Source organism: Neolamprologus brichardi, chromosome 7 (genome assembly GCF_056152115.1).
Source record: "Neolamprologus brichardi isolate AB-2024 chromosome 7, ASM5615211v1, whole genome shotgun sequence".
NCBI classification, from domain to species: domain Eukaryota; kingdom Metazoa; phylum Chordata; class Actinopteri; order Cichliformes; family Cichlidae; genus Neolamprologus; species Neolamprologus brichardi.
Genome location: NC_142110.1, coordinates 68,902,801 through 68,963,748, shown reverse-complemented (window position 1 = coordinate 68,963,748; position 60,948 = coordinate 68,902,801). Strand labels below are relative to the sequence as shown.

Below are 60,948 nucleotides of genomic sequence, written 5' to 3'. Positions count from 1 at the left end.
ACCTGTTCTCTCTCACACCTGTCCTCTCACACCTGTCCCCCCTCACACATGTCCCCTCTCACACCTCTCCCCTCACACCTGTTCTCTCTCACACCTGACCCCTCACACCTGTCCTCCCTCACACCTGTCCTCCCTCACACCTGTCCTCTCACACCTGTCCCCTCACACCTGTCCTCTCTCACACCTGCCCCCCCACACCTGTCCTCCCTCACACCTGTCCTCTCTCACACCTGTTCTCTTTCACACCTGTCTCCCCTCACACCTGTCCCCTCACACCTGTTCTCTTTCACACCTGTCCTCTCTCACACCTGTCCTCTCACACCCCCCTCACACCTGTCCCCTCACACCTGTCCTTTATCATACCTGTCCCCTCTCACACCCGTCCCCCCTCACACCTGTTCTCTCTCACACCTGCCTCCCCTCACACCTGTCCTCTCACACCTCTCCCCTCACACCTGTTCTCTTTCACACCTGTCTCCCCTCACACCTGTCCTCTCACACCTGTCCCCCCCCAGACCTTTCCTCTCTCACACCTGTCCCCTCACACCTGTTCTCTTTCACACCTGTCCTCTCTCACACCTGTCCTCTCACACCTGTACCCTCTCACACCTGTCCGCTCTCAGACCTGTCCCCCTCACACCTGTTCTTTTTCACACCTGTCCTCTCACACCTGTCCCCTCTCACACTTTCCCCCCTCACACCTGTCCCCTCTCACACCTGTCCCCCCTCCACATCTGTCCCCTCTCAACTGTTCTCTCTCACACCTGTCCCCCCTCACACCTGTCCTCTCACACCTGTCCCCTCTCACACTTTCCCCCCTCACACCTGTCCCCTCACACCTGTCCCCTCACACCTGTCCTTTTTTTATACCTGTCCCCTCTCACACCTGTCCCCCCTCACACCTGTTCTCTCTCTCACCTGCCCCCCCTCACACCTGTCCTCTCACACCTCTCCCCTCACACCTGTTCTCTCTCACACCTGTCCCCCCTCACACCTGTTCTCTCTCACACCTGCCCCCCCTCACACCTGTCCTCTCACACCTCTCCCCTCACACCTGTTCTTTTTCACACCTGTCCTCTCTCACACCTGTCCTCTCACACCCCCCTCACACCTGTCCCCTCACACCTGTCCTTTATCATACCTGTCCCCTCTCACACCCGTCCCCCCTCACACCTGTTCTCTCTCACACCTGCCTCCCCTCACACCTGTCCTCTCACACCTCTCCCCTCACACCTGTTCTCTTTCACACCTGTCTCCCCTCACACCTGTCCTCTCACACCTGTCCCCCCCCAGACCTTTCCTCTCTCACACCTGTCCCCTCACACCTGTTCTCTTTCACACCTGTCCTCTCTCACACCTGTCCTCTCACACCTGTACCCTCTCACACCTGTCCGCTCTCAGACCTGTCCCCCTCACACCTGTTCTTTTTCACACCTGTCCTCTCACACCTGTCCCCTCTCACACTTTCCCCCCTCACACCTGTCCCCTGTCACACCTGTCCCCCCTCCACATCTGTCCCCTCTCAACTGTTCTCTCTCACACCTGTCCCCCCTCACACCTGTCCTCTCACACCTGTCCCCTCTCACACTTTCCCCCCTCACACCTGTCCCCTCACACCTGTCCCCTCACACCTGTCCTTTTTTTATACCTGTCCCCTCTCACACCTGTCCCCCCTCACACCTGTTCTCTCTCTCACCTGCCCCCCCTCACACCTGTCCTCTCACACCTCTCCCCTCACACCTGTTCTCTCTCACACCTGTCCCCCCTCACACCTGTTCTCTCTCACACCTGCCCCCCCTCACACCTGTCCTCTCACACCTCTCCCCTCACACCTGTTCTTTTTCACACCTGTCCTCTCTCACACCTGTTCTCTCTCACACCTGTTCTCTCTCACACTTGTCCTCTCACACCTGTCCCCTCTCACACCTGTTCTCTCTCACACTTGTCCCCTCTCACACCTGTCCTCTCACACGTGTTCTTTTTCACACCTGTTCTCTCTCACACCTGTCCTCTCTCACACCTGTTCTCTCTCACACTTGTCCTCTCACACCTGTCCCCTCTCACACCTGTTCTCTCTCACACTTGTCCCCCTCACACCTGTCCTCTCTCACACCTGTCCTCTCACACCTGTCCCCCCTCACACCAGTCCTCTCACACATGTCCCCCCTCACACCTGTCCCCCCTCACACCTGTCCCCTCTCACACCTGTCCTCTCACACCTGTTCTTTTTCACACCTGTCCTCTCTCACACCTGTCCCCCCTCACACCAGTCCTCTCACGCATGTCCCCTCTCACACCTGTCCCCCCTCACACCTGTCCTCTCTCACACCTGTCCCCTCTCACACCTGTTCTCTTTCACACCTGTCTCCCCTCACACCTGTCCTCTCACACCTGTCCCCTCACACCTGTCTTCTCTCACACCTGTCCTCCCTCACACCTCTCCTTCCTCACACCTGTCCTCTCACACCTGTCCCCTCACACCTGTCCTCTCTCACACCTGTCCCCCCTCACACCTGTCCTCCCTCACACCTGTCCTCTCTCACACCTGTTCTCTTTCACACCTGTCTCCCCTCACACCTGTCCTCTCACACCTGTCCCCCCCATACCTTTCCTCTCTCACACCTGTTCCCTCTCACACCTGTCCCCTCACACCTGTTCTCTTTCACACCTGTCCTCTCACACCTGTCCCCCCTCACACCTGTCCCCTCACACCTGTCCCCTCACACCTGGTCTCTTTCACACCTGTCCCCTCTGACACCTGTCCCCTCACACCTGTTCTCTTTCACACCTGTCCTCTCTCACACCTGTTCTCTTTCACACCTGTCCCCTCACACCTGTTCTCTTTCACACCTGTCCTCTCTCACACCTGTCCTCTCACACCTGTCCCCCCTCACACCTGTCCTCTCTCACACCTGGTCTCTTTCACACCTGTCCCCTCACACCTGTTCTCTTTCACACCTGTCCTCTCACACCTGTCCCCCCTCACACCTGTCCCCTCACACCTGGTCTCTTTCACACCTGTCCCCTCTGACACCTGTCCCCTCACACCTGTTCTCTTTCACACCTGTCCTCTCTTACACCTGTCCTCTCACACCTGTCCCCTCACACCTGGTTTGGGTTTTCTGTAATGCAAACAGCTTCGGTCTGATCCAGCACTTCATCAGACAGCCGTGAGAGGATCAGACCTGAGTGCAGACTGATTTCCTGCCGATGGACTCGCCGCACTCTTAAATTCTGCCTCTCATTTGATTACAGTGCTCATTGATCAGCGTGTAAACAACCATTGAATGAGGATGTGCGCCGGTTTGATGTAACCGTCTCCTCTCTGAAGCACTGCATGCTGAAATCTCATGGGTGCTAATTATGTGTGCACACAGATTACAAGGATTGCATTTCATACTTGAATAATAACTATTAAAAACGAGTGTTTTCCAATTAATTAAACACACAGTCGTTAAGTAACCTCTGGACATCTGCCCTGCGGGCTGAGCTCATTCGGGAGCTGCTGGAGGAAACAAACGAGCGCTCCTTTCATGTGGAAATCTTCACAAAAGAGTCGTGCCACTGAGAATACGGAGGAAACGCCGCCGCCACACTTCCCTCAGTGTTCGACTTTGTTCGTGCAAATTGTGAACATAACTTTTTGATATGATAAAACAGCAGAACAGTGTCATTCCAGGGGCGGGCCTGCTGGGGGGCTCGCCGTGGAGATGATGAAAGAGCTTTTCCGAGTCATTACTCCATCCAGCAGGAAGCCCTCGGTGGGCTCGCCCTCCTGAGCATCATCAGCACCCGAGGAGGAGGCGGAGGAGGAGAGGCGCGCACCTCGGCCGGTGCAGAGGGCTTTAATGAAAGATGCTTTAAAAAGCATGAAAACGTCTCTGTTAAACTGCTCAGCCTCTGCAGAGGATCAGCCGACTCGCGTTGTTTCCCCCTCAGTGCAGCCGGAGAGAGGCTGCTCACTTTACCAGGATTCACTGCAGCAAATCAATATTCGTTTAGCATCGCATCATCGCAGACTCAAATCGAGCCGTCTCACTCAGACCGTCACCTAAAGCAGGAGGAGGGATTAAAAACATCTCAGACTAAAGCCAGGCCCAGACTTAATAAAATGAAAATGGAGTCTAGACTAAACTTAATTCGGGAAACAAAGGCCGAGGTGACTCTGCCTAACATTTCAGATCCTGCACTACGCTGACATCCATCAGTCACATGATCAAAAACACGGGAATATCGATGACCTAGAGGTAGAAGAACGTGCAGCATGAGGATCTGAGCTGAATCAGACTGTATACCAAAGATGGAAGGAGCCCCCATGACATCATTTCGAAGTCGATTTTGAAACCTTAACATTTGTGTTTCGTAACCTCCATCTTTGTTCACTTTACCAAAGTTCAAACTAAATAAAGCTGCAGTTCCTGTGATGTCCAGCAGAGGCAACAGTAAGTCCGTCCCCATAGACTCCACGTTAAATAAACATGTTTACATCCTGATACACAAACTGTTTGGTCTCTTTAGCTGATTTAGAGTCTTTGTTTTTACCTGTCCTGTTCCTCTTTGGGTCACAGCTGTCCATCTTTTAAATAAAGTTTATGCAAACTTACAGTAAAATGTCATTGAAAAGTCCCATGATGCTTTGTAATCTTCATTTATTTACTATAACAAAAGGCTTACAGGGAATTAAAATGAAATATTTGTAGCATTTACAGGAATGTCTAACTAGTAGTAGTAACTATTGTTTACATCCCAAAGTATGATGGTAAACGTATTTCCAAACAGGATGACGTTTGTGAGAGAGAACCTGTGACGGCGTGAAATGGCCTGTGGAGCGTTGGGATCAACGGCAGTTAATGCACCGAACTCGGCTTCCTCGCTGTGCTCCTACCTGCAAACGTGGAAATTCCTGCAGCCTCGTTCTGAAAATCCGTGGACGTGGCCATTAGAGGTGGACTTCAGCTGGTTTCACCGAAAAGCAGCGACCGGACTTCCACTGACGCGGGAAGTGTTCGCCTTGCTGGCACTCTGCTAATTATAGTCCCCACTAATCAGATTAGGCGGAGGCGGTGTGGGCTTAGATCCTCAAAGTTCACTGAGCTGCTCTCAGGACACTCAGCATCAGCCACAGGTGTCCACGCTCTCCCACACCCACACCAATCAGTCAGCAGATTGATCGCCACCAAGTTCATAATTCAACACCGTTCAGCAGAGAGAGCGGGACGGCCGGGTTTGATGTTTCACAGGATTGTACTGCTTGTCACGGCATCTGTCCTGCTCACACCATCACCTGTTACGCATCAGTGGAATCCCGAACACCTGAAGTGACATCACGCCCTGAACGCTTCTTAAGTCACACAATTATAACTGATGACATTTCTACAGGAAGTAATCAATTAAACTGAAAATGAATGAAGGAATGTAACTTTTGTGATACTCAAACCCCGCCTCCTGATGATTTTTCCTCTGTGTAGAAGTTAGTTTTTCCTACTGACCCCTGAGGCTGTTAATTGTGATGTAGCATCTGATACGTCATCTGCTTAAGTTTCAAAACCTCAGCATGAGCGTTTTTTTAAAACCAGAGCTGTTGAACCGCGCACTCATGGGCTAATGACCAGCCAATCACATGTTTTAGCCAATGAGCATAATCCTTCCTCCTGAAACACAGCACGATAACCTCTCTTTGCTATAGTTTGTATGGCAGATGCCAACTTGTCTGCAAACACCTGCCAACTACTAAAAATTGAATTATAATCATTTGCCTTTAAAGCAAAAGTCGTTCAACTCTGAACTCTGAGGGTGAAATATTTCTATTTCCTGTTTGGAGCTCACATTTTCAAGTTTTACTCCCACTCAGCGAGCTCTTGTTGAGCGTTTGCAGACGTATCATCGTCTTCAGTGCAAACTACAAGCGAACGCAGCAACATGCTAACAACCAACGTGAATGCAGGTCGTATCACGTCCAATCCAATGTGTGCGTGACGTCACATGAGAAACCCCTGCAGAGCTACAGTCACTTTGAAACCACTGCTATCGCCATCTGGTGGCCGGCAGGTGTAATGCAGGTTTAAACCCTCTGCACTCCGAACACAGATTAACTCATGTTAGTGTCCTGCTGGGAGTTTATTTAAACCAAGAACCTAACCAAGCATTTTTATTGGCTAAACCTAAACCGAAAGTTTTTATTGGCTAAGTCAAACCAAAGGAGCTAAAGAGTGGAGTAGCCAGTTTAACAGTCCTGCGGGTCCCACGTGTTTGTTTGTCACAATCATTTGGAATATTTCATAAACTACATGTTGGTCCACGGCGCACTTTGATGACGTGTTTCGTGCACAAACAGTCAGAAACTCTGCAGGTGTGAGGAACGTGAAGCCTTATTATCCTGGTGCTTTTATTTTGTAGGGTCGCGTTAGTTCCACCTGCTCGCAGAGTGCGCGCGGGCTGAGGGGAGAGGAGAGAGCGAGCAGGAGGAGGTGTGAGCGTGCGGAGGTGGAGCTGAGCCTCCTCTCCGCTCAGTCTGTCTGCGGGTTCGGCGCAGATCGGTGCGCAGAGCCGGAGCGGACAAAGTGCCGCCGCGAGCCTCCTGCGATGCTCCTGGAACTCCCGCTCCTGTCCGCCCGCTCTTCCCTCCTCCGTCCCGCGCTCCGACGCGACTTCTCCCGCGCGTAAAAGTCATGTCGTACCCTCAGGGCTTCCTGTTCCAGCCCCACGCGCCTCTGGCTCTGCACTCCTCCTTCGGCTCCGGCCTCCTCCTGGGAGCGCGCTCCGAGGAGCTCGGCCGCTCCGCGTCCGGCTCCGCCTTCGCTCCGTACTCCGGACCGGCGACCTCCCCCGGCTTCGGCCCCCAGCTGCCGTACGGAGGGGAGCCGCGCGCCGCCGCGGCGCTCAGCTCCTATGTGGTGAGTGCGCGCGGAGGGCTCGGGTTCCGGTCCGTACAATGAAAATATCAGTGCTCTTCAAAAAGTTATTTTTCTCATTTATTTTCAATGATTTTTGAATTTATTATTACATTTATTTAAAATTCATTTTAATCTGTTTTTTATCTTTTTTGAAAATCTTATTTATAAGATAAAAAAATAACTTTTAATTATTTGTCATTTATTTTTGAATTAATTATTATTCATATTTATTAATTTAATTTCTAAATTTAGTTTTAATTATTCTTTAATTTATTTTATTTAAAAAAAAAATGCAAATTATTTTTAATGTTTTTATTAACATTAATATTTTTAATGTTTTAAACTTATTTTTATATTTATTTTTACTTATTCTTTAATAATTTAAAAATTAAATTATTTTTAAATTATTTTTTAAATGTATTTTAAATTGAAGGAGGAACCTTGTACATTTTTGTGAGGCTGAGATTTTCCGGTGGATTAAACTGACTGAGCGAGGTCTTTCCTCCGTCTGTGTTTGGGTCTGTAGTTTGAAGCCGTGTGGTCATGTGACCCTCGGGTTAAACTGCGTGGGAACTCGAGCTGACCGCTAACATGATGGTTTCTGTTTCAGAGTCCGGGTTACGACCCGTCCTCGGGCATCTCCGGGTCCTTGGACTACCACCCGTTTGGGGCGCTGGGCCCATATCCGTATGGAGACCCCGCCTACAGGAAGAACGCCACACGGGATGCCACGGCCACGCTGAAGGCCTGGCTTAGCGAGCACCGGAAGAACCCGTACCCCACCAAGGGCGAGAAGATCATGCTGGCCATCATCACAAAGATGACCCTGACGCAGGTGTCCACCTGGTTCGCCAACGCCCGGCGCCGGCTGAAGAAGGAGAACAAGATGACGTGGACGCCACGGAACAGGAGCGAGGACGAGGAAGAGGAGGACAACATCGACCTGGAACGCAACGAAGAAGACGAGGAGCCACTGAAGGCGAGCGGCGAGGAGACGGAGCCGAAGCGTGAGGCTGGTGAGTGAGGGGGGAGGGGTCCATCCATCGATTGATCGATTAATTGATGGGTTTTAAAATGACCTGCACGTGACACGCGTCGGGAACCCGGAGACGTTTGCACAGAGCCGGCGCTCCTCTCCGTCCGTTCTTGTAGGTGATGACATCATCGCAGCGGCTGCTGTGGAAACAGTTTCACGAGGTTTTTATAAAATCTGTGGTTTTAGTGTGAGAGTGTGAGCGAGCGGTCCGTCCTGATCAGGTCTGTTTATAGATCAGATTATTGATCAGACTTTATCAGATCATCGGCTAAAATCAAAGAATGTTCTGGAAGAGCGGCGGGCGCACGGCGAGAGAAACGGGAGCGTGGACGCTTAATGATGCTGAAGCGTGGAGACGGTCGGCGGCGGCGTTCTTCTGATTGATTATTTCTCACTGATGATGTCATTGATCTGGACGAATCAAACACTTTCAGGCTGAACTCTTTTCTTTCTTCTTTAAAGTCGATTCATTGGTCGTGAGAGTCGCTGCTGATTGGCTTTGACCATAAGGCAGATGTGAGGGGGCGGGGTCTAATATGCAGCGCATTTTGTTTGTGTGTGTTTGAATCAAACTCATAACCCTGCACGCTGAACGCTGATGTGTGTTTGCTCTGACCTGTCCCCGCCTCCCCCCCAGACTCCCGCAGCGTGGCGTTCAGAGACGACGGCGGCAGCGACGCCGATCGAGGATTCGACGAGCTGGACTTTAAGGACTCCCCCGTGGACCGCAGACCCGTGGACATGTCGGCGGACCCTCCTCGGAGCGCCCCCCCGGAAACGCTCAGAGTGCTGGAGGGGGCGCGCACGCCGAGCCCGCGGTCTAAGGAGCGCCCCTGCGGCACCACCCAGGGGCCGAACGTGGCCCCCAAACCCAAACTCTGGTCGCTCGCCGAGATCGCCACGTCTTCGGACAAAAGCAAAGGATGTAGTGACTCACAGAGCGTGGGGGCGGGGCAGCAACGGACCCCGTTCCCCCACGGCCCCGCCTTGCCCCGACACTTCTATTACGCCTCCCCCTTCATCCCCGGATACTCCGCCTACGGCCCCCCGGGGCCCCTGCACGCCGGCGCCTCGTCGTTAAACGGATTACTGCAGACGGCGGCCCGAGACCGCCGGCTGCGCTGCCAGAGCCAGTTGGAGCCACACGAGCACAGCAGAGGCACGGCGAACGTGTAGAGCGTTTCCACGGGTCTGCGCGGCCCCCGGGGGGCGGGGCAGACTCTGATTTGTTAACAGGAAGGTTGAGACAGTTTTTCTATGTTGATCAGATGTTTGTAATCCTCACGTATCATTAAAGCCTAGTTTTATTAACCCGCCTGCTCTTCTTCACACACATAACGAGCTGCTGATCTAACGAGCCGCGGCCTCAGCGTCCACGCGCTCGTGTCACTCGTATTTCTAACAACATTATCCAGGTTCCAGTTCAAACCCTCCACACGTTTAACGAGCCGTCATCCAGCTGTTATTGATCTTTAAATAAAGAGGACGGCGCCGCGTTCGCTGCACTGCTGTAAAACTGACGCTTTGATTAAATCCAGAGCAGCGCACACGAGGGGCGTCCTCGCACAACCATCCAACCAAAACAAACGTCCAGGTTTAACCAATAAAAATCTGTTCTTTATTTACAAAATGACCTTTTTGTTTTTCTGCATCTGATTAGATTTATGGAGTCGTTTCATCTTTAATGTGAATTCAGTTTGTGCTTTTAACACGAACTATAATTATATTATTACATTTATTATATTTAATCATTTAAACACAGAAACAAACTGAAATTCAAACCTAAATATGAGCATCCTGTTAAATATTTAAATGAATCCTTTTGTAATTTAGCTTTTAATTAATTCATCTTGGAAAAATGTTTTTTTTTAAAAGAATTTATTTATTCGTCTGTTTTGTCTTAAATCCAAAAATTATTGAAGGACTGTTTCAGGATGAGTTCAGCTCATATTCTTATATGCATATGGTTGATGCATGAAACTGTCACGTTGAGCTCATCACGTTGGTTTTCAGGTGTAAGTGTGCCGACCGCAGCGCAGCACCCACCTGAGTTTTTGCCATGACTCATTTCTTAACAGTTTCCTCCGTAATCGTTTCAAAATAACTCGAGCGCACAGGAGCCGAGCGCAGACGCAAAGACCACAAAGACTTTAGCATTTTAAAACAACAATAAGAGCTTTTAAATAAAACTCATTCATAAATATGTGAGAGCTTTTACATCAGCAGCTCATTTGATTAAAGGATTTAATCACTTATCAAACCCGGTTTATGAACGAACACTGATCTGTTTTTATATTCATCATGAAACAGCAGATGATCGTGTGGAAGTGTAAATATTCGTTCTGCTCTTTGGTAGCTTCGCTGCTCAGATTGATTTTGATGTTTTCAGAGAAGCAGAATTTTTCCCCAAACTCGTAGACACAAAGCAGCGTCCAGGCCTCGGGGTGTGCTCCACAGCATCGCTGTGACATCAGCAGGATGTCAAATTCAAGTAAAACTTTTACCTGATTTATTTTAACCAGGAAAAACCTGACAGCAGCCAGTACACACAAAATAACACACAAAGTACATACGCACATTAATGATCGCCGTCACAGACGGCCGGGCGGCGTCCTCCGCTGCAGAGGACCCCACGAGCTTTCATTGGCACCTGAATGTGTGAAGAGGAAACCAAAGGCGTCGTCCTAAATGCTGAAGACTGACAGAAACAAACAACGTCCAACCCTCTGAGAGCTTCGATGGAAGACGTCATCCTGGAGACGTTAGACGTTAGTATTACAGAGAACAACAGTCACAGCCAGACGTCTGTTTTTATTCTACGCTTTTTACTGTCTTTCATCATCAGTTTGGCAACAAATTCATGAGGTTCATCAGGTTACAGGTGCTAACATGACCGTCTGACAGCAGAAGAGCTGGGACAGGAGGACAGGAGGGGAGGACAGGAGGGGAAGACAGGAGGGGAGGAAAGGAGGAGAAGACAGGAGGGGAGGACAGGAGGGGAAGACAGGAGGGGAGGACAGGAGGGGAGGAGAGAAGGGGAGGATAGAAGGGGAGGACAGGAGGGGAGGAGAGAAGGGGAGGATAGAAGGGGAGGACAGAAAGGGAGGAGAGAAGGGGAGGATAGAAGGGGAGGATAGAAGGGGAGGACAGGAGGGGAGGACAGGCGGACAGAAGGGGAGGACAAGAGGACAGAAGGGGAAGACTGGAGGGGAGGACAGGAGGGGAGGACAGAAAGGGAGGACAGGAGGGGAGGACAGAAAGGGAGGAGAGAAGGGGAGGATAGAAGGGGAGGACAGGAGGGGAGGAGAGAAGGGGAGGATAGAAGGGGAGGATAGAAGGGGAGGACAGAAAGGGAGGAGAGAAGGGGAGGACAGGAGGGGAGGAGAGAAGGGGAGGATAGAAGGGGAGGACAGAAAGGGAGGAGAGAAGGGGAGGATAGAAGGGGAGGACAGAAAGGGAGGAGAGAAGGGGAGGATAGAAGGGGAGGATAGAAGGGGAGGACAGGAGGGGAAGACAGGAGGGGAGGAGAGAAGGGGAGGATAGAAAGGGAAGACAGGAGGGGAGGACAGGAGGGGAGGAAAGGAGGGGAAGACAGGAGGGGAGGACAGGAGGGGAGGACAAAAAGGGAGGAAAGAAGGGGAGGACAGAAAGGGAGGACAGGAGGGGAGGACAAAAAGGGAGGACAGGAGGGGAGGACAGGAGGGGAAGACAGGAGGGGAGGAAAGGAGGAGAAGACAGGAGGGGAGGACAGGAGGGGAGGACAGGAGGGGAAGACAGGAGGGGAGGACAGGAGGGGAAAACAGGAGGGGAGGAGAGAAGGGGAGGATAGAAGGGGAGGACAGGAGGGGAGGAGAGAAGGGGAGGATAGAAGGGGAGGACAGAAAGGGAGGAGAGAAGGGGAGGATAGAAGGGGAGGATAGAAGGGGAGGACAGGAGGGGAGGACAGGCGGACAGAAGGGGAGGACAAGAGGACAGAAGGGGAAGACTGGAGGGGAGGACAGAAAGGGAGGACAGGAGGGGAGGACAGAAAGGGAGGAGAGAAGGGGAGGATAGAAGGGGAGGACAGGAGGGGAGGAGAGAAGGGGAGGATAGAAGGGGAGGACAGGAGGGGAGGACAGGCGGACAGAAGGGGAGGACAAGAGGACAGAAGGGGAGGACAGAAGGGGAGGACAGAAGTGGAGGACAGAAGTGGAGGAAAGGCGGACAGAAGGGGAGGACAAGAGGACAGAAGGGGAAGACTGGAGGGGAGGACAGGAGGGGAGGACAGAAAGGGAGGACAGGAGGGGAGGACAGAAAGGGAGGAGAGAAGGGGAGGATAGAAGGGGAGGACAGGAGGGGAGGAGAGAAGGGGAGGATAGAAGGGGAGGACAGGAGGGGAGGACAGGCGGACAGAAGGGGAGGACAAGAGGACAGAAGGGGAGGACAGAAGGGGAGGACAGAAGTGGAGGACAGAAGTGGAGGAAAGGCGGACAGAAGGGGAGGACAAGAGGACAGAAGGGGAGGACAGAAGGGGAGGACAGAAAGGGAGGACAGAAAGGGAGGACAGGAGGGGAGGACAGAAAGGGAGGAGAGAAGGGGAGGATAGAAGGGGAGGACAGGAGGGGAGGAGAGAAGGGGAGGATAGAAGGGGAGGACAGGAGGGGAGGACAGGCGGACAGAAGGGGAGGACAGAAGGGGAGGACAGAAGTGGAGGACAGAAGTGGAGGAGTTTTACAAAGTTATAAATCCGGAGAGTTAAAATATGAATAAATCTGCTTAAATACAAATAACAGGGAGAAGATCCCAGAAACACACACAGACACACACACAAACACAGACACACACACACTCACAGAAACACACACACACACACACAGAAACACACACAAACAAACAGAAACACACAAACAAACACACAAACACACTCACAGAAACACACACACACACACACAGAAACACACACAAACAAACACAAACACACACACAGACACACAAACACACTCACAGAAACACACACACACACAGACACACACACACACACAGACACACACACACACATAAACACAAACACACACACACACACAAACACACAAACAAACAGAAACACACAAACAAACACACACACACACAAACAAACACACAAACACACACACAAACAAACACACAAACAAACACACACACACACACACACACACACACAAACACACAAACAAACACACACACACACAAACAAACACACACACACACACACAAACAAACACACAAACAAACACACACACACACACACACACACACACAAACACACAAACAAACACACACACACACAGACACACACACACACATAAACACAAACACACACACACACACAAACACACAAACAAACAGAAACACACAAACAAACACACACACACACAAACAAACACACAAACACACACACACACACACACAAACAAACACACAAACAAACACACACACACACACACACACACACACACACACAAACACACAAACAAACACACACACACACACACACACACACACACATAAACACAAACACACACACACAAACACACACACAAACAAACACAAACACACAAACAGACACAAACACACAAACACACACACACACACACACAAACACACACACACACACACACACATAAACACAAACACACACACACAAACACACACACAAACAAACACAAACACACAAACAGACACAAACACACAAACACACACACACAAACAAACACACACAAACAAACACACACACACACACACACACACACACAAACACACAAACAAACACACACACACACACACACACACACAAACACACAAACACACACACACAAACAAACACACACACACACACACACACACACAAACACACAAACACACAAACACACACACACACAAACACACACACACAAACACACACACACAAACACAAACACACAAACACACAAACACACAAACACACACACACACACACACACACAAACACACAAACACACAAACACACACACACACAGTCGACCTCTGCAGACGTTATGTTTCTAAATTAAAAGAGATGAATGACGCTCTTGGATTGGCTGCTTCTAAACCTCCCGCCTCTACACCACGCCTCCCCCCACGCCACGTCTTCCTCCGTGGTTACTTTACGTAACCACAGCACTGAAAAACGTATAAAGTATCAATATTTTTATTTTAATACTTTTTTAAATTGACATTAATATTTATTTAGTAATTATAATTTAAATTCAGAGTTTATTTAGTTAATTATATTTTTCTGAATCATTCTTAATAACACTTTACATGTAATCCAATTACTTAAAGTCAACATTTAAGAGTAAAATGTTCCACAGCACCAGATCTCAAAAATCCAGTGAAGTCAGACAAACACGACCAAGAAGCGACTTCATCAGCGAAACACGCTCCAGCGAACACGACTGAAGGCCGCGCCCCCAAACACGACTGAATCGTTCTGCGATGTGTCTGTATCGACTCCTCTCGTCTCATATTTCTATTTTGCTCCAGCACAGCGGGTGTGCAGCACTGTTCTGTTCTAATCTGACAGACACGCCTAATCCCAGAAACAAGATGAGACCCTGCAAACAGCTGTCCCTGAAACACGGCACGTGTCTCTCGGCCTTTAGCGGCCTCGCCGCTGAGCGTTTTCTCTCCGTGCAGCAGGTCTCCCACATGTTTGTGATTTTCTCTTTATTCATGTTTTTAGTAAATGTGCGTGACCTTCAGAGCCACCGTACCGCAGTGACAGCCTTCAGAGTATAATCCCAGTGTCCAGATTACAGGCCGGCGTCTTTGCTCTGAATGCTTCTCTGCGATTCATTTTCTGACAGCAGGAGAGTCTTTGTAGCGTCAGCGTGCCATCAGGCAGATGAATGAGGCTAAACGTTTTCTTTATCTGCCCCCCCGACACGCTCGGCATGATGGGAGGCGATACGGCGTGGAGGGTAGGTAGCATTAAGCTTCCCATTGAGCTCCAACATCTGCTCTGACAAACAAGAGGGAAAAGCTGGAAGCTGTTCAATTTCAGCGCGACCCTCGGAGGATACGAGGCGCTAAGAGGCTTACACCTCCTGCATTTCCTCCACGTGCGGGGGGGGGGGCTCGCTTTAACCAACCACTTGTGTACATTTCAGATGCAGCAGCTCGTCTTTTGAGTTTGATCCTGATCCCGCAGCGACGAATGGGCCGAGCGAGGATCCTAAGCTCTCCTCACAATGAGCCGGATTCAGGGAGAAATCCGAACAGGGTTCGCGTTCAGGAGGCCGAGGCTGCACATCACGACCTCCGCCGCAGAGCTGTGTGCACGACCACAAATTACAGTTTTGATCTGGAAAACTAAATTTAAAGAGATCTTTATATCACTGTGGCTCTGTGAACTATTTTATCGATGTATTCATCCACAGCCGGCACAGCTCACACACCGACTCTCCTGATTCAGACAGTTTTTATTTGTCCATAAATCTTCTGTGATTTTACGTCTTTGTCCTGTTTGTGTTTTTCAGGTTGGCGGCGTGAGGACGGGGGAGAGGTGAACGGCCAATCAGCACCTGAGCGAACACCTGAGCAGAACTGTGCGGCGGACGCTTCCCGCTCTCTCCGCAGGGACGCTTTTTAAAAGCTGAAGCTTTGAGGCTTGGATTCAAACACGCGGTGTTGTGCTCTGAGCACGCCGACCACACCTGCTCATCGCCAAACCCACACCAGACGCTTCCTGGCCCACAAACGCGCTGATGTCACATTGGTCCGTCTTTTAAGCCGGGCTGATGGAGATGTCCAAACCCAGCTCCTCTTCCTGCTGTAATGTTCTGCTGCATCGATCTTCTGCCGATTCTTCACATTTGGACAGAAAACAAATAAACAAGGTGGAACATCGATCCGCAGCAGGAGAAACAAAACCAGCGTCACTGAATAATCCATCAAACGGGAAACAGGAAGTATCGATCAGTTTAAACAAAGCTGAGCTGGGAAGGCCGGCAGGATCCTCGGCGGAGGCTGCATTCACAAACCTCTGTTTGTGCTGTAAAGTACAGAGTAACAGCTGGACAGAAAACATCTGCAGCATCATGCAGTTCTTCAACGTATGACGAGAAGAAGAAACCTGTGCCTTTGCAGGATCTCTGAGTCCGGCGAGGGCTTCAAACACAGTTTTTCCTTCCCACTGCCACCAAGTGCTCAGTCAAAGGGTGTCTCTGACTGATTGTAGGGTCTGTACAGTATGAAGCACCTCGAGGTGACTGTTAATAATTAAATTGAGTCAAAAAGGGAAATTTTTTCTGGCCTCAGCTTTGATTTCTCGCTGTTTTCCTGTTCAACAATAACTATAAATATAAAAATAAAATAAAAATAAAATAAAAATAAAATAAAATAAAATAAAATAAAATAAAATAAAATAAAATAAAATAAAATAAAAATAACAGTAATAATAACAACAACAATAATATTAACAATAATAACAATAATAATAATAATTTATATGATGGAAAGTCTGTGGAATACGTTTAATTGCCTCTGACGGTGCCAGATGGACAGCTCGCGTTCACCTCCCGGCCTGTTCAGGATCCCTCAGCCCCCCCGAGCGACTCCCCATCACTTCCCCCTCCACCCGCTTCCAGCTGTGTGTTTACGCTGTCAGACGGTGAGGAGCATCCTGGCGAGGCGGTGAGGGGTGCAGCCGTGGCCCGGCAGCTGTCGCCTGGTGATGCCACTCAAACCCTCCTGCCACCTCCTGCCACGCAGGTCCTCCTCCTCAGCAGCTGGGACGGCCAGCAGGCGGCTCCCTGCAGCTCCTGCAAACACGCCGTCCCTCAAAATTACCCAGAATCCCCAGTGATTGCAGAGCCGTTTCAGCCTGCATCCCCGCCGTCTGACCTTCTGCTCCGCTCGCTCCTCTCCACCTGCCCCAGCAAATGAAATCATTTCATCAGCCATCATATTTCGTTTATTATCTTCGTGTTGCTTTAATAAACTGAAAGTTTGAAGCTTTTCTCAGGTGGACACAGGTGAACCTGACCGTTAATCTAAGAAACGGCAGTTTTTGTGTCCAGTGTCAGAGAATACTGAGAAATAAAAGATCATGATCACCACAATTATCTGACACAAGAGTGATGATTAAAAGCTGGAAACTGGCAGAAAACTGTGGTGCTGATGCGTTGAAGTGTGTGATGGAGGTGATGTGGAACTCCGCCCTCTGACCCTCTGCAGGGAAACCAACCTGCCCAGACTGACAACCAAACTTTAACCTGAACTGGAACATCTGCTTCCTGCTTCAGTGAAACCTCGTTAGAGCCGATGTCAGGCGATGCTGCGGGAAGCAGAGGGGGAGGCTGCCTGCAGTCTGTTTGCTCAGAGCGCCCCCTGCTGGGCATCACCTTCCTGTGACATTAGAGCAGCATCATCATGTTCAGTGTGACATCAGCTGTGTCCCAAAACGTTGACTGCATCCTTCGGAGGACCCGGCCTTCGCGGTCTAGTGCGAGGCTGTGAAATGTGACGGTCCAGCCTTCAGATCAGCGTCACCGCTGTGTCTGTGGAGTTTAATAAACTCGCCGTCTGCTCCTTGCTGTCTAACATATAACAGGACACTGGAGTAAATTCTCGACCGTCTCACACTTTGATGTTTGACGTTTATTCAGCTGTGTGAAAATGAGGAACCCACCCGATGATTAATAAAGTTTTATTTAATCTAATAACTTTGATCTCAGCCAAACACCGAAAAAAGCCAAACAATTACATTTTTGAGTTATCTAAGCGACGTATATATCATGTTTAACCTGAGTAGCGAAAGAGCGGGTCTGAAAACGATGAAGCCGGGAGTCCGCTGCTCTCGACGGCTCGAGTGACCATTGAACCCCCCGGCTAGCTATCGAGCTGGTGGGTAACAGACGTCTCTGAAAACGTCGGCACACTTTTGCAAATATGTGATATCTTGATAAACCGAGCAGATATTTGATGTTTACACAGCTACTTTCTCGCCTGAAAACATGTTAAAAGTTTATTTTGTGACCCAGAAAGATTAATGAGAGTAATATTAAAACTTAGTAGCAGCCGCCATTGTTGGAAACTGGAGTTTGGCTGGGCCGCGCTATGAATTCTGGGATATGGTAGGCCACGAAGGACACACCCGACCCATCCTTCAAATTCGGGGAAATGAAGGACGCATTTGAAGGAGTTGACGAATTGGGACAGCCTTCGTCGCCTGGCTGTGACGTAATCGGCCTTCAAATGCGGCCTCCGGAGGATGCAGCCGACGTTTTGGGACACTATCGTTCCTAAAAGCACTCAGTGAAGCTGTGACGTCACAGCAGCTCATCAATGCGTACAGATCATTTTTACACCACACTGATGTTTTATGATGTGATTTTATGCATTTATGATGGTGTGTTAAGTTTGTTGTTTGGCACGTTTACACTCATGTGTCCTTTTTAAATCAATAAACCATAAATATAAAACATTTAAGCTTTTCTATCTGTAAGTCTCGTTTATGCAGCCACAGATGACACAGTGGCAGTCCTAGAGCCTGGGGGGTCCTGGGTACATACATGAGGGGCCCCTCCACCCGGAGTTCATAACAATGAAGTTACAAATAATAGAATTGATAAATAAAATAGATTTAAGATTTTTTGTTGTTGACTGAGCTGAAATGATAAACAAAAGGCAGACATCGTGTAGCAGGGATCTTAAAGCTCCGCCCACAGTGGAGGCGATCTGCTTGTCACAGCTGGTCTAACCCTCTAACACAGAAAATAAAACTCTAAAATCTTCCTTCTGTCATTTTAAAGATGGCCAAGTTTCCTCAAAAAGGAATATCTTTATTTTTGAACTGGTTTTAGAGGAAAACATCCATCCATGCATCCTCTTCCTCATCAGCAGGAGGCGGGGTACACCCTGGACAGGTCGCCAGGCTAACACATAGAAACAGAAAACCATTCGCACCTGTGGGCAATTTAGAGTTACCAGTTAACCTGCCCCCACTTAGCTGCATGTGTTTGGACTGTGGGAGAGAACCCACGCAACCACGGGGAGAACATGCAAACTCCACACAGAAAGACCCCGGCCATGGTGAACTCAGGACCTTCTTCTGTGAAACACCGGTGTTTACCACCGTGCTGCACAAGAGGAAGAAAATTTAAAAAAGACACGAGATCAAAGCTCAGTTTTTCAGATTCAGGACATTTGGAGCAGAATCAGGAGATCCTTTAAACTCGAGGTTAGGAAATGGGACTCGCTGGGAGATGCTGTGTGATGATCACTGTCACAATCGATAGATCTGAAGCCAATCAATCGTTTGACCCATAATTTGATGTGATGTCTTCAGAAAGCAGAGAAAACTCTTTAATGTCTTTCAGCACTTTCAGCTCATCTGGCTTCATGTTTGACTGGAGGCACAAAGGTGCAGGTTAAAATCCGAGGAGCTGTAGAGTTGCACGTGTAAATGAAGCTTCCTGCAGGTTTGGCTGCAGCTCGCTGACAGATGGTGGCGTTTGCTCACAGGCGTCCCTGAGCGCCGAAGATCACTGAGGAAGCTGCTCCATCCTGTTAGCCCAGCCACCGCCAACCAACATAACCCCACAGACTACGATAATTCCCAGTCTGCTTCTGTTTATCATCATCACTATCATCATCATCATCATCATCATCATCCTCATCATCATCATCATCATCACTATCATCATCATCATCATCATCATCATCACTATCATCATCATCATCATCATCACTATCATCATCATCATCAACATAACCCCACAGACTACGATAATTCCCAGTGTGCTTCTGTTTAAGTGAGAAACAGCACATAAGCATCATCATCATCCTCATCAGCAGCAGCAGCATCATCATCATCATCATCCTCATCATCCTCATCATCATCATCACTATCATCATCATCACTATCATCACCATCATCACTCTCATCATCATCATCATCACTATCATCACTATCATCACCATCATCACTCTCATCATCATCATCATCATCATCATCATCATTCTTCCTGTTAAAAGGGAGTTTTTCCTTCCCACTCTCACCAGTGCTAGCTTAATCATTAGCATTATTGCTGATGATGTTTATTTTGGAGTTTAATGAAGTCATTTTGAGACATCCACATTTTCCAATATTATTCAAACATTTTATTGTCAGCACTTGAAGAAAAGTCTTTATTTTATTATTTATTATTTATTTAATTCTACTAAAAAGAAACTGATGATATTTGTGGAGCTGCAAACAGGTTTTCTCCCTCGGGCCGTCTCAGGGCGTTTGTACAGTGTCTCCCTCCAGGTGAGCATCCCCTGCAGGCCAAGCCTCCCCTCAGCAGTCGCTCTACCTGGGGCATGGTGGGAGCTCGCAGACCGCCTCCCGCCTCTGAAGCTGCAGCTGTCTGCATCTCTGCTGGAAGCGGCGCCTCCTGCAGGTGAGCAAGGAAGAGCGCTGTCAACACCTCAGCGGGAGGAGGAGGAGCGTCCTTTAAGCTGAAGCTGAGCTCAGGATGAAGGACAGACTTTACAGAGTGCTGGAGCTATCTGTTCTTTATTTTTTATTATTTTGAAATTAGTTAAAGTTTGTTGTTAGTTTACTTATATTTTGGGGTTTATTTACAAGTTTATTTGGTGGTTAATATTTGTTTCAATGTTTGTTTGATGTTACTTTGTTAAATTAGTCAGTAAGAGCTGTAGGGCCATTTTGTTTCTATAAATAAAGAGACTGGTACAGGACCAGCATGCACGGGTGGGCCTATGGTTTTTACCAGAGCAGGAGAAGCAGCAGGATCTTGTTGTTGCCAAACTGGATGAATAAACCATAAAAACGCAACTTTCAAGTTTGGACAGTGGACTTCTTTTGCCTGCGTACGAAATATGATCTCAGTGCAGCAGTGGCTTGTGGACTTTTAATTGTGGGATGTTTGGTTTGTCAAACAAAAGGAACTGCCACTACACAGAGCTTTCTTCATGATGATGCATAACAAAAATAAAATTACTTGAATCTTTGATTAATATGATGATTATTTTAATGAGGTAGTCAGTTGATGAGTGAAACTTTATTAGAAAATCATCAAACGGCCTCCTTGTGTCACATTTCATACCACAGCATATGAAACATGTCTAACAGTATGATCAGCAGCAATGCAAAGAGAGAGAAAATTCTTAAAAGGCCCTGCAGGTGGCGCTGTGTGTGGTTGGCTTGTCTCCATCCTGTGAAAGCTGAGGTCTTTCTGCAGTCCCGCTGCTGTCCAGCAGGGGGCGAGTCCTCTGAAGATTGACTGGATAATGAGTCTCCTGCTCAGCTTGACCTCTGACCTCAGTGATGAGATTCTGGTCTCAGTCACTGGTTTCAAGTCTGGTTCAGGCAAGATGGGAACGAGAAAGTCAGAGGAATGTTTGACTGGCACCTTTAAATAATTTTCTCACCTTAAAAACACACAAATCAGTTCATTCAGGGACCAACAGCACACTGCAGCCTGATGTATAGAGATGAACTTTAAAGTTGGAAAAATTACAGTTCTGAAGATCCACTGTTATAAGGCGATAAACTTGCCAGCGTACTACAGACCTTAAAAACCAAACAACACTCAAATAGGCAACAAAAGACCAAGAAAACAACGTAAAAACACAAGAAAATCACTTCCTGTTACTTTAAAGAAGGAAGAGTTATCAAAACTGTACAAGATGCACACATATGTGAAAGGATCTGAAGGAGACTTCAGGACTCTTAACATGTGACAACATGTGACTAGGATGGAGCGTTGCAACAGAAGGAGACAAGGTTAAACAACGAGTGACAGAGACCTGCAAGGCCGTCGCTCCAGACGAGATGCACGTTTCTACATCGATGTGAGGAGAGAATGCAACGATAATCAACAAAGATTAATCTCAAGATGTTAGATGATAGAGTTTCTATCAGCGCTGCAAACTTTCAGTAGCTTTAAAAAACGGTGGTAAGATCATTAAAATGAGTTTCTGACACATTCCTAAAGTGATGACTTCAGTCTCTAAGTGAGTTTATTGTTCTATTATTCTGTCTTTAACGCTTTATTGAAAGGAGCCTCTGCAAGAAGAAGACGAAACATTTACAACTTTACAATAATTAACACTTGATTGCATCACGGGGCAGAAAATCCAGCATGAGGTGAAGAAATGTGTGCGTGAGTTCTGCGTGTTCAGATTAACGGTAAATTAACTTTATGATAATAAAGTTTTGTTGAGGACCGTGAGACAAATGCATGAGTCACAGTTTAAGTTCATTAAGATTAATTTGAACTTTATTAGTGATGATATTTAAAGGTGTAGAGTCACCTCCAGATTCTAAACAAAACTACAATCAATTTATAGAATCTGAGATTTAATCCAACACATAAAGTGCAATAACTCTGACTAACATCTTTATTTTTACGACTCGTTTGGGTTCCTATCTGCTGTTTAGTGAATGATCTCTGTCATCTACACTGATTCCCACCCACAGTCAGGGAGTGTGGTTCAGGCCTGATTATTAAAGAATCTGAAGGGTGGAGCAGAGTATGTACAGTGCTACAGCACAGCCAGGATGTACTCAGGGTCTAATCTGCTGCCCACAGTCACAGTTTTGTGGTAACTGCAGTATTAATCTATCAAACTGAGATATAATGACTGCTTTCCTTTCACACACTAATGTCATGGTTGAGCAGCTTTATTTGGGTTGTTCTGACAGCTGAGTCTTTGTCCCGTTTCATCCTCGCTTTCACTGCACTGTGAGGCCTGTGCAGCAGATTAATGAGAGCCGAACGATGAGCGCTCATTTAAACGTTTGTACAGGTTTGTGTTTCCCGCCTTTTACCGCTCACAGATTTTACAAAAGTTATAATTTAATGTTTTTCAGATGGACTTCCGGGCGAGCGGAGCGCCACACCAGCGAAAAACACAAAACAACCGGAAGCAGCACCAGTGTGATTGACAGGTGGGCCCACCCACTCACACTCAGCTACGCACCCTTAGTGGGCGGGGCCCCGCTACGTTGTTTGTGCTATTCGCTAAAGCACGTACGCTGAGACGTGACGTTTGACGCTGTGGCTGGCAGCCGCGCATGCGTGCGTATCTGTCAGTCAAAGGACTTTTAAATGGCCTCGCAGGCCGGGAGCCCCGGTGCTCGGTAATAACGCCGTTATTCAGGACATCAGCCCCGTGAATAGCGTGTCCGCGGGAGGCCCCCTGTGCCCGGCGGGGTCGACACTGTCCGGTCGGTGAAAATGAGCGACGAGGACGAAACCGCGCAGAGAGCGCGCCGCGGGTTCGAGGAGCTCTGCAGGGCGCTGAACATGGACGAGGAGGCGAGCGGGGAGGCGTGGGGGAGCTACGAGAACATCAGCAGGAACTTCACCCTGGAGGTAAGCACGCTCACCTGGACAGGTGGCTCTGTGGCGTGTTTCTGACGGGTCTCGGCGTCCAAGGGCAGGGGCGTGTCCCCAGGGGGCGGGCGGAAGCCTCTTTAACTGTAGCGCTGTCGTTCTTCTGCAGCAACAAGTATCTGAATACTTTTACTCGAGTACTTCGGTGCCCTGCAGGGTGTTTCCTCCTCCATCAGGTGAAGGTGGTGTTTATGTTGCTCCGCCCAGCAGTCCGAGGTGTTAAACAGTAATAATGAAGAACTGCGCTACACTAATATCAGCATAACGAGTACTTTAAGTACTGTACTTGTGTACTTGGAGTACAGTATGGCGCTTTATTTTACTTCAGTGATGGCTCTAAGTACACTGAGTGTGACCATTAAATACCCAGGAACGCCTGAGGGGCGGGGTTTGTCGTCACAGGCTGAGGGGCGGGGTACACCTGAAGTTATTTACAGGTGTTTTTAGTCACAGGAGGCTGTGTTCTTACATTAGATCTGCTCAGGATGGGTTCAAACTCAGGTTCCTGAAGCTGAGTCGTTTTTAGAAAAGCTCAGGTCCAGATGATGGAGGTCAGCCTCAGAGCGACGTCACAGCCGGAGCTCTCTGCTCAGGGAGCAAGTGTTCACTACCGAAGGAGATGAGAGTGCTGTCCATCCCTCGATGCGTCCTTCGTCCTTTTAAATAAAAATTATATTTATTCATTAACGTCTGCAAAGCTTCCTGTCATCTCGTTTCCTGTCGCAGGGCAGCGAGCTGCACTGGCTGGCGTGCGCCCTCTACGTGGCCTGCAGGTCGTCTGTGCCCACGGTAGGAAAAGGCACGGCCGAGGGGAACTACGTCTCTCTGACCCGGATCCTGCGCTGCTCCGAGATGAGGTCGGTGCGCCCCTCTCCACCTTCACACCCACAGAAACACAATCACTGATGACATAACGACACACGGCCAGGCAGGTAACCCAGGTGAAGAGAATCAGGGCGGGGCCAGCAGGCAGACCTTCAAAATAAAACAGGAAATAGACAAAAGACTATGAACACGAGAACCACTCAGACACACAAACAGCTGGAAACGAGCAGGAAAACTAAATATATCAGTTACAAAATATTTAAAATGATGAATAAATAAAAATAGAATAAAATGGAAATAATCACTATAATAAAAATTAAAAGTTTTTAAAAGTTTTTAATTGTGTGATCATAACATGAAGCTGTAAACAAACAATGAGATTTATGTTCAGATATTTGTGATTCGGTCACTTTATCTGATCTGCTGATTTTATCTCCCAAAGCTCATGATCTAAAAACAAAAACACAAAATAGAAATAAATAGAAACAAATAATAGACCCTGTAGGATGTGCGCTCTGTGAAGGGTTTAGAGGCGACCACGTCGTCTTCGTGGCTCACGTCCCCGCCCTCTGCTCCTCCGCAGCCTCATCGAGTTCTTCAGTAAGATGAAGAAGTGGCAGGACATGGCCGACCTGCCGCCGGACTTCCGTCAGAGCACCGACAAGCTGGAGAGGAACTTCATCGTGTCCGCCGTCATCTTCAAGAAGTACGTCCCCATCTTCAAATCCATCTTCAGGGCGCCGTCAGAGGAGCCGCCACGAGTGCACCGCAGCCGCAAGCAGAGGTGGGACCGTGACCTCTGACCTCACCTTCACGCTAACCGCTCAGTATTCAGTCCTTTGGTGTTTGTTGGTGTGGTCGCCAGGCGGGGGCGGGTCTGCAGTGCTGCCTGGTAACCTACGTGCGCTCTTTGTTTTGCAGACGCCACCCGTGCACCGTGACCGAGGTCTTCAACTTCTGCTGGGTGCTGTTTGTCCACGCCAAAGGTAAGCACTTCCTGTTTAATGATGTCAGAGAAGTGCGTCACAGCGCCCCCGGTGCAAACAACAGCTCGTCACAGACAGGTGGAGTTTTCCTTCCCGCTGTCGCTCACGTGCGCGCTGTTTCTCTGTCGAGAGCTGCAGAAATGGGATAATCAATAATCAGACGCTTCAATCTCTTCTGCGTCCCAGCAGTCACTCAGCTGGAACGCCAGGTCTCGGCGTGCGGCTCACTTCCTGCTCTCAGCTCTGGTTCTGCTCATGCACGCTAACAAGTCCAGTTTTTCCTCGATGACGTTTCTGCTTCTTCTTTCAGGGAACTTCCCGATGATCAGCGACGACCTGGTGAACTCGTACCACCTGCTGCTGTGCGCCCTCGACCTCGTCTTCACCAACGCCCTGCTGTGCAACGCCAGGAAGGACCTGCTGAACCCCGAGTTCAAAGGTGGCGTCCTGAGTACACATCGTTCCTGCCTCTGTTAACAGACGTGTGGTCCGCGCTCGGTTCAGGGTTTGGTTGCTATAGTAACGTCTCCGATTCTTTGAATCAATCATGTCGGCTGCAGAGGAAGCCTGCTTATCGCTCACCTGCAGCGTTGCGTCACACCTCAAATAAATCAAAGGTGGAGCCGGCAGCAGGCTGTGTCAGCGCTGCCCTCACTTCCTGTCGGGTTTCCTGTGCGCCCCCGTGAGGCCCCGAAACACCACGTGATCCCGTCAGGCACAACCCTGGAGCTGAGCGAGGTCAGACTCGGGGAGCTTGCCTGCTTCGTTAAACGTCCACGAGCAGCGTTTCAGCATGAAACTAACATTTAAAGAAAGGTGCGCGTTTAGCCCGCGGTTCAGCCCGCTCAGGTGACACGAGACTGAAGGTTTGGGTTAAATACCTGCTGCAGGTATGAAAGGAACTTCCTGTTAAACAGGAAGAAGGTCGTGCTGACTGAACTGGATTCTGGATTCTTATCCTTGGATTGAATCAGCTGCAGTGAACCAGGAGCTGAACAATATTATCAACGCGCCTGAGGAGGCGGAGCCTCCTGGGGCCGCTGTGGGGTTAACACACGAGGAATGAAAGTTTCAATGATGTTATCATTAAAAATAAGTTTGTGTGTTGTCATGTCTCCATGGTAACGCTGTCTCTCCGGCCCACAGGGCTTCCTGAGGACTTCGGCACCAAGGACTTCCGGCCGGCCGCGGGCCCGTTCTGCTTCATGGAGCAGCTGTGCCGGCTGCACGACGGCCTGGTGCTGGAGGCCAAAGGGGTCAAAGAGCACTTCTGGAAACCCTTCATCAAGAAGCTCTTCCACAAGAGGGTGAGCCACCTCCTCCCACACCTGAGCAGGTGCCGGGCCTCGAGAGCCACGGCGAGCACTCCACGGGGTAAAAGAAGAATGACGGGCGTGTGTTTCACTCGCGGCGTTAGTGAGGCTGTTGGAAAACTGCATGTTAGTGATCTGGGCTAAAGCAGAGGGGTCAAACATGAGGCCCGGGGGCCAGAATCAGCCCAGCAAAGACTATGGTCCGGCCCACAGCACAGCCGGAGCAGCTTGGGGCTGAGACTGAGTGTGAGCCCGTGTTGAACACGTGTCAGGATGCAGTAAAGCGAGCGCGTCTTTAACGTGTTGGCTGTTCGTCTGCAGAGCTCTGCTGATAAATCACATCAAACATCAGAAATCATTTAAAGTTTTATACGATTAAATGTAAATGAATAATAGTATGACGGTGGTTGGTTTGGTCACATAGAGCAGGTGCTTCGTACCTGCACAGGTAGGAACCATGTTGGCGTTACACTGAACTTCCTGTCGTGTTCGTTGGCAGATTCTCCGAGGAAAGGAGGACAGCCTGACCGGCTTCCTGGACCCCATGAACTTTGGAGACAGTCTGTAAGTCTGTGTTGGTTAGTTGGTGCTGTTTATCTGTAGCAGGGGGTAAACTAAAGACCCACGTGTTTCTGACTCCGCCCCCTGGATGTGGACGCCGCTGACCGCCCTCTGCTCTGATTCGCCCTCAGTTTGGCGCTCAGCCGCCTGTACGAGGAGCACGTTTTGGCCACGGGCAGCCTGGACGAGAGGATCTTCACCGGCGAGGGAGCGAGCGAGGACATTGGCACCCCGGGGCCCTGCCTGTGCGAGGGGGCGGAGAACCAGAACAGCGCCACCTTCAGGCTCCACACCAGCCTCGCTGTAAGACCTGACCTTGCCTCTTTTACGCTCTCTGATTGGTCTGCTTCCCACCTTGCTAACATGCCACCTCCCCCCCCCAGGCCTCGGCTCTGAAAGTCTCCACCCCACTGACGGGCAGGAAGTACGTGCAGGAGGGCAGCCTGGCGTCTCCGCTCTCCTCCGCCATGAAGAGCGTGGGGCGTCTCCACACGCTGCTGTCGGGCACCAAGCAGGGGCCGAGCGCCAAGCTGGCCGAGACGCTCAGGTACGTGTCAGCGTGTCTGACGTCGTCTTTATCGCTGACCCTTTCAACACGCCTGCTCTCGTTTCGCCCAGGAGCTGCGCCAGAGACCCGAGCAACGCCATCAGCCGGCGCCTGAACGACATGTTTGACATCTTCTCCCAGCACTATGAGGACGGCGCCACAGACGGGGGCAGGGCCATGGGCAAAGGTATGCACGTAGCCTCGCATCACTGCACACGAGCGACTTCCTGCTGTGACCGAGTAACGTTTGTCCTCGCAGACATGGCGGTGAAGTACTTCCACCTGGCAGAGGCGCTCTACTACAGGATCCTGGAGTCAGTCATCGAGAGAGAGAAGATGATTCTGGGCGACGCCGACCTGTCTGTGAGGGAAAAACACTTATTTCTATTTTCAGAGCAACTTTGCATTAGTCACAGATCAGAATAATCCTTCTTTATGTCAGCCTCCATCACTGCTTCATCTGCTTCCTGTTTGAATCTGCTCGTTCAGATGAGCTCCTCGGTGCACACTTACAGTTTTTCTCTGATTATCTCACATGCAGCCGTGTACTGATAAAGTCATCTTATAGAGTGTGTGTGTGTGTGTGTTGCAGTGTATTCTGGAGCAGGATATCTTCCACCGCTCTCTGCTCGCCTGCTGCTTGGAGATCGTCATCTTCTCCTACAGACCTCCTGGAGATTTCCCCAACGTGCTTGGCATCTTCCAGCTGCCTGCCTATCACTTCTACAAGGTATCAATACGCCCTCATCAAAAAGTAGGTCCTAGCAAGGTTTGTTTGTCAGAAAACGCCAGATGATTGGATGGATGATGGACGATGTTTGGATGGATGATGATTGGATGGATGATGGATGATGTTTGGATGGATGATGGATGATGTTTGGATGGATGATGGATGATGATTGGATGGATGATGTTTGGATGGATGATGTTTGGATTGATGATGGATGATGTTTGGATGGATGATGGATGATGATTGGATGGATGATGGATGATGATTGGATGGATGATGGATGATGATTGGATGGATGATGGATGATGATTGGATGGATGATGGATGATGATTGGATGGATGGATGGATGATGATTGGATGGATGATGTTTGGATGGATGATGTTTGGATTGATGATGGATGATGTTTGGATGGATGATGGATGATGATTGGATGGATGATGTTTGGATGGATGATGGATGATGTTTGGATGGATGATGTTTGGATGGATGATGGATGATGTTTGGATGGATGATGGATGATGATTGGATGGATGATGTTTGGATGGATGATGTTTGGATTGATGATGGATGATGTTTGGATTGATGATGGATGATGTTTGGATGGATGATGGATGATGTTTGGATGGATGATGGATGATGATTGGATGGATGGATGGATGATGGACGATGGATGATGATTGGATGGATGGATGGATGATGGATGATGGATGATGATTGGATGGATGGATGATGGATGATGTTTGGATGGATGGATGATGGATGATGTTTGGATGGATGGATGATGGATGATGATTGGATGGATGATGGATGATGATTGGATGGATGATGGATGATGATTGGATGGATGATGGATGATGATTGGATTGATGATGGATGATGATTGGATGGATGATGGATGATGATTGGATGGATGATGGATGATGATTGGATGGATGATGGATGATGATTGGATGGATGATGGATGATGATTGGATGGATGGATGGATGATGATTGGATGGATGATGTTTGGATGGATGATGTTTGGATTGATGATGGATGATGTTTGGATGGATGATGTTTGGATGGATGATGGATGATGTTTGGATGGATGATGGATGATGATTGGATGGATGATGTTTGGATGGATGATGTTTGGATTGATGATGGATGATGTTTGGATGGATGATGGATGATGTTTGGATGGATGATGGATGATGATTGGATGGATGGATGGATGATGGACGATGGATGATGATTGGATGGATGGATGGATGATGGATGATGGATGATGATTGGATGGATGGATGATGGATGATGTTTGGATGGATGGATGATGGATGATGTTTGGATGGATGGATGGATGGATGGATGATGGACGATGGATGATGATTGGATGGATGGATGATGGATGATGATTGGATGGATGGATGGATGATGGATGATGGATGATGATTGGATGGATGGATGGATGAACAGTTGGATGAAGAAAGCTTGTCGTCTGTCTCTGCAGGTGATTGAGGTGCTGGTGCGGGCGGAGCAGGGTCTGTTTCGAGAGGTGGTGAAGCACCTGAACCAGGTGGAGGAGCAGGTCCTGGAGAGTCTGGCCTGGACTGGCGATTCCCCGCTGTGGGAGAGCCTCCGTGGGGCCAAAGACCACGCCCCCAGCTGCCAGGAGGTCCGTCCATGTTGGATGATATACGTGTCAGTGTTTCCTTCTTTGTGCTTTTTTGTTCGTGTGTCCTGAGGGCAAATGTAACTGCAGACCTTCGTGTTTGGTGGTTTCTGACTCTGGTGAATAAAACCTGCAGGAGGCCTCGCTGTGATCAGCTGATTCTGGTCCTGTTGATCCGTGAAAACGTCCCGCCTGCTGCGTGAAAGTCTCGTCCTCGCTTCTCCTCTTCTTCTTTGGCTGAACAAAGTTTCAGGTGTGTTTCATCAGCAGGTGTGTGTGTTTCAGGTGATGCCTCCTCAGTACCTGGAGCAGCAGGATGAGAGCAGCTCCGGCAGCGTTCCCGTCACTCCGGTCAGCCACGGCGCCGAGCTCAGCAGCAGCAGCACGCTCAAAGGTCACACACCTGATACCTGTCACACCTGCACACTGTGTGTGTGACTTCTGATGCGGCTAAAGGACTCTTGGAGCTCATTGGCCCTCCTCTTCCTCCTACAGGTGTGTCCCCCTCCCCAACCACCCTGTTGGACCGTTACAGCTCACCGCCGGCCAGCACGGCTCGCCGCCGTCTCTTTGTTGACCCCGTGGACAGCGAGCCCGGCCTCGCCTCCAGTGGCTCCGCCAGCACTGCTGTCGCCAAGCCCACCCAGGCGAGCCTCGTCACGGCCATCCCGGCGGGGCAGACTGTGGTCACTATGGCAACTGCCACCGTGACCGCCAACAACGGGCAGACAGTGACCATCCCGGTGCAGGGTGAGGGTCAGAAAACACGAGCCCGAAGGTGAAGGTGAGAAACGGCACGCTCTGACCTTTGACCTCTCTGCAGGGATAGCCAATGAGAGCGGAGGGATTACCTTCATCCCGGTGCAGGTGAGCGTGACAGGACAGGCTGGTGCCGCTCTGCAGCCGCTGCCCCCGCAGGCGCTCGCCGGCACCATCGCCGTCCAACCAGCCACTGTCAAGCCGGCCCCTAAACCGGCCGGCGGCGCGCTGAGGAAGGGCTCGCTGTCACTGTTCTTCAGGAAGGTACGTGCTCGTGCACATGCTCAGTGCGGCCCTGCTTCCGCTGTGTAGGTGTGATTCGTTTACCTGCGGTGTTTCCTCCCAGGTGTACCACCTCGCCAGCGTCCGCCTCCGAGACCTGTGCGCCCGGCTGGACATCATGCCGGAGCTCCGGAGGAAGATCTGGACCTGCTTCGAGTACTCGCTGGTCCACTGCACGGACATGATGATGGACCGACACCTGGACCAGCTCCTCATGTGTGCCGTCTACGTCATGGCCAAGGTCAGTCAGGTTCTTCATCGTCGTGACAACGAGCTCAGAGATGAAGGTAGATGTTCAGAGACTCACAAAGAAGACGAGCAGGTTCAGTTCAGAAAGGCCAGAGGTGTCCCACCTTCACCTGCAGGAGCTTTGAAGGGTTAACTCTCTGCCTCCAGCTTTACTGTCACTCAACTCTTGACTCTCTGGTAACAGGAAGCTGAGCACGCTTGTTTTCAGCTTTTCTGCTCGTCTTTGACTTGGTGCTGCAGGAGGAACGTCTCTGTGAGCTCTGTGCTCCAGTAACATGTGACCTGTTTGCTTCTGTCAGGTGACCAAAGAGGACAGATCCTTCCAGAACATCATGAAGTGTTACCGCTCTCAGCCTCAGGCCAGCAGCAATGTAAGGAACTCTTCCTCCCTCCAGCTTGCTGTGTGAGGAAAAACGAGGGGTGACGAGCTGCTGCTGATGTTCTCCGATGTTCTGTGTTCGTGTTTCAGGTCTACAGGAGCGTGCTGATCTCAGGGAGGAGGAGGCGTCACTCCAGCACCAACAAACCGAACCCGCTCACAGACGGCAGCCAGGACGCAGGTATAGACACATGACCTCATCCTGAGGTTGACCTCCCTGAGCATGCTCAGTCGGTTCAAACGTGTGGAAACATCAACTCCGTTAGCAGTGTGTGTTAGCTGTGAGTGTTAGCAGTGTGCATTAGCTGTGAGTGTTAGCAGTGTGTGTTATTCTGTGTTTTAGCAGTGTGTGTTAGCTGTGAGTGTTATTCTGTGTGTTAGCTGTGAGTGATAGCGTGTGTGTTATTCTGTGTTTTAGCAGTGTGTGTTAGCTGTGAGTGTTAGCAGTGTGTATAAGCGTGTGTGTTATTCTGTGTGTTAGCTGTGAGTGTTAGCAGTGTGTATAAGCGTGTGTGTTATTCTGTGTGTTAGCTGTGAGTGTTAGCGTGTGTGTTATTCTGTGTTTTAGCAGTGTGTGTTAGCTGTGAGTGTTAGCAGTGTGTATTAGCTGTGAGTGTTAGCAGTGTGTATTAGCTGTGAGTGTTAGCAGTGTGTGTTAGCTGTGAGTGTTAGCAGTGTGTGTTAGCTGTGAGTGTTATTCTGTGTTTTAGCAGTGTGTGTTAGCAGTGTGTGTTAGCAGTGTGTGTTATTCTGTGTTTTAGCAGTGTGTGTTAGCTGTGAGTGTTAGCAGTGTGTATTAGCTGTGAGTGTTAGCAGTGTGTATTAGCTGTGAGTGTTAGCAGTGTGTATTAGCTGTGAGTGTTAGCAGTGTGTGTTAGCTGTGAGTGTTAGCAGTGTGTGTTAGCAGTGTGTGTTATTCTGTGTTTTAGCAGTGTGTGTTATTCTGTGTTTTAGCAGTGTGTGTTAGCTGTGAGTGTTAGCATGCGTGTTACCGGTGTATGTTAACATGCATGTTAGCAGTGTGTGTTAGCGTGTGTGTTATTCTGTGTTTTAGCAGTGTGTGTTAGCTGTGAGTGTTAGCAGTGTGTATTAGCTGTGAGTGTTAGCAGTGTGTGTTAGCGTGTGTGTGTTATTCTGTGTTTTAGCAGTGTGTGTTAGCTGTGAGTGTTAGTGGTGTGTGTTAGCGTGTGTGTTATTCTGTGTTTTAGCAGTGTGTGTTAGCAGTGTGTGTTAGCTGTGAGTGTTAGCAGTGTGTATTAGCTGTGAGTGTTAGCGATGTGTGTTAGCGTTTGTGTTATTCTGTGTTTTAGCAGTGTGTGTTAGCTGTGAGTGTTAGCGGTGTGTGTTAACGTGTGTGTTATTCTGTGTTTTTGCAGTGTGTGTTAGCGTGCGTGTTAGCGGTGTATGTTAACATGCATGTTAGCATGCGTGTCAGGTGGTCTGGTTCAGTTACGATTATAAAAGCATTATAAACCTTCAGTTTCTCACAGATTAAGCTCCTGTAGAAGAATCTGGTTGTTTTTTGGCGATGCTAACCTCAGGGTTAGCTTACAGACTCCACACCTATGTCTCTCCGTCTGTTTATGCTGCTGCAAGCCGCTTTGCAGCCCACGTCTGACCCGGATCGTCCCTTCCTGCTGTTTATGACGTTCATCAGTGTCTTGCGTCAATGACATGCTCCTGCTGTCAGCAGTTTCATCACTCAATCTGACGTGCTTCCTGTTTCCTGCTCAGGGGGAGATTTCAGACTCTTTTTCAGGTCGTGTCCAAATTCATGGGCTGCATCCTCCTGAGGACCCGGCCTTCGCAGTCTACGTGGGCCAGGTCCCCCGGAAGTAAACGGCTGGGAAAATTGGACAGTCTAGCCTTCTGATTAGCGTCACCACTGTCTCGGTGGAGTTTAATAAACTCGTCCGTCTGCTCCTTGCTATCTAAAATATAACAGGACACTGGAGTAAACTCTCGACCGTCTCACACTTCTGTTTAATCAGTTTTCTGTTTGATGTTTATTCAGCTGTGTGAAAACCACCCGGGGGATTAATAAAGTTTTATTTTATCTAATCTAATAACTTTAATCTCAGTCAAACCGATTTACTCACGAACAAATAAAACACTGAAAAAAGCCCAACAATGACATTTTTAGGTTGTCTAAGTGACTTATATATTACTTTTAACCTGAGTAGCGAAAGTCCGCTGTGATCTGAAAATGATGTGCCGGGAGTTGTGCCGTTCTCAGCGGCTTCAGTGACCCTCGAGCTCCCGGCGAGCTGTCGAGCTGGAGGGTAGCAGACGTCTCCGAAAACGTCGAAGCACTTTTGCAAATATGCGATATCTTGATAAACCGAGCAGATATTTGATGTTTACACAGCTACTTTCTGAAAATATGTTAAAAGTTTATTTTGTGGCCCAGAAAGATTAATAAGAGTAATTTTAAAACTTAGTAGCGGCCGCCATTGCCGGAAACTGGAGTTTGGCTGGGCCGCGCTATGAATTCTGGGATATGGTAGGCCACGAAGGACACACCCGACCCATCCTTCAAATTCGGGGAAAAGGAGGACGCATTTGTCGGCTGCATTCGGAGGAGTCTACGAATTTGGACAGCCTTCGGCGCGTCGCTGTGACGTAATCGGTCTACAAATGCGGCCTCAGGAGGAAGCAGCCCATGAATTTGGACACGACCTCTGTGTTCTTGTAGCAGAAGCACAGCGTCGGCCATCTTTGTGTTCAGGTGATGTCGTTGTGCTCTTACTCTGTTCTTCCTTCCAGCAGGTGGCGACGTCAGCCCGGTCCCTATTCGCTCCAGCAGCACCTTACCCACCCCCCAGCCTGGCAGCGCCCCCTCCACGCCCACAAACACCTCCAACAAGACCTCGTGCACGTCCACCACCAACGCCGGGGAGGAGGAGCAGGAGCGAGGGGACCTCATCCACTTCTACAACAACGTGTACATCAAGCAGATGACGCCGTTCGCTCTGAAATACTCGCCAAACTCGCTGTCTGCAGGGGTACGTGGACTGAGCTGGGAGCCATTTAGCTGATCAATAACATTATTGATTATTAATGCAGCAGCTCAGTGTCTGTGAAGCTGATGATGAGACTTCTGGACCAAACATTTAAATTTGACTCATTTTAAATCCAAGATATTTAAATATCAATAAATGTCATTAAAAAGGCTCCAGCAGCACAAACAGCCCAGGCGGAGGCTGACGGAGGCTGACGGAGGCTGACGGAGGCCGACGGTTGGGCGTGACAGCATTGTTGTCCTGACCTCTTTGTTTTTCTCGTGCTCAGGTCGAGACCCCCCCTCTGTGTCCGTACCCCTCCGTGAGGACCGGCTCTCCCCGCCGGATGCTTCTGTCCAGCAAACACTCCATCTACATCTCGCCTCACAAGGCAGGCTCCGCCCCCTCACTGATGACCCCCAGGGAAAAGATTCACTACTACATCTGCAGCAGCCCCCCCAACGTAAGCCCCCACACGAGTCACTGCTCACGTTCACAGCAGCTATTTTATCCGTAACGACGCGTTGACGCCGCGCCGTTTCTTCTCGTACTGAAACTTCCTCGTGTGTCTGAAACGTTTTCATGATTTTAAAACCTTCTGTGGTCGATTTACACTCGCCGTCTCCCGCCGGCGCACGGCAGCGGCGGTTAGAAAAACGAGCGAGAGTCTGTCGTACCTCTGAGGTGTACCTGGAGGTCCGTTTATAACTTCACATGATGTTCAGACAGTTTATTATACAGGATACAGTTTGGCTTTTCAAAATAAAGTGTTCCTCTGATGTTTTCTGGAGAAACTGAGCGTAAAACCAGCTTCCTGTCCCAACAACGGTCGTCTCGAGGTGCTTCATCCTCTAACTTTATTTAAACAGTGAACGCGGACACAGGTTAGCTGCAGCTCATCAATATTCAAGTGTTATTATTTAACATCTTTAAACAGGAAGTCAGATTATGGAGGGATTCCTGAAAGTGCGATAAAATGGTCCCCCTGCAGGACGCCGTCGTCACCCTGAAACAGTTTAATAAACGAGCTCTGAGATCAAAGAGTCAGCAGTCTGAGCATGTGCAGCTCAGCCCAGCTTTGAACACTAATCTGTGACCTCTGACCCTTCAGCGTCTCCAGGAGATCAACAGCATGATCCGCACCGGAGAGACTCCGACCAGGAAGCGTGGCATGGCTCTGGAGGAGGGAGCCTCGCCCAAACGCGTCTGTCCCGACTCCAACGCTCTAATGCGCCGCCTGCAGGACGTCGCCAACGACCGCAGCTCCTCCCAGTGACGCACGCAAACAGACGGAGTGTTTTACTGTGAAGGAGCAGCTTCCTGTGTTTTAGCCGTATTTTCCTTTCTGTTTTTAACATCGATGTTTTAAATCTGTCAGTTTGGTCTTAAGCTTCGTGCGTGCTTCGTCTCCTTCGCTGTCCCATGTCTGTAAATACGTGTACAGAAGAGCAAAGAGAAGCTATTTAATGGAGCTCACAGCTGTAAGTTAAGTGCCTTTATTTTGTACTGTTTACATCCTGCAGGCGTTTCCTTGGTTACAGGCTCCCGATGTAAAAACAATAAACTGTGTGAACTGAGCCGGCTCCCTCTGTGTGAGCTGAGTGTGGAAGGACGATGGGTGGAGACGCTGTTAGTGACATCAGAGAGGGGGCGTGGCTACAAAATGTTCAACATAACTCTGTGTTAGCTCGATCAACAGAAGTCCAGTCATGACTGAGCGTGCTCGTCAGACATTTTAAACCATCGCTGCAATCATCACGTGGAAGTTATCAGAATCTGAGAGATGAAACGCCTCTGCTCCAGTTCCCACTCAGACGGGGACGCCGTTGACGTCTTCTGGCTTCACTTTATACCTGTTATACCTGTTCACATCGTCTCCGTCTGAGTTCTGTGCTTAGGTTAGTCTCACCTGGCTTCAATCCCAGACCAATGGGCAAGCAGAGGCTCAACGGACCAGCTGTGACCTCCTCAGCATCTGGACCATTCAGATCCTGACTTTGTCATCAACCTGTTCTGGTCTGTAGAAGGCGAGCTGCCTGTTCCAGCAGTATGACATCATCTATGGTGGTGACAAAAGGTTGTGTACTGACAGACGCTAAAAATGTTTTTAAAAAGTTAAACTTTAATCGCTTATTTGTCAAATCCAGCTTCACAGCCAGAGTTACATCTGAGAGCAGCGTCCACGATGGAAACACAACTGAAACTCTAAACACGCGGGACAGGGACCACCAAAATAAAACAGGAAATAACAACACAAAGACAAGAGAAAATAATTCTTGGGGGAAAAAGATAAAATATAACGAGTATAATGATTAAAGAAAGTTAAAGTGTTCACGTGATCAGAAACAGCCACTCTGACACAGCGTCACTGAACACCTCTCACCAGCAGGGGGCAGCAGACCAAAGGGTCGAACTACATCTCTGCTCCAAAGTTCGAGTTACTGTAGAGTCGCAACCTTTCTGATGACGAGTGCATCTAAAGTTTCCTCAGAAGTCAGTGTGCTGTATGATTGCATCAGCAATAAATTTAATAAAGCTCTATATGAACAGTTACACACTTAATATAATAACTTTATAGATTATTTGTTTGCAGATGTTGGCAGCTGTCAGCGAATAGTTATCAGATATTTTGAAACAAAAAAGACTTTTTATCCATAACAGCAAATGAACTGAACAACAGAAAATACAAATGCTATTTATGGTCTCCTCTGTGTGTGTGTGTGTGTGTGGGGGGGAGTGAAACTGCTTGTTCAGCTGCTCCTTCTTTGTATGATAAGAACAGAACAAGTCTTGTAGTGAACAACAGTCTGAGTCATCAAAAGGTCATCATGCAGTATTCTATCATATTATATAATATATGATATAAATATATAACTTACATATAAGTTTAAACTGAGTACAATTCTCTACTGACACGCTCCTTTAACAACAGCTCGAATGAGCGACTTGTCTGGCGTTTCTTCTGTGGTGTTTCAGCTGGTTCCTCCAATTCCGTCAGAAACAGGGGAGTGAAAGATTTACACTAAACCTTATTTGGATTATATTCATAAACCAGTAGCAACACGAACCTGATCTGATCCTGGTGAATTTTAAGTTGTGAAGAAAAAACATTTTTAACATCTGTATAAGAACAGAGGTCAAAGGTGACTCCTGGGTTTCTGCAAGGTTAACGACTATTCCCAGTTCATGAACTGGAACAACCACTGTTATCTGACCACAGATAATAGTGGTTGTCTCTGCAAGCTTTGACCATCATCTGACTCCATGTCCATGAACGCTCCTGAATGGGGAGAGGTTTCACTTCCTGTTTGGGTCTACCAGGTCGAGATAACAAACTTCCTGCCATCTGATCCAACTCACCAGCTGGTGAGTTGGATCAGATGGCAGGAAATCAAATGTTTTTTCCTTTTAACAGGGAAAAAAAGGCTTAAATCAAATGGGGTGGCAAAATCTCTTTGCCACCCTCACGCCACCCTAAGAAAATTTCTCTAGATCCGCCCCTGCTGGTCGGAGGTTCGTTCAGTCCACTCCGTGCCAATGCAGATGTCGAAGATGAGGGGATTTTGCAGAACTCTTCTCAAGAGATCCCACAAGAAGAACCAACCAGGAGTCCACCGGGTCCAAAGCACACAACGGCACCAAGAGTCACGGACAGGATCGACGAATGGCGCAAAGCTCATGGGGAAAACAAGAAATCCAGATTCTCAGATTGAAGAGGCGACCTCCACGGTTACCCTGTCTTCTGCATCGCTTCCACAAAGCTGGTGGCAGTGGTAAGGAACGCCAGTGCGGTGGTGTTACTGACAATCAGGGAGGCAGAAAGCCTTGGTTGTTGTTTCCAAACCGAGCTAAAGCTTGGGTGGATAAACCTAGGTCGTTCTTCCCAGTCATGCCCCTCCAGGTCTCATTGTCGGTGCCCACATGAGCGTTGGAGTCTCCAACTAAGCCAAATCGTCTCCAAGTGGACCCACCCAAGCACCCGACACAGGGACTCCACGAAGGCTGTAAGTGCCGATGTGAGTGATGATGAGGCGCCTGGGACGGGATGTCTCTGTCCTCTGTAGGTGGCAGACACCAACTTTCTATCAGGTGATATCAGTAGGTCACATGTAGGGATGGGTATCGTTTAGGTTTTATCCGATACCGGTGCCAAACCGGTACTTTTGAAATGGTGCCGGTGCTTAAACGGTGCTCAAACCGGTGCTTAAAGAATGGAGAACACAAAATTGGTCCAAAAACCTCTCATGTTCAGCTGTTTTTTTGTAAAAAGATAACAATGTTAGCCTTTTCTGCAGCTATGGGGCATATATGGTATCACTCTTGGCTGGAAGCAGCTTAAACAATGAAAAAACAAACTTTGTCCAAAAACCTCTCATGTTTAACTGTTTTCCTCTTTTTCTTTGGTCATTTTAGCCTTTTTGGCCAGGGTGAAGGGAGTATCTGCCATCAAACAAGAAGACAGCCGCATGTAGCTATGATGGTGTTTGCTAGTTCACCTTATATGCGTTAAGCCAGACTTTGACCGCTTCGCCTTGGGCGTTTTTAATCTGTAGCTCTGCTCTAAAAGAACGTACGTACCTGGACCCGCCTACTATCCTCGGAAACGTAAAATGATTGGTTAGAATCTAAAGTGTGTCACAGCTCAGGGAAAAAAAGCACCGAAATGTGCGCTGCTTTTCGGTCTGGTTACTATGTTTATGTCAGAACCGGTGCCACCATGGCACCAGATACCGGTACCCATCCCTAATCACATGACAGGGCGAGGCCATGCTTCACCCCAAACCTCTGACTTGTTCAGCTGATTTTATGACTAATGGAAGTCTGAACTGAACCTTTGTACGAGGAGGTCAGGAAATACATTCAGGGATATGGTTCCACTGTTTTTAGTTTTTTTCAATTCATTGTTCTTCCTGTAAATCTACATTTTAAAATAATGAAATTCAAAAATAAGACTGAAAGTTTCTGTTGGGATTTTTTAGATTATAAAAAAAAGTCAAACTTTGTTTTCTGACATTTTATCCAAAGTTATGATCTAAAAGTCTTACAGAAAATGTGTGTTTTTAACAAATTTAAAGACGTCTAACATTTGTAAATGTACTTTTGCTGTGAAGAGGCCATGTTTGTCTTTCTTAGGCAGCTGAGCTGATGGATCAGTGTGAACTTTACTGATGGTTTCAGTTTCACCTCCACCCTATTATAAGCTGTCTCTGGTCCCCTCCCTTTAAGGTGGTGTCACACTTTGCCTCATCTCTGCTGTATTAGGATGAATGCGATAAAAACTGTGCACCCAGTTTGTCCAGCCAAGGGTTTTGGAGAGGAGGCCTTTGGAAGATCAGTGTGGGCGCCTGAAGTGGGAATGCAAGTGTCGCCATTTTATCTTTTTACTTTCAAATGTACACGCTGGTGAAATAAAATCATAATAGATGGAGACATACTCCAAAGATGCTGCCAGGGACACACATTGTGCCAGCACCAGTGTTTCACCTGCTCGGCATGAACACCTGACAGCACTTTGTGCTGATGGCAGCTGAAAACTGTACGATCTAAACAGTGTGTTGTGTTATATCTAAAATAACTGTCTCGTGCTAAAGTAATCTATGTTTTCTTATTGCATTGAGGTAGGGGTGGGCGATATATCGAATATGCTCCATGTGTGCCGAGGTTTCCCACGTACAACGGTTAAAATGACTTTATCGTCACCGATAAGTACAAATTGCCACAGAAATATTAAGCTTAAATATTAAGCATGTAATTCACCGAGAGTTATTTTTCTCCCACACGCTGCAAATGCATCATTACCCATGTGGAAAAGAAATAGAAAAGACTTGCATCAGATGTGGCCTACTTCATATCGTGAGTCATATCAGGCTTATATGACTCATCAAAGTGGCCACTTTCTCATTACTTTCATATATTGTTTTAGGAAGTATCCAAAACAAGTTTATTTTATATAATTTTTCTAGGGGTCTTATCTGTTTTCACTCTTGTATGCTTTTCATACAAGTTTCACACGAGACAGATACAAACTTTATAAGATTTATATCGTTTCCATATGGGAGACCCATACTTTCTACCTGCACAGAGCATGTGTGTTTATATCCTAGTGGTAAAAATATGGTGACAGCGGGAGTTTCAGACTCGCTGTCGAACAAAACGCTGCTAAAGGCAGCAGGACCTGTGCTGCTGTACCAGCCGCTGCAGAGTGTTTTAAACTCATCCCGTCTCCACACACCCGTGCCTGCTCAGCTGGTTTTATAGTCACTGTCTTTTGTTTCTGTAATTTGACGTCATCACATTTGTATTTTATAATATTTATATGTTATACGCACGAAAAGCACCTTTGTAACTTCAGCTGTTTTATTTTGTCTCGTGTGTTTGTCGACAGACGTCTGCTCTGTGTGTGTTTTTAATTCATTCAGACTTTTTGTATTTAAAGTAGAAAGAAATATTGAATGGTCACTACACGATACCAGTGCAACTTTAGGCACTTTATGGTTGAAAATAACATTTGTTTTTGGAGGTTATTTAAACATATGGTGACGTATGTCGCTGCTTCTGCTGCTGCCAGAAGAGGATGAAGAAGCCTGGGGTGGATGTTGCAGTGCTACTCAGATCCCAGTGTCTGTCCCACTCTGAGTTTTCATTTGATCCTTTTATTCTGAAGGATCTCGCTTCAGGTGGAAGCACTCCACTTCCTTCAGAAGCCTGTATGACAGACGTTTTAGTGCCTCCTTAGCTGATGATACCACAGAGTTTTTCAAAGACTTCACGACTGGGGTGAGAGTGACGGCCATTAACTGTATGAAACTCATCGCTGAGTTCAATGATAAAGCGCTGAGTGTGTTTCAGTTTCTGATGTTCCTGCTCTGAGACTTGGATGGATGACCCATGATGAGCAGGAGCTGTAGCTGGACACAGGCGGCGTTTCACGGAGCTCCTCGCTGTCGTGGAGACACGGCGAGTGATACGATGCTGTCAGCGGAGCTTCGTTATCATCAGGATGAAGCACAGATGCTCTCTGCGTCCTCCTGCAGCTCACAGCCGCTCACAAAGATCAATGAGTGCCTCCACAAAGGAGCAGACATCTGTCACCTCCACCAGCAGGGGGCGCCACAGGACAGGCTGGACATGCACGATAGGACAGCAGAGTGAGCGTGAGGGAAGTCGCTCTGTAAACTCAAACTCTGACTGTACAGGCCTCAGAGGTCAGAGGTCACAGCTCAGAGCTGGCTGTAAACACCTCACACCTGGGAGGTCACAGGTCACAGGTCGAGGCAGCCTAAAAATAAGCACAGCCGAGCTGCGTCTGCACGTCAGCTGGGAGGTGCTGAGGAGGCTCGTGGTTAAACTGAATAACCTTAAATATCACTGAAAGGATAGAAAGCAAAACTAAACACGCTCTCCTCTCAGGGCGGGGCTCCCGGGGTCACCGAGGAGCTTTTACCTGCTGCTGCAGAGGTCACATGACCTCTGCACCTGAGACAGATCACCACAGGTAAAGGTGGACTCGGTCCTGTTGTGTGAAGTCGTGCAGCTTGTTCCTTCGTCTTTCCGGTTTCTTGGAATATACGCATCCACACACCGAGTCAGCGCTGAGGCGGAGGTCCCCAGAGAGGAGGAGGAGAGCTGGTAAACAGCAAGGACAGGAGGAGCAGGGGAGGAGGAGGTGCACACACACACACACACACACACACACACACACACACACACACACACACACACACACACACACACACACAGCTGCTCTACAGTCAACTTAACAATAATAAGAGTCTCTGCTTCCTGTCCTGCTGGTAAATAAAAGCATCATAAACCTGCTCAGATCTTCATCGATTTTTCTAAATGAGGAAGTGTTATTCATTGAACCTGAATTTCAGGTTTGCAGGTGTTATTTTTGTCACCTGCACACAGTCAAACTGCAGGAACATACAGAGCAGCTAAAGGAGGGAGCAGCTTTTTCACGTTTCCTCATGAATAACTGTAAAACTGTTGTTTCATTGACTGTATTTGTGCTGTTGCAGGATTTCTGGAACACCGTGCAGTAGAATAACACTGGGGTCTGTGTGTGACTGCACAGATGGACAGAAATGTCACAGCTAACATTCTGGTTTTCACTCGGTGTAAATGGAGACCTCCAGCTGTAACAGCTGCACTCAAACAGGACGCTCTCGTGTCTCCTGATTCACGGTTAGGATCAGCAGAAACAATAAAAACTAAGCAGAAAAAACACAAATCTGCCGAGCAGCAGTTTTAACTGTTATGATGATAAAATAAATCCTAACAGTGACGTCACTCTGGTGCGTGTCTGCGTTACAAACTACATCAGATTCACCTCTGCAGCCCTGACCATCACGGGCTTTTATTTTGAGGATTTGGCGAATGCGGGCTTTTATTGTGGTGGTCTGACTAAACTTCCTCCGTGTCTCCCGGAGCTTGCCGGTCGGGCTCCGCCGCCCTGCTCTCCCGTCCACAGTAAACTCTCAGTCCGGTCCTTCAGCTCCGGGGCCGCTAACGAACTCAGCCCGCGGACACCGCAGCTCAGCGGGGCTCACCGGCAGCTCTGCGCCCGTTAGTACCGGAGGAGGAGGGACGCCCGCGGACTTTCCGACGGAACAGAACTCCGCGGACTGCGTCCATGCTGAGCCGCACACAGGTGAGCGCCGGCGGAGCGAGGACCGGGGGCAGCGGGGGCACTTTCAGTCGGTACTCCGGTGATACTGTGACGTGGACCGGACGGCGGGGCTCGCGGAGCAGCTGAAAGTAAAGCAGGTGTGTTTGTAGTGCTTACGTCATTAACACTGATGTTCCTGCAGGCTGACCCCCCCCCCTTAACACAGATTTAAACCGCGTTTTTTGAGCCCGTGAAAGGTTACGGACAGGGGCGGATACAGAGAAACGGGGCCCGGGGCACAGGTGAGGAGAAAGCCCCCCTCCCAGCATTTTTGTCCTTTGTTTGTAGCTTTGCTGGTTTTAAACGGGGCAGCTGATTGGATAGCCGTGTTTGATGATCAGCTTGTAGTTTGTGCTCGAGCGGCCCTGATTGGTGGATGTTTCTCACATTATTTGACCCTGAACTGTTATTGTGGCGCTCTGTTTGCTGCTTCCTGACTAGCTTTCACCTAAAGAAGGACCAGAAATCCAAAGTTTTACTTTTACTGAAGCGTGAAAAACATTTCAGATAATCAAAGAAATCAAAAGAACACAGACGCTTTTGTTTCTGTTCATTTATTTTTTATTTTGTCATCCAGACGTTACATTTCTGCTCCTCTCTGTTTCCAGTTTATTTCTTTGTGTTTTTGTTTGCTCTGCTGGTATTTGTTTACTCATGACAACAAAATGATTGAAGTTGATCAGCTGCTGATGGGGAAACAGATCTCTCGTGTACTCGTGAGGGTCTGACGCCAGTCGCAGGGGGGCGGTGATGTCGCGGCGTCTGTTTCTGTGACGTCAGTGGCAGACTGAGCGCGTGCAGAGTTGCTGAAAACAAAGATGGAGATGTTTGCCGTGTGGATCCTCAGCAGCTGATCAAACAGAAAGAGCGGCGCCTGATCTTCAGGCTGCAATATCAGCTGTGGGCGGAGCCTGCACAGGTCTCAGATCCACCTGTCACGCTGACGGAGGAGGACGGCTGCTTCTCCTCCTCCGTCAGCAGCAGTTGAATGAAAAGCTGCGATCGCGCTGAATAATTTCTCTCCTCGTGTCTAAAAATAGCCACCCGGCTGCTCCACCTGCACACGGAGCTCTGCTGCACCCACGACGACCCTCGGAGTCACCTGTGCGTCCCACCCTGAGCTTTCATCTGCTGGGTTTTGGTGACATCACGTTAGGGCTGGGCGATATGACCCAAAATTCATATCTCGATATTTATTTTAAGCCATAAAGTCAGAACAAACAGAGTCTTAGTCACAGCTGTGTCCCAGATGTCACACAGACACTTTTATTAACATACAAGAAACAATTACTCAGAAATATCAGCCTTTATTAAATAATAATGCTCCATAAATAAAACTGTTGTTTTTGTGCATAACAAAGAGCTCACAGCTGTGCAGTCAGACTGTAAACAAAGACGCTGAATAACAAGCAGCTGCTCTGTTCTTAACTTCACTGCGTGACGACAGCCTGGAGTTTGAATCCTCTTCGTAACCACGTCTCTGAACAGGCGCCATTTATGGTCCTTATACGCACACAGTACGGTAACATTACGCTGAAGCACAGCACGTATCACTCCGCGAGGCTCCGGACTACGGCGGCTGTAACGCGGTGCGGCTCCGTAGCAAAGTCGTACTCAAACATTTTTTGACGGCGTCCAGCCCCACGCACAGGGCGATGCGCAGTAACTCGCTAACGGAGATTTGCCGTGTCCATCTTCTTGCTGCCTGCAGGTGAAGCGTTGGGGGAGGAGGGGGAGTTGTGTTCAGTGAAGGAGAGGCGAGGCCGAGTAACGTTGCGTTGAGACAAAAGTGGACGAAAGAGAGGCAAACTTGCGGCTCCACAAGTATAATTATAACGTAACTATATCGATATAAAGGATATTGTCACATCTTGTATCTCGTATAAAAATATATCGATATATTTAAAAACTCGATATATCGCCCAGTCCTGCATCACGTAGACGTGGGCTGGGAGTAAGAACAACAACACGGGCGAGTCTGTCATTAATGGATCCATAACACTGGAGAAAACGGGACGCCGAGCGATGAGGGAAACATCTGCAACACCTGGATCACAAGGTCACCTGGTGGGAGGTGACCCGTCAGGTGTGCACAGCGTCTCTCAGCAGCTTGTGTCAGAGCCCGTCAGCAGGAGATCGCCCCCTGTAGGAGCTGAGCGTCACTGAGTCTCTGAACCTGTGGATTCATCACAGACTGGATGTCATGACCACATCCAGTCACAGAGACGTGTCGGGGTCGCTTTAATGATGGCAGCTGATTGGTCTTTAAAGATCACCGGATCATTGCAGTCTCAGTAACTGTGGTCGTGTCGCGGGCTCCGCCCACTGCTCTTCCAGATGTGACTGCTGTGTAACCCTCAGCTGGAACTTCTGGACTCGAACTTCCTGTATCGGTCATGTGTTACTGCGTCTTGCTCCACAGTTGTGTTGTACAACGACAATAAAGTGCTTTTCTATTCTACTCTATTCTGTTTGCAAGCGTGGCTCCATTTCTAAGAGTTTGTGAATCTGTGGACGTCACAAACGTCTCATGAAGGTGGTTCGCTTGGTTTTCTCGTCCTTCTGCCTGCGAGGGACTGATCGGTGCTGCTGCTGATTCAAGTGCATAATAGCATACAGTAGTGTGTGTGTGTGTGTGTGTGTGTGTGGGACCAGGTTCGTGGTTAATCTGGAGGCGGGTCTGAGCGCTGCTGTGCTGCAGTTTCCTTTGAAGTGCAGCAGGACGTGTTTGTGCGTTCCTCTGACAGAAACAGTCGTATCGTGTGTCGACTCGTTTCAGCTGCACTTTCACCGTGTGAGGATTCAATTACCATAAGCACCTTTAATCTGAGCCGGCGGCCTCGCCGGGGAAACTCGATCCCTGCTAACGAGGAGCGCCGCGCTGCAGGATGCTGAGGCTCTTCTTCCAGGCTGCCGGCACGAATAACACATCGGAGAGGGACACCTCCGCCTGCAGAGCGCCTCCATCGGTCTCTACGGGGGCACAGGGTCCTGAACAGTCATCTACTGACCACAGGCAGCACCGAGCTTCACCACAGAGCTTTCAGACCAACACCTACACCACCCACAGCTGAGGGCGGTGTGGGAGTCTCACCTCACGTTTATCAATGTTAAACTGATGAATCTATTTTAGAAAGTATGGAAACATCTGTCCATCGTCCCATGAACACAGACGCCACCCAGCTGTTTCCGGTCCGAGCGTCTGATTGGACGAAGCTCTCTGCAGCAGGTCTCCGCGTCTTTCTCTAAAATAAAACTGTAGCGTTCGTGCCCGACCTCTCCAGCTCTTCATCAGCTCGGTTCACCTGCAGCTCGTCTGTCATGTGATGGGGTTTCTCCGCCCATCGGGTCAAGTCATCTTTATTTATACAGCACATTTAAAGACATCAAGTGTCGGCCAAAGTGCTGAACAGAGGGATGATATAATAAAATAATTAAAATAGATGAAAACATAGAAACATTGTAAGACATCCATATATGTTTGTAAAAACATGTGTACATGCAAATATGCAAATACATATACAAAATTGTGCACATTCACACACAAGCACACATACGTGGCTGTAGCTCAGGTGGTAGAGCAGGTCATCTACTGATCGGAAGGTTGGTGGTTCGATCCCTGGCTTCCCCAGTCTGCATGCCAAATATCCTTGGGCAAGATACTAACCCCAAATTGCTCTCCGATGCATCCATCGGAGTATGAATGTGTGTGTGAATGTTACCTTAGAAAGCACTTAGAAAAATGTGCTTGTGCGAATGGGTGTGAATGGGTTAATGTACAAGTTGTGTACAGCGCTTTGAGTGCTCAGAAAGAGTAGAAAAGCGCTATATAAGAACCAGTCCATTTACCATTTACCATACGTGAACATAAAATACATGCAAACATCATCCAATGAGATAAAAGAATCGCTGAAACAGAATAAAAGAAAGCCCTGGGAAATAGGAAGGGCTTCAGATTCGATTTGAAGACTTCCAAGGATGAAGAGGATTTTATGAAGGGGGGAAGGCTGTTCCAGAGTTTTGGGGCACCAATGGAGAAAGCCCTGTCACCTCTAGATTTGAGCTGTGAGCGCGGAACTGATAAAACCATCTGACTGGAGGAGCGCAGAGATCGAGTGGGTAAGTGCAGGCTAAGAAGATCTGAAATGTAACCTGGAGCCAAACCATGGAGAGCTTTAAAAACAAATAATAAAACCTTAAAATCAATTCTATATTTAACTGGTAGCCAAAGTAGAGATGCAAGTATCGCAGTAATAGTCTCTCTCCCGTCAGGAGCCTCTCGGCTGCATTTTGAACAAGTTGCAGGCGGGTCAGGCTTGAGTGACAGATGCCTAAATACAGAGTTACAGTAGTCATGAAACCAGCATGAAACCAAGATTTTTTTACGTGGGGATGTACATGAGCTGATAATGGGACAGATTGTTTCTTATGAGACTAACAGAGTCCTGCTTAGATTATAATGTCGGTTTTGTCGTGATTTAGTTTAAGAAGGTTCAGAGACATCCAGCAATGTATGTCGCTAAGACACTGAGACTTTCTGCAGCGTACTATCAGCACCTGGTTTTAGAGAGAGGTAGAACTGTGTATCGTCTGCATAAGAGTGACAGGAGATCTGGTGTTTCTGAAAAATGGAGCCTAATGGGAGCATGTATAAGGAGAATAAGACCGGGCCCAGAATAGAGCCCTGAGGTTTTCCACAGGTGAGTGTAGCTGGGAGGAGTATTTGTTACCCAGCATCACAGAGTAGGATCTGCTCTCCAGGTAAGAGGCAAACCATGTTAGAGCAGAGCCTTGAATGCCGACATGTTTAATAGGATTGTGTGGTCGACAGTGTCAAATGCTGCGCTCAAATCTAAAAGGATTACAACTGTACTTTTTCCAGAGTCAGCAGCTAGAAGCACATCATTGAACACCTTCAGTAGAGACTCTGTGCTGTGGAAGGCCCTGAAACCAGACTGATATTTGTCCAGAATATTAGTGTGTCTAAGAATGAGGATAATTGGTGGAGGACGACTTTCTCAAGAACCTCAGACAACAATGGCAGCTTAGAGATTGGTCTGAAAATACCAAGAACTGCCGGGTCTGAACCAGGTTTGTCAGAAGAACAACAGCTCGTTTAAACGAATGAGGTTCCATATGAGATGCTGCTGTTTACAATAACAAGGATGTTGGGCCGACTGTCTTCAGCACATCTCTGAGACATGGTGTAGGTAACACATCCAAGGGGCACGTAGTTGTTTCATGTGCATTATCATATCAGTGAGATGGGATAATGAAACCGGTTTAAATTCAGAGAAAAAGAACGAACATCCAGGTGGTTCATAAGGATGTTGGGATGGGAGCGGGATACGTGCTCGGATATCATCAATGTTTGCAGTAAAGGACTTTCGTGTGAGGTCGTCTCAGATATGGCTGAAGTGGTGATTGTGTTGAATAGAACTTCTTACTAATGATCTTGGAGAAATAATTTACTCTTTCTACTTGATGGTGCGCTGATAGTTATTTAAACAGTCTCTAAACACTTGGTAAGAAACATGGAGCTGATCTTTCGTCCATTTTCGTTCTGCTTTCCTGCCTGACGGCACGAGAAACGCTGTAAACATCAGCAGCAGTGTTCGTTTCTCACAGGCTGCTGTCCGCACACCTGTGCAGGTGTTTAAGCGCTGCTTCATTTCACTGCTCTGATTATTAGCTCAGAGCTAACATCGTAGCCTATTGCTAACACAGTGAAATATAAGGACGGAGGTGGAGGCTTGTTCTCACCCTGTTTTTAAGTGTTGATTTTATGTTAAAGGTGGAGGTGAGGAGCTGGGTAAGGTTTCTCCTCAGTGTGTTTTGCTTGTTTGTGTATCTGAAGCACTTTTGACCACCTGTCCTCTCCACCTGTCTGCTCCACCTGTCCTCTCCACCTGTGTGTCAGACAGGGCTCTGTGGGTCTGAATGAGTCCTTTGTGTGGAAAGTTTGAGCCGGTCATCAGAGGTCATTCTAGTTAATAATTCGCTCGAACTGCGGCGGCGGGTGAGAAACCGCCTCCAGGTATCGGGGGCGGCGGTATCTGGATCGGCAGTGATTAAGAGTAGCTGTGCAGCCGGCGGGCTCAGAGGATTAGTGACATTAATGATGAGAACAAAGCGACGCTGCTGCTCAGCAGCTTGTTTAGTTCTGCCTTTCAGCGCGTTTCATTATTCATTCGGCTCGCTGGAGCCGGACTGCTGTGACCCACTGCTGTGGGAATGAGCCGGCTTGTGTGGATTTATTTAGACTCAGAAACAGAGAATGAACCTGGGACCAGCTTAAAGCCACGAGCACACATTTATAGGAGCTCCACCTCCAGCTTCTTCTGTCTGCTCCACTCGCAGCAGGAAAAAAACATCCAAACAGACTCAACGGGAGAAAAATGGACCAAAGTCCCTGTAATCAAGTGAGAAACTCGGGGAAAGTATTTATCCATCACCAACAGACCCACTGGTTTAAAGTCCAAATGACCAACTCCAAGTTTGAGAGAGGCCCAAACGTAAGCAGTCCCATCTCCAAGTACACGGCCCAAACCAGTTCAGTATCTGGGTCAATGTCCAGCTACAGGTCCAAAGTCCAAAACAAGATTTAAAGCAGAGAACTAAACTAGCCCCAAAGTCCAGGATCGGGTCTGACTCCAGGACAGCAGACAAAACTGAGACCAGGTCTGACTGAGACTGAGACTGAGCTCGCAAAATTTCAAAATCCCTGGTAGCCCTTTGGGCAGGGACTCTTCAGTTTTTGGTAGCCCAAAATACATTTAAGTAGCCCGAATAAAAAAGAGCAATTTTTTTGATTGATGTTTTGTTTCCTGTTTTGTTTCCGTTACAATATTATACATTAAAGTATAATATTGTAACGGAAACAAAACATTAATCAAAAAATAGTTGAAACACAAATTACAACATTGTATAAAAATGACAATCATCAACTGAAATATTTGGTTCTCATTGAACAGAAATTTCTATGAACTTGTAAGAACTGTGAACATGAATCAATCTGTGTCAGATCCTGAATCTGACATTTCCACTGAAGTCACGGTAAGAGGAAAGTGGAACCAAGATCGAGGCCATTTGCTTTTTGAAGTTTGCAAAGCCTGCTACATTGTGCCAGTGGTAGTTCACTCTTTGCAACATAGTAGCTGTTCTAAACAGATATTTCAGGTTTATTTTTAGTTTGTTATTTGCAATTGGTGTTTGTTCTGGGAAAGATATTGCAGACTGAGCAATAATGCATTTCTTGCATTTCTCATGGGTTCTAATGGGGGCCTTTCTTAAAACGACTGGTCCCAGTAACAAAGGCGCTTGTCGACTCAGAAATCGAGGGAAAACCAACAACACGCCCGGCAGAACATTATGTTATTTACACGGGTGCACGTAAGTGGTGCGCATGTGCGCATTCGCTGTCAAAATGAAAGACGCGCACCAGATAAGAAGTTGCAGCGCGCGTTTGCGTCAATATAAAAGGCTGTTTTTGTCCGCTAGAGTTTCACGGCACATTCGCAGGTCCGCGTTTCCGCAGCTCCTTCCTCCCTGCAGCTGCACAATCTGAACTGCTCCCAACAAACATGGATGTTTACATCAATGCTGTAACTGCAATAAGTTAGTTAATTAACCAATTCGCACTACAACCTGGTTTGCCTCTTACCTGTAATTATTTTTATTTAATTTAATAACTGTACTCTCTGTTTATAGTAACCATTGTCCTTAATGTAAATATGTAAGAAACATTGTGTATGTTTCTGTCCTGTTTACTGTTTGTTTGTATATTTGTCTTTTTGGCTGCTGTTACAACCAAATTTCCCCTTGTGGGACAATTAAAGGATTATTCTATTCTGCACCACATCTCTGTGCGTTCATCATTTGTTTGAAACCAGCTCACCTCCTGCAACCACTTTTCCGAGAATACGCGCTTCTTTTGTGGTTCGGACTCCTTCTGACATTTCTTTGGAGGTGGAGGAACATCACAGTAATTGCTTAAAGGAGCTTCTTTGACATCTTTAAGAGTTCTTAACAAATGTCTGTCCTCCTCCAGAAAATCTTATGTACGCAAACACGCGTTGCAACTTCTTATCTGGTGCACGTTTTTTATTTTGACAGCGAATGCGCACCTGCGGACCACTGACTGAGACCAGGTCTGACTGAGACCAGGTCTGACTGAGACCGGGTCTAGATCAGGTCTGACTCCAGATTGAAAGCAAACACAAAAACTGGCTCCAGCAGTCGCCCCGGGTCCCACACCAGTCCACAGCTGTGGGCGTGGGTTGGTGTGTTAGTATGATGGAGAGGTGCCTCTCTTCTGATAACCTACAACTTTGACTCATCATATAAATCATGACATTTATCACCTGATCAGCTCGTCCGAGTTCAGGCACGGAGAGAATGTAGGGAACAGATGGAAAAGGTGACGATAAGCCGGAGTGACCTCACACTTAACGCAGGACCTCCACCCTGCTGTCCACCTCGTGCTGCAGCTCGCGGATAAACGTGAACGGAGGTGGAGATATATGTTATCCCATAAGATTAGAGTCCCATAACGGAATGACAGGGATTAATCTTCCGAGCTCGCGTCGAGGGGACCACACAAGCCCTTTATTGTGCCGGAGGAGGTGGCTTATCAACTCATCGGATTTGCAGATTATATTCCTGATTATGTTTATTTCATATTTCCGTGCAGTCGTCCGTAAGGACTGACAGAGTATTTCAGCTGAGATCAGAAAGCTGCATCGCCACAAATGCTCCTGTCAAAGGCGCAGTTTGATATTTCTCATCAAATGTGATGCTTATAATAAATCCTAAATTCCTTTATTAGAATAAAAGATGTCCATGGGGACGTATGTTTCTTTTTCAGTGAGTAAAAGTAGGAGAGATCCAAGAAAATTACATTTTTATTCCTGTAAATGATGGAAACATGAATTAGATTTTAAATTCTGGATTTAACAGGAAGCCAAAACAGGAGAAATATGCTCTCTCTTTCTAGTCCCTGTCAGGACTCTTGCTGCAGCATTTTGGATTAACTGAAGGCTTTTCACTGAGTTTTTAGGACTTCCTGATAATAATGAATTACAGTAGTCCAGCCTGGAAGTAATAAATGCATGAACTAGTTTTTCAGCGTCACTCTGAGACAGGATATTTCTAATTTTAGAGATGTTGCACAAATGGAAGAAAGCAGTCTTACATATTTGTTTAATATGTGCGTTGAAGGACATATCCTGGTCAAAAATGACTCCAAGGTTCCTCACAGTGTTACTGGAGGCCAAGGTAATGCCATCCAGAGGAAGAATCTGGTTAGATACCATATTTCTAAGATTTTCAGCGCCGAGTACAATGACCTCAGTTTTATCTGAGTTAAGAAGCAGAAAGTTAGTGGCCATCCAAGTCTTTATGTCTTTAAGACATTCCTGCAGTTTAACTAATTGGTGTGTGTTATCTGGCTTCATGGACAGATAGAGCTGGGTGTCATCTGCATAGCAGTGTAAATGTATGCTATGTCTTCTAATGATGCTGCCTAGGGGAAGCATGTATAATGTAAACAGAACTGGTCCTAGCACTGAACCCTGTGGAACTCCATAATTAACGAGGTGTTTGAATCTTTTTCATCTCCGTCAGTCAGACACAGTATCAGAGGATCAGGTGAGCCAGAGTAAAATGGTGAGACTAAGTGCTGCAGGAGAACAAAGCAGTGTTATGTCAGCTGACATGCTAAATTATTTCTGAGACTTCAAACTGGACCCACCTGCTCAGCTCGGTGCCACAGCCCGACGAGACACTGAGTATGAAGTATGTTCACTGTGATAAACATACAAACAGGTCAGACCATCGTCAGTTACCATGGTGATCTGTCTGCGTTAAACACCATCAGTTAATCTTGTTCGTGGTGACACCCGCTGTGCCGAAAACAGCGGACGGAGTCGAGAAGGCAGGAAGTAGGAAACTGATTTGGGCCGCGAGGATGATCAGGTAACATCCTGCTGTGTGTCGAGCGCTGTGCTGTTACTGAAGCTGAGTGTGAGACGGTGAACTCAGGGAAGCACAGTGGAAAGTCCACAGCATCAAACAAGCTGCAGACTCCGCTCACTTTCCAGCTCGGGTCACCTTCAGTTCAGGGGCAGCGTGGGACTCTTTGTCCCCGAGCTCGGGCTCGTTTCTCAGCCCGCACGCTGTCCTTGGCCTCATCCTGAACTCTGAACAATTAGCACTAAACGGTTTGAGCGAGCCGCTGCAGCCTCGCTCACGCAGCCCATTTTCTGTCTTTGTATCTGCACACAAAGCAGAGCGAAAGACCGACTGTAACCGTGACGATGGAGGCTGTCCCAGCGTCTGTGGTGCAGCTACGCAGAGCTGCTGACTGTTAAAAATGACTTCTTTGTCTGCTTTCTTTGCCCTCCTGGGCAGCGCCGCCTGCACAAGCTCTCATTTTATGTACAACTGTGCATAAGTGTTCAGGCTGCTGTCTCGTTAGCAGCCTGAACACTTTGACTTCAACCAAACCGGCGAGTGAGCAGGTCCTGCAGGTACGAGGCTGCTGAACGATTCCTGTAGGAACCATGTGAATAACTCAGGACACTCTGTCCTGCTGGAGAGCACCGCGACGACAAAGTCAGCACACGTGTTTGTTCTTAAAACACTTTAGATATGAAGAGAACAAAAGTTTGAAGAAAAGTGAGGAAATCAGGAGCTTCTGCAAACTGTTCCTGTAACTTTATTCCAGCTGTTGGTGGGACTCGTCTTCATCCTGCAGCTGTGGAGGAAGACGAGCCCAGACCAGCAGACTCTGTGCTGGTTCACACTTTACTCCATATTTTCTTTGTAGTTTCTCCCTCGGTGCAGTTAGCGTGACTTCTCCTGTTGCTCCTGATTGTTGTTTCCTGTCGTTCACTCTCGGCGTGGTTTCCTTCAGCGTGTTAATAATCTGTGAGCTGCAGTCACAATATTGACGCAGCTCAATGACAGCGGGCGTTTCCTGTTGATGGTGTGTGATTGTGGTGTACGGCGTGGAGCTCTGCCATCACACTGCAGGATATCCATCTCCTGCCATCATGTTAATCCGGGCGCGGCAGGATCGAAGCGTCCTCGCCGAGCGGTCAGCTGGAGGTCCAGAGTTTGACTCGGCAAGGACGTGAGGAGGGGTCGTCCTCTCGACTCTTCGTCGTGACTCGTTCCTCTGAGTTTTCTGACTAAATGAACTGTTCTTCAGTTGGGACGGCGACCTGTTTGGGGGAAATACTCAGAAACCTGATTATTTGTTCTCAGTATTTCATGCTTCATTAGACGCAGCCAACAAACACTCAGATTATTTCTGCACGCGGCGTCTCATTCTCAGCCTCCTGTTTTATTTAAAGGCTGTTTTGTCCTCGTTTCAGCTGCTGCAGTGAGATGCTGTAAATCATCAGGTCGCTAATAGAAACCTTAATAACACATTTATTATTATTAGAGGGACAAAAGTTTCTGCTGTAAAACTTCAGAAAACAGAACAAAGCGTCTCAGCGGTGACCTCAGACGTCGAGGTCGTGCTCGATCACAGATTACAGCCGCTGCTTTAAGAGCGATGATAAAATCAACGTGGTGCTCTTCGTTTCCTGTGATAAATCAGGCTGTTGGAGAGGGGAGTGATTTACTCGCCATTTACTCTGAGCTGCGGCGAAGCTGTGAAAACCGAGCTGGAAACCGACACCTTCAAAGTAAAAGCTGTGCTGCACTGCTTAAACCAACATATTTCAGGCAAGACTTTTACTTTGACGGTCTCTGTTTCTGGTTACGAGGTTTTGGTGCAGCTCCACCAACCGGCCACTTGATGAGTACATGCTTCCCTAGCAACGGTTGCCAGGCAGTCACCTGTGTAACTGAGGCCTCAGTTCAGTATTAAGATTTACCGTGGTAACCGTTTCCACGGTGACGATAGCACACTACAGAGCCGTGCCTTAAACGAAACATTGACGCAAAAAATTTGTCAAATTGTTTCTAATTAAATTGTTCGAAATAATCAATTGTTGCAGCGCTTCTGTGATATAATACACGGGACACAGGTGTGCCGTGAGACATGATCAGGTGAGCCGTGGAAGATGATCTGGTTCCACCTGATTAGTCTGAGGCAGCGGTCCTCAGCATTTTTTACTTCATGGACAGGTTCATGTCCGACAATATTTTCATGGAGCGGCTTTTAAGGTGTCGCAGATAAATACAACAAAATAAAACCGGTACTAAAAACAGAAGATTTATTCATAACACACAAGGAAAAGACCCAGGGAAACAGAGTTAACGATAAAACCGTGAAAACCATAAATTTCAAACCCGAGCCTCAACTCTCACAGCCCGGTACCAAACGGACCGCCGTTCTATCAGCGTGAGTAACGGGCAGAACAGTGACATTCTCTTCCACTAGAGGGCAGTACAACCACCTGCTCTAATTCAGTGGGTCGCCAACTGCCAGTAAAAAAGAAGAAGACAAAGAAATGACATAATAGTCATGCTGTGAGACGACGCAGCGCGTAATAGCAATAGATGAGTAATTGCAAAGGAAAAGTAGTCAGTGTGACCTGGTCCTGGAGGAAGACCAGATGAAGGCCCAGCATGAGCAGAAGAAAGCAAGAAAGATAAACTGGGGACAAACCGAGCCAATGCTGCTCTGCCTGGAGTGCGGGGGGGAAATGATCAATGTGCTTTTTGTGACATTTTTGTTTTTGCTGTGTGGTTTTTGTAATGTGAAACATGCCGTGCCTCCAAAAGGTTGGAAACACTGGTTTAATTTGTACAGTATGACAGATGGGTGACATCACAGCACCGACACCCGTTTTGAAGCCTTGGGAGGCGTTACTGATTTATTTTCATTTTAATCATTTCTTAGTCTAAGGAAGTCCACTCCATGCCTCCTAGCTCAGCTCACAGGGCGGAGCCGCGGCATAAACACGGCCACGCTGCAGAGGTGATCTCTGTCAGCTGGTCCAGGAACACCTGAGTGCCAGGAGGAGGAGTTGGAGGAGGAGTTGGAGGAGGAGTTGGAGGAGGCTGGGAAGCTTCTGTGGATAGACCCTGAGCATCAGCAGCAGAGGATGGTGGAATAAATAAACAGACTGATTGGCTGGATCCATTTATGCGTGTCACATGATCAGCTGAAAACATCTGAAACCATCACAGAGTCTCAGCACAAAACAGAAAGTTAGTTTGTGCGGCTGCAGATACAGACACTGCAGCACTGTGTCTGTGTGTGTGTGTGTGTGTGTGTGTGTGTGTGTGTCTGTCTGTGTGTGAGTGTGTGTGTGTGTGTTATGGGCTCACCTGCTGTGACGCCACAGACGGAAACAGATGTTCCTGCTCAGCCTCATGGGAGCAGGAAGTGTGCAGTCAGCAGGAGAGATGGCTGTGCAGTAAAAACAAACGCACACACACGCACACAGCAGGTAAACAGCCAGTGATGGCGTTGGTTTTTGTCCTGTGACGGCGCCCTCCTGTGGTCATGTCAAAGTGTACCTGCTTGATCAGTTATCGTCATAGAAACCAGGATGGAGGCGCTTCACGTGTCCTATAAGTCGTATCTTCTCTTGTTCAGGCGCAGTGGTGCAGGTGTGGTCTAGCACAGAGTTCGTGGAGCCACCTGTCGGTCAGGTTTCCGGCACAGTCAGGAGTTTTCAGGAGTTGTACTCGTCTGCCACATGGATCAGTCATTTGACTTTCAGGCTTTTTTTGGGGGGGGGGCAGAAGGATGGAGTGTGTCAGGATGGAGCAGGGCCGTGTGATATAACGATATCAGATAACGATATGAAAACATCGTTTCATGTTACGCTATCGTTTGTTTCGTGGTGTCGCAAAATAAACTGTTTAAAACCAACATTGTCATGTTTTGATGTCACTCTTATATTTAACCACACTACGGACGGACAAGCAACTGTTTTTACTCGTCGTCGTTAGCAACAACGGCGGTAAAACCATTGCGTGGCTCTGCCATCCGCTTGTTTATTTTCCACATAAACCTTTCACAATAAAGCTGAAGATCCTGTTGAGACTTTTCAAAATAAACTGAATCACTTGGTGGGCGGTGGTGATACCTGCAGGTCGCTGTGCATTGATCCATGCTGTGGAAACAGAAAATAAACTGAAGCTTTAAAAGCTCAGTGTTGAAGGCCAACGAGAGCAACCTGAGAAGTCTGATGAAGACGTTATTAAAGTCTGAGTGAGCACAGCTGATCGATCAGCTGTGAGTTTGCAGGAAGCACTGGAGGAGCAGCTCTCGTTTTCCTCCCCCACCACTCGTAAATCACCCTCATGTTCTCCTCCTCTCGGTCAGAGCGTGAGTGGGCGGACGCCGAAATGATCCTCGTGGGGAAAAGAGTCACAGGAAGTAGAACGTCATGTTATTGCACATGCTCAGTTCCCACAGAGAGAGCAGGTTTGTGATATCTCCACCGCTCCACCAGACTCCATTCACAAAACCAGGAATTTAACCTCCAATGAGCACCGAGCTGTCGGAGGCCTTTGACAGCGTGTCACTGCGTTTGGCTGTGGTCAGTGTCACAGCTGGCAGCACGAGGTCACAGCTGGACCCTGCAGAGGCTGCACAGGTTGTTCAACGCCTCCAGGGCACATCAGTACGTGCCATCGTCAGGTTTGCTGTGTCTCCAGCTCCGTCTGAGGATCACAGAGGAGACTTCAGGAGGCGGACGGTTACTGGACTGGGCCGTAGAAGGCCGTAACCCATCAGCAGGACCAGTATCTGACCTGTAGCAGGTCACTGGTGTGAACGTTTCTGACCAAACAATCAGAAATAGACTTCATGAGGTTTGCCTGAGGGCCACATGTCCTGTAGTGGGCCCACGCTCACTGCTGAACACCAGAGCCGGCAGGTCCACCGCCGCCGCCCGGCTCTGCAGAGAGGAGGGCGGGCTCAGCCTGAGCACGTGTCAGAGCTGAAAGTGTCTGGAGAAGCCGAGGAGAACGCCGGCTCTGCGGCTCGGTGGTGGGTCAGCGATGGTTGGGTATCCATGGAGGGATGCGGACCTCTACAGGTATGTTGCCATGGTGACTCTGTCCTCTGTGGGAGGGGACAGCGAGAAAATAATGTCAACGATGATGTAAGACTTACTGCAGACGTCCGTGTTTGATGAGAACGATTCATTTTATTGGAAACACTCACAGTGAAGCTCTCCTCTGTGGTGACCACCACCTCCTCCTCCTCCTCAGGAGGTGCAGCATGGCTCCAACACCCCGACCTTCACCTGCAGCTTCCGTGGAGGTTTCAGCCTATCAGCATCCAGCCAGCGTGCAGCTGTTTGGGGGTTTCATCGTGTGTGTGGCTGTGGGTGGGGTCGTCACCCTGCTGGGCGGTGTCGACATGTTTGTGAGGTGATGGAGGGTGCTTGATAACAACCTGAGCGTGAGGCGGTGTAAAGTTTTCACATTTATACCGCAGGTGGAGGCTGACTGGTCACACCCACAGCGCCACTATTTGGACACTTACCACCACTAGGGGGGGCACTGCTGCTCTCAGGTGTGCATGTGCTCAGACAATAACGGTACTGAGGCAGCAGGAGTGTGGTTGGAGGAGGTGGAGGAGGTGACGGAGAGGAACGCCGAAGCTCGGCCCCAGAGGCATCCGATGGCGTGCAGTCTCACGGCGAGCATCAGGTTTGCATGTCTTTATCAGATCTCGTCTGAAGTGTTTGTCTCCTCAGGTGCTCGCCGCGGTCCAGGATGAGTCTGCTGGGCGTCCGGAGGAGGCTGCTGTGTGCGTCCGTGAAGCCGCCCTGCTCCCTCTGCTGCTCCCTGTGGTTCCTCCTGCTGCTGGGAGCCGGATCGCTGCTGCTGCTCGCCCGCCTGCAGAACCTCACCGAGCCGGTCCTCCAGCGGCGCCCAGGTTAGTTCTCCATGTTTTCTTCGCCTCCTTTCACTCCGATGCTCGTTACGCTGCCCCCTGCAGGGCGTAGAAACCTGCAGCATGCTGTGTTTGCAGGTTCAGCTCTGAGGTTTTAGGATGAAGCGTTAGAGGGCGCGCTGAGGTCATGTGATCAACACATGGATCGGCTGAGGTTCCTGTGCAGGCTGAGCTCAGGTCTGCAGGTGGCAGTCACAGTTCTGCTCCTTTAAAACAGCCAGCAGGGGTCAGAGGTCACAGAGGAGCGTGGAGCAGCAGCTCGTCCTGAGAAGCAAACCCACCCACAAACGTCACAACTTCCTGTCCAGCTTTCAGGCACGTCTCAGGTTCATGCCGCGTGTTAATGAGTCATAAAGACGTGAACGTCTGAAATCTGCTCCAGGAAGCAGGACCGATTCTGTCCAATCACAATCGAGTATCGAGCGCCATCCCGACCTTAGTGATGTGATGCTCCCGTGTTCTGCGGACGGACCCGTGCGTTGAAAGCTCTGCGTAAGCACGCTCAGTCCATGATGGAGGCACCAGCCAATCACAGAACAGGACAGGGTTACTTTCATCACGCTCTCCTGACCTCTGACCTCCTTTCCTCTGAGAGCTGCTGCTCGCTGCGTGTTTCCTGCGTTATGCTCAGAAATCTCATCAGCAGCCACGTCACGCTCGTTCTTCATTATTCTGCACCGAGCTGCTGGCCCCTGATTGGCTGATCGGGTTTTAATGAGCAGTTGAACAGGTGACCTTGTGTGCTCTGAGCCGTTCACTGGTTGACTCGTGGCGTCTGGGCAAGAGGACGTGAGGTCACAGGGAGCTGGTGACACGCTTTGCTGCTTTACAGCGTCACACACACCTCCTTCAGAGAGCAGCCTGTGATTGGTTCAGTCTCTGAAACATGTACCTCATTACAAAAGTTACTTTGTTAGAGTAATAGATTACTTCAGTCTGCTCCTTCTCAGCGACGCTAGCTCGGTGCTAGCATGCTGTCTGCACAGCAAACATGGTGCTCTGAGAGTACTGCAGTACTGCAATACTGCAATACTGTAGTGTACAGAGTACGTGCTCATGAAGAGTTTCCTGTGGGGTGGGCGGAGCTTCAGACGCTGCATTACGTGTATAAAAAAAACATTTGTCTACATTTTAAATGACGCAGAGCGCCGATGCTGCGCCGGCTGCTCCATCAGCCTCATCTCAGGTTTCAGCACCGACCTTCACTGCTCCCGTTCTCTGATGGCGTCTGTCTGCGGGAGGTAGGCGATGACACCTGTGCTGAGGTGATGGCGGACATCAATGAGGCAAGCGGCTGATTTCGTGAGGGGGCGGGCAACGTTGCGCTCGACTCTTGCGTGTGATGCAAGAGTCGAGCTTTAAACCACTTGAAACGCTTCTTTCCTTGGGCTGAGCTCGTCCAATCATCTGTGAGAGCTGCTGAGAGCTTCCTGCTCGTCCTCGTGCCGTCTGAAGCTTTGTGACACGTGCGCGTCCTATTTCAGTCCAAACAGAAGCAGCACGCCCGGCCTCGTTTCTGCACTCCGCTTTAATTAATGTTCTCCGGGGGGGCGGGGTCAGAGCTCCAGCGATGGCGCTCGGCCTGTTTCTGAATAACGCAAGTGATCCCTCACCACCTCTGATCAGCGGCGCTTACATTCTGCTTTTCTTAGCCCACCTGAGCCCACCTCAGCCCACCTCAGCCCACCTCAGCCCACCTCAGCCCACCTGAGCCCACCTCAGCCCACCTGAGCCCACCTGAGCCCACTCGTCCTGCACTGAGGACTGAATATGTCAGTCGGGCTTGAGCTGGTGG

At 48.5% G+C, this 60,948-nt stretch overlaps 2 protein-coding genes across 4 annotated transcripts; both read left to right on the top strand.

Annotated features, from left to right (window-relative positions):
• The first annotated feature begins 6,473 nt into the window (after positions 1–6,473).
• On the top strand, positions 6,474–9,106 carry irx5b (iroquois homeobox 5b). Its single transcript, XM_006807898.3, has 3 exons — positions 6,474–6,893; positions 7,504–7,909; positions 8,567–9,106. The coding sequence occupies exons 1-3, from the start codon at positions 6,669–6,671 to the stop codon at positions 9,103–9,105; spliced, it is 1,170 nt and encodes a 389-aa protein (XP_006807961.2). The 5' UTR covers positions 6,474–6,668; the 3' UTR covers position 9,106.
• Positions 9,107–23,010: 13,904 nt separating this feature from the next.
• Positions 23,011–37,143, top strand: rbl2 (retinoblastoma-like 2 (p130)). 3 transcript variants are annotated; one of them, XM_087844247.1, is made up of 22 exons: positions 23,011–23,294; positions 24,042–24,172; positions 24,724–24,924; positions 25,062–25,126; positions 25,437–25,565; positions 26,273–26,433; positions 26,939–27,003; positions 27,132–27,303; positions 27,384–27,547; positions 27,619–27,734; positions 27,807–27,910; positions 28,140–28,277; positions 29,770–29,934; positions 30,217–30,325; positions 30,427–30,681; positions 30,755–30,954; positions 31,037–31,213; positions 31,521–31,592; positions 31,691–31,781; positions 34,370–34,605; positions 34,892–35,065; positions 35,714–37,143. In XM_087844247.1, the coding sequence occupies exons 1-22, from the start codon at positions 23,157–23,159 to the stop codon at positions 35,876–35,878; spliced, it is 3,228 nt and encodes a 1,075-aa protein (XP_087700373.1). In that variant the 5' UTR covers positions 23,011–23,156; the 3' UTR covers positions 35,879–37,143. The 3 variants fall into 3 exon arrangements, with proteins under 3 accessions (XP_087700373.1, XP_087700372.1, XP_087700371.1); XM_087844246.1 differs by having other exon boundaries at positions 34,367–34,605; XM_087844245.1 differs by having other exon boundaries at positions 27,619–27,910; positions 34,367–34,605.
• Positions 37,144–60,948: the final 23,805 nt, after the last annotated feature.

Bases quoted from the DNA above. Each gene is read 5' to 3' on its own strand.
- irx5b (XM_006807898.3), top strand. From the start codon at position 6,669: ATGTCGTACCCTCAGGGCTTCCTGTTCCAGCCCCACGCGCCTCTGGCT. The intron at 6,894-7,503 runs GTGAGTGCGCGC...TTTCTGTTTCAG, and splicing joins CGGCGCTCAGCTCCTATGTG to AGTCCGGGTTACGACCCGTC. The intron at 7,910-8,566 runs GTGAGTGAGGGG...CCTCCCCCCCAG, and splicing joins GGAGCCGAAGCGTGAGGCTG to ACTCCCGCAGCGTGGCGTTC.
- rbl2 (XM_087844245.1), top strand. From the start codon at position 23,157: ATGAGCGACGAGGACGAAACCGCGCAGAGAGCGCGCCGCGGGTTCGAG. The intron at 27,911-28,139 runs GTGAGGGAAAAA...TGTGTGTTGCAG, and splicing joins TGGGCGACGCCGACCTGTCT to TGTATTCTGGAGCAGGATAT. The intron at 34,606-34,891 runs GTACGTGGACTG...TCTCGTGCTCAG, and splicing joins CAAACTCGCTGTCTGCAGGG to GTCGAGACCCCCCCTCTGTG.